This window comes from Ostrea edulis, chromosome 7 (assembly GCF_947568905.1).
Source record: "Ostrea edulis chromosome 7, xbOstEdul1.1, whole genome shotgun sequence".
Classification (NCBI taxonomy): Eukaryota; Metazoa; Mollusca; class Bivalvia; order Ostreida; family Ostreidae; genus Ostrea; species Ostrea edulis.
Genome location: NC_079170.1, coordinates 4827964 through 4900052, shown reverse-complemented (window position 1 = coordinate 4900052; position 72089 = coordinate 4827964). Strand labels below are relative to the sequence as shown.

Here is a 72089-nt window from a genome sequence, read left to right as displayed (position 1 = left end):
AGTAGACATTAACGGCAAACTGACAACTCAACTGTATGACAAACGGGATGATTTCAGCTTCTCCATCGTCAACTTCCCATATTTATGTAGCAATATTCCATTATCACCTGCATTTGGTGTACATATCTCTCAACTTATTCGATATGCAAGAGCTTATACTGCGTGTGGTAAGTTTTTAAATCGAGGAAAGCTACTGACAAACAAGTTGATGGTGCAGGGGTTTCAACAGTCTCGATTAAAGTCAGCACTTCGCAAATTCTATGGTCGTCATAACGACCTAGGTTGTCAATACAACGTATCATTGGGTCAAATGCTGTCTGACGTGTTTCATACCGATTGTTAGACCGTTCTTGGCACACTGCTTTTGACTACGGATAACTACGTTTTCCTGATCAGGATATAGGACAGGTGTGACCGGTCGACAGTGGATGCTTACTCCTCCTAAACACCTGATCCCACCTCTGGTGTGTCCAGGGGTCCGTGTTTGCCCAACTATCTATTTTGTATTGTTTATAGGAGTTTTGAGATTGATCACTGTTCGTTATCTTCACCTTTCAGACATTAACTCAGGAATATATAATTGAAACCTCCTCCTTATGGCTAAATTGGTAATTTTGGAAAAACTTATAAAAAACGTACTGAGGTGCGCAACGTTACAGATTTACCGCGCCCTTTCGCTTTTAAAAGTTGAAGACGCAGTTGTTGCAGACCGACTTTGAAAGATATTCTGTAGATATTACGGAGTTAACAGAAGACTGAGGTGGAGGGACATGAAGAACAGGGTAGCAGTTGTCAGATTTATGCAAATCATTTATATACAGGACAGAGGACGCAGATGGACCTCCTGATATAATTGACATCGCAGAGGACGTGGAAGTGTACGAAGGTAAGGGCTGGTTTTAGAAAATTTCTACGGTTTGAAGTAAAGTAGAAATTTGTTATCTTGGCGGAATGATACAGCAATATGATTGGTCAAAGGGAGTGACAGAGTTTTCACGTGCGCTATTCCCGCTTCTAGTTGATAGAGTGGTCACTTCTAGCCTAGCACTCGAGCAGTGCGCATTAAATTTGTCGGGATGGATGCCGAGGTTCAATCCGCCATACGAAAATTCAGGGGTGCAGTAATGTCTTCTCAAACCCACATTTTGGACCATATAGACTCTCTTATTACAGCAAAGCTTGATGCCGCTATTCTAACTCAACGCGAAATCTCCGAAACACAAATGGGGAAAATTACTCAGGACATCTTGCAGCATGATGTATACAAATTTAAGCGCAAGAGCTGCGAAGACCAATTTAAATTTGATACTAAAGTCACTGGAAAGCTGAGGGAAACAGACGAAATACTCGAAAGTGGCAGTATATCCGAGGCAAGGGCCAAAATCTCTGAAGGTATAGACTTGCTAAAGCATCGTCAAAAATTAAGAAAAATGACCGACTCCTCAGACTTAGGTTAGAGACTAGTCTCGGAATATGTTGCTAATCCCTTAGCAGAGGATTCCGAAGACGAAAAACGCATAAACCGTGCATATTCACCAGCAAATTGCGAAATGAAGTCTGATGAGAAGAAGCAACAGCAGAGAAGGCGTTTCCGGCCCTACCCCCAACCATCCGGGCAATTTTCTCATATACAAGAAAAGGAGAGCCGTCCAGGAGTTTGTTACAAATGTCATAAGCTCGGCCATTGAGCTGCAGAGTGTGCAGAAAAGAAAAGAGCAGGAACTGCTAAGTTAAGTACAATTCATTTGAATATTTGTGACAAAATGAGTGAATCTTTAATTGATTTTGTTTCTTCTAGCGAAATTAAGGCTAGCAAAATCGAACACTCTAACAAAGAGTTGACAAAGACACACTTCAACGGAGATCAGGTATGTAAACAGCTCTTCGTGAGCGAATCTAGGTCAACAGTGGGAAGGCTCAAGGCAGCCGTAAACAAGTGGAAAACAGCAGGGGTTAATCCCTATGTTTTGTCCGTCATCGAGTCAGGTTATGGTTTGCCTCTAAAGCAACTACCCCCTTTCTGTGATATTCGAAATAATCGTTCAGCCTTAATTTCTGGTGAGTTTGTCCAGTCCGAGATTGAAAAATTACTAATATTAGGCTGTATTGATGAAGTTGATACGTCTGTATTACATGTAATTAATCCTCTTACCGTTGCAGAAAACAGATCAGGTAAGAAACGTCTAGTGCTTGATTGCCGTTACGTCAATCCTTATCTCCATAGTTACAAATGTAAGTTTGAGGACGTTTCCGTTGCAAGATATCTGTTTTGTGCAGGTGATTTTCTATTCAAATTCGATCTGAAGAGTGCCTATCATCATATCATGATATTAGATTCGCACAGAAAATATCTAGGTTTTAAATGGGAGAGTAAAGGAAACGTTAGATATTTCTTTTTCAATGTTCTACCTTTTGGCCTAGCCACTGCAGGTTATATTTTCACCAAGGTGAAGAGAGAAATGATCAAATTTTGGAGATCAGAAGGTTATAAGATCGTTATGTATCTTGACGACGGCCTTGGGGGGTCATAGTTCATATGATTTCGCACTACAGGTAATCGATTACATTCACGGGAGTTTAAGTGAATTCGGGTTTTTGATAGCAGAGGATAAGTGCGAGTGGCTCCCAAAGCAAAATTTGATTTGGCTGGGGATTGAATGCGACTTGATTTCTTGTATGATTTTCATAACAGAAGAAAGGCTCACTCGCTTGTTAGATTCCCTTAGCAAGATTTTAGCAGAAGTCGCTTTTCAAAAAGAACTTTTTAAAGTCAGGTTTGTAGCAGGTATTACAGGTCAATTAATCTTCATGCAGGTCGTATTAGGTTCAGTTTGTCGAGTAAAAACACGTGAATTGTACAAATGTATTGACAAGAGATCAAACTGGGATTCATTTGTTCCTCTGTCTAATAGCGCTGTTACAGAATTAGATTATTGGAAACTTAATGTGAAGACATTGAACAAAGAGGGAAGAGCAATTCGCTCGAATCAGGTTTGTCCGTTGACAGCGTTTTGCGACGCATCAGCCACCGGTTACGGAGGATACATTGAATCTTGCAATTTAAACTCCAGTAACGCAGATTGTTGCGGATTACCGGGTGTGGTTACGCTCGACTGTGAGCCTAGAGAGACTGTTTCGCTCGACTGTGAGCAAAAACTTTGCACAACAGGTGAAGTATTAAAAACCATAACAGGCAAATGGTATCGTTATGAAGCCATGAAAAGCTCAACATGGAGAGAGCTCAAGTCTGTCTCGAATCTCCTTATTGAAACGGAATCTTTGCTTTCAAATCAGACAATTGAATTGCACACTGATAACAAAAATGTTGTAAGTATCTTGAAAAATGGTAGTCGCATTGATGAATTGCAAATTTTGTCAACTCAAGTGTTTGATTTGTGCTGTATGCATAATGTAACTTTAGTTCCTGTCTGGATTCCCAGAGATGAAAATCAAATTGCAGATTTTTTTAATCGATGCGCAGACTGCGACGATTGGTCGCTTAACAAAGATTTATTTCATGTATTAGATAGCTTATGGGGTCCACACACTGTTGATAGGTTTAGCTCTGATGGCAATGCTAAATGTACCAGATTTAATTCTAGGTATTGGTGCCGTGGATCTGAAGCGGTCATCTGTTTTGCACAGCTATGGTTGGGGGAGACTAACTGGTGGGTACCACCACCTCGACTTGTTTGTAAGACAATTAACAAATTCATTTCAGAGAAAGCAAACGGCACTCTTGTTGTTCCAGAATGGAATCTGATAATGATACAACTCAGCTTCTCTCCCCCTCCCTCGACAGCTCTACCAGAAGTTCTCGGGAAAAGACTTGCTGATGTTTAATAAATCAGTTTTCCTATTAGTTTTACTTTTGCTCCTGTTCACCAGTTCATTAAGCTATGGCCCAATCTGATTAAATTTAAGATATTTGATCCGCTCCGTATACCTCTTTCTTTCCTGTATCTGTGAAGTCCAGAGGTGAGATATATTTTTTTCAAAACAACTAAGAATATTCATGGAACAATTTAGTATCAATTGTTTTCCTTTCTATGTTGTATGCCTTATTTCAAGAAATAACTTTGGGTCACTTTTTAATGTGAAATGGAACATTTTCCGTTTTTGACAACCTGACTGTAGGGGTGTTTAAGACACTATTCCTCATTTTCTGTAAGAAAGTGGAGTAAAAGGAATTCAGATTTGGATTCAGCATAATCAAAATTGGTAATTACACCTGATTTTTATTGATTTGGGTAATGATGTTTCAAGAAATAAAGTTGTCTGCTAGAGAAGTAGAAATCTCAAGGAAAGTTTCATCTGTGAGAATACACATTGAGCGGGTAATAGGATGTATGAAAAACAGATTTAGCATCCTGAAAGGTACTCTTCCTATTCGCTGTATTCAAAGCTTAAAGAATGAGAAGTTGGATGCAACCTATGCCAGCTGTGACAAAATTTTAACTGTGTGTGCTGCCCTCACCAATCTGGAACCAAGCATTGTTTTTCAAGAGTAATGCATGTGATTGTGTGACAGAGACAAGACCATTATTTTTTTCAATTTTTAATTTCTTTCATGAATAATTCAATATGATTGTGACAATGGGAAAACATAATTTTTCAATCTTGAATAAATTAATTCCAACATGAATGATGATTATGAATAAATAAGAAATTCAAATAAATAGTTTAAATTAATTATGCCTTGATATGAAAGTCATTAATTATAGTTATCCGAACTTTGCTTTTGGTATTTACACTATTTACATTTCAATACATGTATTGACACAAATGTCAATTTATCACATTGGCACGACCATTTGCTTCAACCATGAACTCACTGATTTTTCATTGACAATCGGCATTCCTTGCAATACCAAGTCTTGGTACATGGCAGGCGTTTAAGTTTCAGACAAGAAATGTGGAACCACTGGTCACATTTATCACATCCTACACCATATAAGAGTCGGTGTCACTTGTTGCATTACAAATGCAAAATCTGTTAGTCTTGGAAGGTTTTGTGGCACTGGGGGTAGTTCCACTTCTATTATTCTCCAGTTTCCTTGTTAGCAGTTCTGGTAGAATGTGGTGTGTCCAGAAGGTCTCCAGCTTCTGCATCATTTCAGAAATGAAAGTGGGGTCACGCTCTATTCTTGTTATGACACAGTCGATAGGGGTCCATATCATAAAGTCCGCATAGTCAACATCACACACATATATCTGCAACTGCACTTGTGCAAAGTACTTATGGTTTGCTTTCAATGCATATGTATCACTCAAGCAAAAGGACTTGTCCAATGAAATGGCGGAGTCCAGACCTGTGTCCCTGTACTTGTATGGACACTTGATTTCAAGAACTCCTTTCCCACACCAGCTGCACTCAGTCATTCCATCTGGTGAGGCTCCTATGAATGCCTTTTCAGGATGGATACAAAGTCCTACTTTTGTCGTAGTTCCATCAATGTGGTTCATTTTGACTTCTGGTGCCAGATAAATATGGCCTGAGGGTGGTTCCTTAAGTTGTCCTTCAGCTTGATGATGAATGAAGGTGTATAACTTAAAAGCATCTTCTTCATGTGCGTTTCCCCATTCTATGGTTGGCACTCTCAAGGGTCTGTTTTGTGGAACACAGATTTTCTTCACAATAGAAATCGGTGGATTCTGTCCCTTCCTGGTTATAATCTCCCCTACCACAGATGCTGTTATCCTTCAAACACGCATGTTATGCCATGTAGTGGAAAGGGATTGATTCCTGGTCACTTCCTCCACATAATCGGTACGCTCTTTCGATACAGTAACTGCAGTTCTGGCACACAGATCTAGAAGATTTTCCTGGCTAAGACTTGTATTGTCTTCTTTAAACAACTCACGTAGACTGGGTGGCAGTTGTTTGTTTGTATTAGGTTTAGGACCGAGTCCAATAAAGGGTTCACAATGCTCCTTGAAAGTACTGAGTCCAACGGAGTTTGTCTTTAATGCACTGAGCCCATCAAGAAATTTAATTTGGTCAGACACTGTTGATGGTTGAGGTAATGGCTTTCCTTTCTGTTGTAATGACTTCAGTTTCTCTTTGGCAGAATGTTTGTAGAAATTAATTGCTGATATTCTTGCAGCCTTGACGTTCTTTGTAAAGCACTGGTTCCACTCACAGGGTATGTCGGTACATGTTGCCGATGTGTAACCAAGCCTCACAGCTGCCTCCATTTTAAAGATAGTAGCTCCAATGTGAGAACATGTCTCCCCAAGTCTGAAAAATTTACTTTCTTTTAGTAAATAATACTTGACATTATCATCAGATGTTGATCATATTGTCATTACAATCATAATATATTATTACAAAAAAATATGAATTCTAAATATAACATATTAAATTACTTCTATATCCTAAGGTTCCCCAAACTTGAATATTGAAACACTTATGAAAATAATTTCAAAATAAACAAAGAAACCCACATCCATTTAGACTTTATATATGTATAAAGGAGCTGTAAAGTGCATATGCCTAAGTGTTTTAGTTTTATTTACTTACCCTGCCATACAATCACAGTGAGCAGCTATCACTTGACCATCCTTTCTAACTGCAACCCAGGGGTGGTGAGGTTCCTCTGTTACCCTCCATGACGGTCTCACATCAGCTTTAAGGATGAAATTCCCACTATCTGTCTTGAGATGGTAGATTGTCTGAACCCAGCCAGACACAAAGAAAGTGTGTGCCTCTAAAGATCTGTAATTTTCCATGGCCTCGGGTGAGAAAAGACCTACAAAAATAAATGATTTACGTAAGGTATATGCAAATAAAGAGAGAGAAAGACTGACTAAAATGTTTATCTCAAAATGACTGCTGCTATTTTGACACCTTTTTGATATAGACAGGTAACTCTATTCTATAGAATAGAATATAATATGATTTATTTCCAAATTAGGGCCCTCTCGAGCCTACAGCATACATGATTGTTAACATTTCAATGTGCAATGTTTATTTAAAACAAGAGGCCCATCGGCCACATCGTTCACCTGAGTCATATTGGTCCATATCAGAAAACTTTCTATATATATATTTGCATGTAAAACTTTAGTCCTTATTATGGCCCCAACTTACCCCTGGAGGCCATAGTTTTTGCAACCTTGAATTTACACTATGTCAGAAAGCTTTCATGTAAATGTAAACTTCTTTGGCCCAATGGTTCTTGAGAAGAAGATTGTTCTTATATATTTGTATGTAAAACTTTGATCCCCTATTGTGGCCCCATCCGACCCCCAGGGGCCATGATTTTAACAATTTAAAATCTGCACTATATCAGGAAGCTTTCATATAAATCTCAGCTTTTCTGGCTCAGTGGTTCTTGAGAAGAAAATTTGTTAATGACCCTACCCTATTTTTATCTTTTCTTGATTATCTCTCCTTGGAAGGTGGCCTGGCCCTTTATTTTAACAATTTAGAATTCCCTTTACCTACGGATGCTTTGTGCAAAATTTGGTTGAAATTGGTCCAGTGGTTTTTGAGAAGAAGTCAAAAATGTTAAAAGTTTACAGACGGACGGACGCCGGAATACGGGTGATCAGAAAAGCTCACTTGAGCTTTTAGCTTAGGTGAGCTAAAAAATGATGATGAAAAGCAAGAACAAAACAAGAGCAAATATGCACTATTAGTATGAGCAATGCTCATACATGAGACATTTTGAACATGATAATACTTATTTCTATTACATGTAAGTACCACCGTGTATCCTAATGCAAAACAGTCAGAAATACACACATAAAAAGTAAAATAAAATATATATATATGCACATAGCAACACTACATGTAATAATAGTAAAGGTAGTATAAGTACATATGATTAATACTCTACTGTGATGCAAAAGATACCACGGGACGGTGCATTGGTACTAGGTCAACATGTCATGTTTATAATGAGTGCATAGTAGTATGAGCTTAGACAATGTACATAACATGAGACATTACTTGAAGTAATATATATGTAAGTACCACCGTGTATCCTAATGCAAAACAGTCAGAAATGCACACAGAAAGAAAATAATAACAATATATGCAATGACATATAATAATAGTAAAATGCACGTAGTACAAGTACATATGATTGACTGTAATGCAAAAGATACCACAGGACGGTGCATTGGTACTAAGTCAACATGTCATTCATTCTAAATATAACTGGAAAATTTATTTTGAACAATATATGACACTGTATTTGTATATAACTATGTGTTATGTAATCACTTCTTTCTTTACTTGTATATGTACATCATTTGTATGTATTTTCATGCTGCTCCTTGAGTGCCCTTGATTGGAAAATAAAATATGTTCTATATATAAGGAGATATCATTGTGATTGAAAAAAGGAGGGCGATTAAAAATTCCCCAAATCTCACTGCCATAGAGTAAAATTGGCTTGATTGTGTGATCAAAGACATGAATGGATGTTTTCATGCTAGGTTGTAATGATAAAAAATCTTCAAGTATTTTGAAAGATGCTTTCATTGCCTTTTTGTACACATCCTCTTGAGCATTAGAAAAATTTCCAGCTGTATATTGAAATATATTCCCAAATATCTTTAAGAGGGGACACATTGTATTTCCCTTTTCTCCAAAATAAAATTTTGCTTGAGAAATCTTCCTATAAATAAAAGTCGCGCCATTGAGCTAGCACGTGACCTGTGTACATGCACTGCAGGTAACTCAGCCATAATTTAACACCTTTACGAACAATTTTCTTTATCGCTAAAGTTAAAAAAAAATTGCAGCAAAAATTATTAATTTTTAAATAAACACTTACGTGGAGATTTGATGAGATAGTGATAAACATCTTTATACGTAATTGGCGGCCATTGTTTTGGATCGTTGCACCACCTGTCCGCGGGCTCCTCGTAGGGAGGATCGTTGCACCACCTGTCCGCGGGCTCCTTGTAGGGACACTGCGTAATACCTGTTGTCTCCAGCTTTCGTTTGTATCTCAATTTGGCCTCAGGTGGCAAGTTTTCTTGGTACTGATACATTGTAACAATAATATTCACAAACAATGGTAAAAGGGTCAGAAATAAACACGAACAGACCATTTAACAGGCAATTGTTGTTTTGACGTTAGCGATTACCCGGCCTTTACCCCAACTGTCATGGCGGCTGTTTTTATTTCGGACTGTGACGTCACGCCGACTTAGAGAATATATATATATATATATATATCTCGGTAAAATATTAAATGAAATATGACAACACGTTGTGAAACGTAAGCGCTTTCATTTTTTAAAAAATCTTCAGACGGTTTACAATATGAAAACAAATTTTGTTGTAATAACTTTAACAATATAATGACGTCACAATACAGAGGGAGTCATTTGGAGCGTATTATTGTGACGTAATACAAAGACTTTACATTAACCTATTTGTCTACGAGAAAACCATGCAAAATGTGATGGAAGCAAGGTTGTCGGATCAACAACATATTTTGAGTGTAATAAAGTACATCAAAATCAAATACTTTGGCATATTTTTTTCGGTAATGTAGTCATTGGACAGGCATTTGCAGCCATGGTACTATAAATAGCACTTTTGTTCTGACAAAAGGGTAAAATTATGTATATTTTACCCTTTCTATTTAAAAATTCTGACTGGTTAATAATTTTTAAAAAAATATTGCACAGTTTGTAAAACAACTGGATTTTCACATTCATATTGTTTAGTGAGACTCTAACATTTTACTTCCGTTTAAGTGCACAAAGGTCACAAATTTGGTACGATTCCAGATTTTGGTAAATTGCATTTTTGTCAGTTTTTAGATTCTAATTGCAAATGAACGGCCAAGAGTCCAAAATAGGATTTTTTATAATTTACAGACAAGGATTTGATATTCAAGTATTATACACTTTTAAAGTAATTTAAGCGTTACGTTTGCAGCAACATCTATTTCAAAATTGACAATATAACACGATATGAAAAAGTTTGGCACAATGCCAAATTACAGGCTCCATGAAATCTCTATATGGACACTTATGATGTCAAACATGTTTTCTCCACAAATGGTTTACATGGAAATATCTTTAAAATTCAATTCTTTTCATAAGTCTTCAGAATTGATTTGCATTTTTGAAAAGATAAAACCCTAATATTTAAGGATTTTTCTTATGTTCAAAGACTGCGCTGTTACTAAAAATAGAAACGACCTATCGATAAATTGACCTCAAATTATAATTATGCCAACCATATACTCAAATGATATAGATGATTAGAAATAATATTGATGACCACCATTTCCTTCATTTTTATATATTTGCATGGTTTTCTCGTAGACAAGCTCTTAAGCATAGGTCTAAATGAGCGAATGAAAGATTTTTATTTTTCTCTCCTCTCCACTAAATTGTCCGTGAAAAGTTTGTAAAAAGGAAAAACGTTAAAATGTCTATTTCCACACACGACTAAATGTTCACTCAGTTTTATTTTACGGTATTCCGGTACTTGAATGTGTTGCTTATGTACACGGATTCTGTACACGTTCTAAGAGTTGTTCCTGTCTCTCCGATATAGATTTGTCGACACCTATCATAGTTCGTTATCTTCACCTTGCATGTAATAACATATATTAAATTCGTAGAGCCACAAGACATATCCGCATTTACGGCGAATTCCTTTCCGCTTAAATTGAAAGTTTGTCCCTCCTTTATATATGGATAAGTTCCACACCGGGGATCTTTGGATCTGTTGACTCGGGAATCTGATTTTCTATGAAATTTGGATGGACATAATATTCTATGGAGATTTTTTGGTTTTCTTTTATTGTTAATGAATTTGTAATTTCGGAGGACATGTGTCATTTTTCCATCTGATTTCAGAATATTATTAAATTGATGAACCACAGGAGTCGTATTCAGGTTTTTTGGGTTATGGATGGTTACAAATGGTAATATTTTGGAATCTACGTGGTGTCGTGGAGGCGGGTTGATAACTTCTCTGTTAGGCGCCTTGGATTTCTTTATTTCATCTTTGTTTATGTTTTAGGGTAATATTGTTCTGTCAAGTAAATTTCAAGTTGATGTAAACACTCTTCTCTTGTGTGTTCATCACTGACTATGGTGCAAATCCTCCTAGCTAGGTTGTACGGAATAGAACGCTTTGTGTGTCTGGGATGAGATGATCCAAAGTGAAGATATCGATGCGTATCCGTACTCTTGTAGTATATGTATGTTGTTAATCTATCATGTTGTTTAGTAACCAGTACATCAAGGAATGGAATATTCGTGGAACTCTGGTCGACCGTGAATTTTATATCTGGATCTAGATTATTTAGGACGACACGAAAAGTTGTCAGATATTTATCACTCTAATTCCAAATAATGAAACAGTCATCTAAATATCTTTTCCAGTGACGTTTGGTATTTTCACAAAGTTCTTCGCCGAATGTTTCGTGAATTTGCTCGTACATAAGTTCCTCTAAAACCCTGAGCGTTAAGGTAGCGTATGTAGGGGCCATTGTGGTGCCCATGGCGGTACCTTTGATTTGTTGAAAGTGTTTGTCATCAAAATTGAAAGTGTCATTTTTTAAAATTAATTCTGTTGCCTCTATTAAAAATTCTTTAGTAAAGCGGCTATCAATTTTTTCACTGTGTTTGTCGATCCAGATATTTAATGCCTGGAGTCCAAGTGTGCTGGCTATGTTGGAATATCAATTTACGACATCCAGAGTAACTAATTTATAGGTAGATGCCGTAAAAAGTCCAGATCCTCATGGACATAGCTTTTGACTTCACAACACAAAGGTTTGATAACAATATCTAAAAGGTTGCTAAGACGTTGAATCGGCGCTAAAGGTCCTCCTACAATTCGACGGAATGTGAGATCCTCTTGATTTTTACAGGTGATGTACTCGGAATTTTGAGTTTTTATTGCCTGTCTGGTCATTTCCAATTTATGGACTTTCGGTAACCCATAAAAACAACTCAATCTAAATTCAAAGTTTGTTACGAAATCCTGTTCATTTTCGGTAAGTGACGACGGATATTTGTTTAACAGGTTTTTTTTTTAATGTTTTGTAAGACCTTTATATCTTGGTTTTTGTTAATTGCTGCATAGAATTCCGTATTAGTAAGTGTCTGCATGATTTGTGTTCTGTAGTAATGTTTTATAACGATTGTTTATCATTTGAGAAATGTTTTAAAGCATCATCCTCTTCTTTTGTTGAAATATTTTAAATGGCCTTCACACTACTATTTTCATTCAATGGATACTTTTGCAACGTATCACATACTATGTCTAATAGGCTGTTACGCCCTTTCTTTGGATTAAAGCTTGATTTATTTTTAACCAAATTTGTTTCATTAGCATGGTCATCATCACTTTCACAATTTTGAAAGAACTCGACCACTCTTAATTTCCGTGTATATTCTTTAACATCTCTTTTCATTTCCTGGTGATTACTTTTTGGAGTAGGGGTAAATTTCAACCCTTTTGTTAAAAGTTTTAATTTCACTTTTAGTCTGCACCCTTCTTGACAGGTTTATACCTTTTGGATCAATGCGATTTTGACAATTGATTCGATACGCAAGAGCTTGTTCTACGTATGATCAGTTTTTAAATCGAGGCAAGCTACTGACAAACAAGTTGATGGCAAAGGGATTTCAACAGTCTCTATTGAAGGCAGCATTTCGCAAATTTTATGGTCGTCAATTTTACTTTCATAGAAAGGAGCAACCTGTGCTTTTAACTGAAAATGCAACATAGCTCCACCATTAATTCGCAAAAATAAGAAACATAAAAATAAATATATAGGCTCTTTACTCAAATTCGCAAAAATAAATCGACACAAAAATATTAAGATTTACGCTATATCTTTACATATTTTCTTCATTGCAAGGTGAAGATAACGAACAGTGATCAATCTCATAACTCCTACAAGCAATACAAAATAGATAGTTGGGCAAACACGGACCCCTGGACACACCAGAGCCGTGAGAGGTGTGATCAGGTGCCTAGGAGGAGTAAGCATCCCCTGTTGACCGGTCAAACCCGCCGTGAGCCCAATATCCTGATCAGGTAAACGGAGTTATCCGCAGTCAAAATCAGTGTGCCAAGAACGGCTTAACAATCGGTATGAAACACGTCAGACAGCATTTGACCCAATGCGATGTTGTATTGACGAACTAGATCGTTATAACGACCATAGAATTTGCGAAATGCTGACTTCAATCGAGACTGTTGAAATCCCTGTACCATCAACTTGTTTGTCAGTAGCTTACCTCGATTTAAAAACTGACTATACCCAGAACAAGCTCTTGCATATCGAATCGGTTGAGATATATAAACACCATATGCAGGTGATAATGGAATATTGCTACATAAATGTGGGAAGTTGACGATGGAGAAGCTGAAATCATCCCGTTTGTCATACAGTTGAGTTGTTAGTTTGCCGTTAATGTCTACTTTCAATAAAATATCTAAGTATGAAGCAGAAGTGGACGACTCTGTGGTGTCCTTTATTTCGAACTCGCAGGGATATATCAAATGGACATATGAATGAAAGATATCATTGTTAATAGACAAAACGTCATCGATATATCTAAAAGTCGAATTGAAGGTCACAGCGAGAGATTTTTTCTTCTCACGTAGAAGTTTTTGAATAAATTCTGCTTCATATAAATATCAATGCGCAAATGGGAACAAGTGCGCTGATATTGTTTAGAAGATAACGTGAAGATAATTAGATGGCAATGCTTTAAGAACTTATTTCAAAGGATATGATAGTAATAGGAAAAATGTTGATGAGGGCTACTCATTTTCAGTGACACATCACTGTTATGTTCGAGATAAAGCAACTGATTAAAACAATTAAACTGATGCTGGTCAGATATTTATTTATCAATTTTCATTTCAGATTCATTATGTAAATGTTTCCTTCATTGTATTAAGAAACATTGAAGTTGGAATGGGTTGTACCTCCGATATACTGAAACTCTTTTGGCCATGAGTACACCTTGATGCGTACGTTGTCTCCCTTCTTCATGTCAAGAAGAATATTTTCGGAGATTTTAATCCACTTTCCCACCCATGGAGTCCACCAAAATCCAACTTGATAATTATTATGTAGTATATGTAACCTCAAGTAGTCTGACGTGCTGGAGGGTGTAGGCATATCGATGGTAAGAGTAAAGGAGTAGGTTCCTGCTACAGGGGCGGTAAACACACCAGTCTTGCCGTCGTATCCGTTCCCTTTATTGGTTGTAACTCTTCCAAATTTAAGAAACTTCCCAGACGAAGATTTGAACCTTGAGGATGGTTGAGCCATGAAAGAGACAGGCTTTTTACCTGTATGTTTGAACAACATGATTTAGACCACAAAGTTAAATTTAACAGCATGTTAAAATATCTTAAAACTTAATGCTTGTTTCAAATGGGTGTCCATTAAAATTACATTTTCATGAAAGTTCATGAAATAAAATCATAGAGCAGGATTTTCAATTCGGTCTCCATTGAAGTAAATCCGTTCTGTATACACTCTTCAAATTCGTTGAGGTGAAGACCACATGAGTTGGCAGACTTCGTGCAGATGTTGTAGTTTCTTATTTCATTCTTACACGGACAGTCAGATCGAGACAAGGTAACCATACAAATCAGCAGATAAACCACCTGTAACATTTTTAGCGTTTCCCTGCAAACTTCAACGTGTAAATATTTCGAGTAGCAGTTTGTTTTTATTTATATAGCTTTTATTTTACAAAACGCAAAATTTAACTGACCATGCATGACTCCTGATGAGAATATTTCGTGCCTTAAATTGCAACATTAGATTATAGATTTTGTGATTATTTTATCATTTGATAGACCTGAACACTTTTCTCTTTATAATGGGGGAACACCTTGTCAATATATGAAGTGAGATGTGTGAGAATGAAACACTTACATTATGATTCAGTATGGTTTGAGGAAGGTTAATACGACATAAAATGATATAAGCATAAATTATCAGTGGAAAACATTCAAAATTGGAATTCAGACTAAGGATGATTAGTGCATATCTATATATTTTTTTCCAAATATTTCAATTTTAAATTACTCTTTTTAAACATAGAAAACCAGGAAATGTTCAGAATGATCGAAAATGTCGCGGGAGTGAATCACTTCCGCATCTGCACATTGACGGAGATCCTGACGACTTATAGTCCCCCAAAAAGAAGTCGGAGAAGGCTACATTATTGCAGCTAATTTAGATACCACATTCATGAAATTTAAATGACTGTCATACACACCTTCAATCAGATTTTTTCCTATTTACCAAAGTCACTATAATGAATGTTGCCATGTTTACAAACTTAAGATTATTTACCCTGTCCTAAAGTTAGGACGAACGTATAGCGAGGCCTTAGATTTTGGATGGTTTCAAGTAACATGTAGGTTAGCCCTAAGATAGCTCCTTGAACATGTCTGCTCGTTGAAATTTTCACATGTGATTTCAGATTGTATATAAAACCATTTAATAATATTGGAAGTATGTTTAAGAGTTCTGAAATTGAAATTCAGTTTCCGAAAAAAAATTCTTCTAAGTTCTGCTTTGAAAAAGGAAATTATTTACAAAATATCCACAAAGTAAGAATAAACAAAATAATTGTTGTTTCAATATCTGGGTCATTTACCTTGAATTGAATGTTAAAAAATCATTATTTCAAAGGACACGACCCTCGTCGTTTTTATTTTTGCACAGTATGTAACAGAATTCTCAGTTTCACAGCATACCCTTTCGTAACATGTCCGACGCGAGTTCATTTCAAACATTCTAACATTGTAAAATTCGAAAGACAATCAAGAGGTACCCTATGCTGGTTTATTTGATTTTCTAGCTTTGCAATTCAAGAGGCGGAATATGTCAGCAACTACTAGCAAGTTCATTGTGAGCATTAAACTAATGCTTAAACGTAAACTTTAACATTGAATCACAATCAATCAAAATAGAAAAATGTTAAGCAAAATTTAGTTCAATACACTAACATTATTTAAGATCAACCAAATCCTGTCACTGGGTCCATGTTTTCTGAGTCTACCCTGATGAACTTGATACTACATATGTATATAAATTAGTGTTAAATACAGCAATAGTGTTTCATTTCAGTAGAGGAGCTTATTTCCGATTAACATCAATATTAATAACAAGGAATCTTTCGCACTGCTGAGCCCCAGTTTTCACAAAAACACACAGGTGTATATGGCAGTAAAACTACGAAATGGGCCAATATTCTGAAATGTACGAAACCCAACAAGATTCATTTAAGATATTTAGTAAAAGCAACCTAAACTATTCTGACTGTTTATACCGTATTCCATAGGTCAATAATAGATTTCAATTTTGTATATGAATTCTAAGGTGTCACATTTCTGATTTATTTATAACATATGGTTTACTCAACAAAATATATGTATCTTAATTTTCATTATGTTTATAGACATCGCTGTAATCTTATCATGTTCACCATTTTTAAATTTACCATAATAATAATAAGAAGTCTAGGAATAGATGGATGCTGACCACGTCAATGGTGAGGATGTGGAAACTTAAACACAGTGTATGGTGTTTATTGGACAATTTCAAACTCAAACGTAGTACACTTTACAGCAGGATATGTTACAGACCATATGTGCATCTGATATTGATTAAACTTGTCGACAATCATTCTAAAAAATGTACTCCAAAGTCAGTGCGTTCGATAGTGCATATTGTGTAAACAAAGCGGTTTCAATAAATCTCATGTGTTGATCTTGACACATGTATGGCAAATGTTAAATAATCCCTATATCTGACTTCCATATCGCACTCTCCACTAGTTCCACAAGATTACTGAAAGAGAATGTTTTTTCTCATTTCATTTTTTAAAACTTGATTTGAATGGACATTGGATTACATATATTACACTAAGGTGTTGGCGAGATAAAGAACCACCACCACTACTGTCCCGAGTACCCTAAGTAGTTCACAACGTGTGGTACGTCACCAAAAGCTGGCGTCGATCCTACATGGGAACACTTATCAAATGAGACTTATAATACGACACAAACTAGAATGACTGTTGAACACATCTATCGTTTTGCTTAATGCAACAAATACATTGTTGAGGTCAGTTGTTATTATTGAATGGAATTCGTTTCCATGGGATATGTCATCACTTAAAAACCTATAATTTTTGTAAATATTCGTAATGTTAAATGAGAGTATTTGACTGTAAAAGCGTACGTTTATTACCTGTTGTCAGTGTTTACATCAACTATCTTCCGTACATTACATTGTGGTATTGATGCAAGGTGAAGATAACGAACAGTGATCAATCTCATAACTCCTACAAGCAATACAAAATAGATAGTTGGGCAAACACGGACCCCTGGACACACCAGAGGTGTGATCAGGTGCCTAGGAGGAGTAAGCATCCCCTGTTGATACGGTGTATTTTCTTTGATGACTAAAAACAAGGAATTCCCCCACATATGACTGTCATATCAATAGGCGTGGCTATAACGTTCAAATTATATAAGTTATTGCATGACCTTGAAGCGTGTGTGGAAATAATGTCGTAAAATAAGTTTAAATTTGAAAGTTATTGCACAATACACATGGCAAAGAGTCAAATGGAAACATACATGATTTTTCGTTTAATAACCTCCATACAAACCGAAGAATGTATAGAGCATAGACAAAAATACATAACTTTTCTAAAGTCTCCAAATTTTCTTGGTACTGTTTGCTTCACTTGGAGTATTCACCTCATCCTAAGAATTTTCTCTGGTTCGCTCCGCATGCGGAAAGTTGGGTTTATAGCGCCATATGCGCTGTATATTTAGCATATTTTGATAGTTGCTGATTGTTGCAAACAAAAGGATAAAGTATTCTTTAAATGGCCATAACTGTAGCAAATAAAGAAAGAATTTTTTTTAGGAGAATGAAACATCGACCCGGAACCCTGCATTAAGCACTAGCTAGGTGGTATAATAACGAAGGTAACCAGGCCGATGTATTGAGTGTGATAATATTACTACAATATAAAACTTCAATCAATTTTTGAAATCATACAAGAAGTCTCCATATCAATAACTTCAGGGATAATGTCAGAAACGTCTAGTACGTCCTTGATTACGTATACAAACGATATTTCAATGCAAGTTTTTCTTTCCCTCTTTGAAATGGACCAATACAAAATCTGTTTACATTTCAGGAACAATGGACAATAAAAGAGCAAAATAAAAGTCACAAAATGTTGTGTTTTTTTCAATGCAATACCTGACCAGTTAGTTGTAAATTACGAGTAGTATACGAGTTGTCTTTCGTTGAATTGTCATGTCGATCAGCTGGTCTGTGCATGGAAGTGATGTCGATGGATGTTACTTTGAAATAATACCCCCGGTAAAACCCTTGACATTTATAACGGTTAATATCAAGCAGTAACTCGAGAGTGATCTTTTCAATTTTACATATAGAAAATGTGAAAATTACAAATACGGGAAAATATAAAGTTTTTGTTAATGAGGATGTAGCTTCATGCCCCCATTATACAAACACATCATACATTAATGCCGTAAATTATCAATAAAGTTAGACATTTCTATCAGTATGTAAACATATGGATCCAACCCTCGGTGTTTATGTGAACCAAAACAGTAAATGCTGACGGTCCGAATTTCTAGAGTCAGTCTCAGTTTTAATTTTTCCTTTATTTACAAAATAATTGATGACTTGAAGTTTAATCACACAACAGCAATACATAATCGTGAAATATGTAATATTAAAATATATACAGTAACTCGTCAAAGTAAAGGCAACACGGTGGTGAATGTGACAATATATTTTACCCGGCTGTTTTATATTTTAGATGGTGCAAATGTTAGATTATAGATATTTGTAATTAAGATGCATTTCTATATATTACACAGTGTCTAATAATTTCCATGTAAAGAAAAAAAAAAACAGGCGCGGATCAGTGAAAGGAAATGATTCTAATTGTTTCACGTATTATAGATAATTTATCTAAACCTCAGTATAATGTTGGTATTCGCTTGCTTTCTATCACATCGATTCTTTGAGATGTTATCAGGGACGATAAATGATAGGGCATGACATTCAGGTAAGGAAAGGCGGATATCATTTTCATTCAGAACAAATATTGATTTTTTTTTTAAACAGGCAAAAATAGACATAACGTTGGATACACAACATAAAACGCATTCAATGTGTAAATAAAAACATTGATGTATATATTCAATAATGCAGAAATCTAATATTTTAAAAGCAATGCGTACTATTAGTAAAAGTTTATCAGATGGCCGAAAACATACGTTTATGTAATCAATAGAAATCTGCCTTTCTTATCCTCATGACATTTGATTTATTTCAGCAATTCATAACCATAATTTCAAACTGGAGCTACTAATTAACAATTTCTGAAACAATTCATTTTCAAACAATTGTTCCAATAAAGAAAAATATATCAGAGGTTCTCTGAACCAAAAACAAAAATACATAAACACAAATCAGATAATGAATAAAAATATATTTCTAATTGTTCTAATCCTTTACTGAACCACAAAAGTAACCTCTTCTTGAAAACCTTCTATAGCAGATAACCAACGCACCAGTATGCAAAGTGAAGATAACGAACAGTGATCAATCTAGTATCTAGCATGTGAATTTAAACATGCATGTTGATAGAAATCAGCGACCCGAGGCCTATTGAAATGGACATCTGACTTATAGACCCTTTCCCCATTCATAATAGAAGTGGAGACAAAGGGAGGGGGGGGGGTAGTTGGGATGTTTAAATTTGTCATTTTCTCTTGTTTGTTTTCTCTCTTTCCAATACGGGGTAAAAAGCATAAAAACCATAAGCCATTAAAAAACGTCGGTACGGTTTGGAAAATAAAGCTATCGCAGTTATCATCCTACCAATATACCAACTACCTATAGTTAAAAATATGTACTTTCAAATCTAGATGTGAGTGTGCTAGGTACACTGTCAGCCATCTTTATAAAATTTATATATGGTACTTATGTTTCTTAATTGATTTGGTATGCAAGAACATGTGTGCGTATGATCAACTTCTATACCGGCACAGGTGTTGAAAAATTCGATGTTACAGGAGTCTTGACAGTCTTGTCTAAAGTGACGTCTCACGAAGTATGTGGTCGTTATAATGAATAGCATGCCTTCGCTAAAATAGAAAAAAAAAATGAAAACCAAAATGCAATATATCATCATTATAGTAATTAGTTCATATTATATTTATTTCAAAACAGGATCGATATATAGAACATATCGTATCACACAGGGCTTAATTCTGACTGGAAGTAGGTTACTTAACTCCAGAATATCGATAGAAGTCAAAGAATTGTCAGATAAATCATTCCAAACCTGATTTATTAATGCATCTGTCCTCTTACTAGACACCTAGGCATGCTCTACTCCAAATCTACTCTGTATCGGGTAATATATAATGAATCATATATAAATAGGTTTATCTAACCGTCTTTAGAAGAGTTAATTTACAATGCTGATATGTAGTTCTAAGTATTGCCTCTTCTTCATATATATACACACAATATCATGATAAAGATTTTAAACAATGCATAACATACTAAATCTGATATGTGTACATGGCATGTAAAGAAGAGTGTGTAGATGAGGATGCATTCAAAACATGTACCAGAATTCTCTGTTTCACATTCTTTATAGATTCATTGGAAATTACAAAGCTCCCTGCAAATTATGTAGAAAATGATAAAAGAGATTTAAATGCTATCTGGGCAATGTGGAATTTCTTTCTGTATGTAAAACTTATACGGTACCAATTTTGATGCACCAGATGCGCATTTCGACAAATAATGTCTCTTCAGTGATGCTCAACCGAAATGTTTGAAATCCGAAATAACTATGAAATTTTAGATCTAAATATAGCCAAAAACAGCGTGCCAAACAAGTAGAGCCAAACTCGTCCAAGGATAAGAGCTAAGCATGAGGGAGATAATCCTTAATTTTGAAATGAATTTCTAAATTTTATAACAGCAATTAAATATACATCCGTATTTTCAAGCTAGTAACGAAATACTTAGCTACTGGGCTGTAGAGACCCTCAGGGACTAACAGTCCACCAGCAGAGGCCTCGACTCAGGGGTCGTAATGTAAAACTTATACGGTACCAATTTAACGTAATGTAATGGCAATAGCCTCACACCAACCAATCTGTGAGAGGAAGCTTGTATGCCTGAGATTAGTGGACTCCTTTCGCCTACTTAATGAGACACTCCTCCGTATACATGTCCACAACCATCCTGTTCTTTCTACAGTAGTAGTTGTAGACAGGCGAGCAATAGGTTCTCTTCTGAGAAGGCCAACTACGCTGATTTTCTCTTTCAATCTGGATACAAATTTGAAATTTGGGAAGACCACAATGATCAGATGACACAGTAATCGCAACACGATGTTGAGTGTTGGTACGCAATAAAATGCTAGAACCATGATGATAACTGGTAAAACGAACAGCCAGTATATTCCGACGATGAAAAAGGCGAAAACGCCATATTCCTTGAATGGATAAAGCAAAGTTCTTATAGCCCATCCGAATGATCTCGAATACGAAGATTCATGCGTGTCTCGGAAGCACTTTCGAAAAACAATTTCAATGTTTCGTTTCAATTCTGAACTTATGAATTCTAGAAGTCCAAACAAAACACTGTCTGCTACCAGTATAGCGTAGCAGAATACGAAGACGCCATGCACAGGAGTTAAGAAACTCAGCATGCTGCCGGGAAAGTAAGCAAAGTGCAATGTTAACTTCCGGTCACGTGCAGCATCGTCCTTATCATCGTGTTCACTGTCTTTATACCGATAAAAATTTGCTTTTCTGAAAATCCATGGAATGATGACCACAATGCATGAAATAATGAGCATTAGTTTTTGTAAATAGTGATACCACTTAAAATGTTTGATGACCAACGAAGTACGTGTGATAGGTTCAAATATACTACGGTTCCAACATGGTTCCAAAGAATCCCTTTCCCGGATTTGACAACGAAAAAACGAATCGTAAATGGATCTTATAATTCCAACTGGAACGTCGTTTGGAGGAATTAAACGCTCATGCTTAACGTTGAAATGTATCTTTGAAAGGGTGAGTGCATACACATTATCTTCATCCATCTCATCCAACTGTTTCTCAAACGCCTTCATTAGCGACAGATCGTCAATGTTCACAATATTTTCGGTTGTGGGCGGTGGGTTCTTTCGGTAAATTTTCTTTACCCTGATTTGGATTGGATTATCACAGTTGAATTCGTACTTCAAAGTTTTGTACTTGTCGTGATACCAAGCCTTTGGTATGAGATAGGGACAAAACATAATGACAAGGAAGTTGATAAAATATATGCAGTAGAATAAAAGATGGACCCATATATCTTTCACAAGTTCTCTACATACAAAATAACCTTTAGGAGTTTTAGAACAACACACGTGGTAGAAAACAGCTCTGTTGTTTACATTTTTGATGTGCATGTTGCAGACATGTTCATTGTCATTAAGACTACCACCAGCTCCATCTGGTGAGATGTCTTGGAAATCATTCAGTAAAATATGTCTAAGACCTTTCTCCACTTCCTTTATATCCCTTTGTAACAAGCATCCTATTGGTTCTTCCTGTAATTCTACTTTCATATTTTCAGTGCCGTAACTCAGTGTCGAAAGTGAAAGTATTTCGAAACCCGTCTTCAAAAATAAAAGTCCTTGGCCATGCCGACCGGTACTTCTTTCCCAAATGAAGGGTTTGTAAATATCAGATTCCGATTTTCCCGGAATCTTTCTGGAATGGTTACGAAATTTCAGTTCATAGATGATAAGTTTGGTTCCAGCGTTTAAAAGTTCTTTAATGTCGTGCCTCAGCATTTCAGACACTGGTGTCACACTGCAGTTTCTGGAGAAAGTCACCAGGAATTCTTTATTCAAAGATGATGATTTAATAATGGTAACTGTCGTCTGATCCTCAGAATAATTCCCGGAAATACTGACGGATGGTTGGAAATGAAGACCAAAAGCACAAACAGGAACAACCCCATTCTTATGTTTAGTCTGAACACTTAAGTGTTTTACATGCAATTCATGATTCGGTGGGTAAGCTATTTGAAATAATCTTTTCACTGTGCACCATATCAATTAACACTAAAGGTTGTATTTGTAAAGCAGATATTTAAACGTAACTGGTGATGCACATACCTAAAATTTAACACTTTCTCTACTGGCACATTTTAGAGGTTTTTAAACACTGCATGTTATTTTAAAAATCGATTTAAGTCTATGCGTCCCCCGATTTGGGGTAGGCATATGATACTTTTTTCGGGGAATTTGACAGGTACATGACCTCGAAGAGGTCTACGGGGTGAAAGGTCATACATACAAATGCATGTTTTTTTCAATCATTTTTCTCTGAAATATATGTATTTCAACCCTTCTCACTAGTTTAGAATAAAATATGAAATTTTAAATGCACGAGCTGATGTATCTTTTAAAGGGACTAGTTCATATTTTTCGAATTTGTTTTTCATTTTTGATGTTAAATATTGAAAATATATCTCATTTAATGTTGACAACCAAAATTTGGAGCATCTGAATACAAGAATAAGAACAATGTTTTAGCTTTGATTTTGTGTTATGTAAACAAAGACTCGAGTCTCTTTATGTAACAAAACAAACCAGTGAAACTTTAATTCTGTAATTTAAAGCATCTTCACATTGTACAATCATAAAGATTATCTTTTAAATGGCAATTTTTACCTAAAGTATACTTGAGATGTGATCTATATATATGTAGTAAATTTGGATCAATATCCATTTATTTTGAAATCTTCGTAAACAATAACACACCTCAATCTTTGTTTCCAAAACAAATGATAACTCTCTATAATGACCTTTTGTCTTTATGAATAACCTTATTTTTTGTGAAACCTTCTAAACATATTACACTGTAGAATTTTATCAAAGTGAAAACCAAAATTTGGAAGGAAATCATGAATCAGTCCCTTTAGGTCTCAAACTTCTAGGAAATGGAGGAAAACTCACCTTCAGGAGCCCATGTTTTAATTTTCAGATTTTATTACCATGACAACCAATTTTCAAAAATAATGTATATGGTTCTTGAAAGTACAGATGTGAAAGTTTTAAAGGTCCATCATGACATCTGCTGCTAGCCTGGAAATGGGTCAAGATACACTCAGGCACCTGCCATCCTGGAAGTAAAAAAATCAACAAAAATAAGGAAAATATACCCATTTTCAACCCCTCCTAATTACAAAAAAATTTCCCCAGTATAATGACAGATATCAACTTTCCGCAAAAATCCTAATCTTTCCAACAAGGCCAAATTTGGAACAGGGTCCTTGATTCCTTTTCGAGATATTTTACATCAAAGATGCAGTATGCTCTTTTCAACTTACCGTTTAAAGTGAAAGTAGATTTGCCCGCCTAGAAGTCAAACTCTCGTACATCTCACAGTCACAGTTTCGAATCCCATAAAAAGGCACTGGATCAATGTAGAATGCTCATCTCCCTATATTAATACAGATACCGAAGAGACATTAGTTGTCGAAATGCGCATCTGGTGCATCAAAATTGGTACCGTATAAGTTGTACATTATGACCCCTGGGTCGAGGCCTCTGCTGGTGGACTGTTAGTCCCCGAGGGTATCTACAGCCCAGTAGCTAAGTACTTCGTTACTAGCTTGAAAATACGGATGTATATTTAATTGCTGGGATAAAACGTAGAAATGTATATCAAAATTAAGCATTATATCTCCCTCATGCATAACTCTGATCCTTAGACGAATTTGGCTCCATTTATTTGGCACTCTAGTTTTCCTTTTAGCTCTTACAAGTTTTTTGTCTTTTCGAATTTCCAAAATTTCGGCTTTAGCATCACTGAAAAGACATTATTTGTCGAAATGCTCATCTGATGCATCAACATTGGTACCGTATAAGTTTTACTTAAAAAAAAATGAAACTATTTAAATTCTATAAAATACTCTTTTAACATATTTACATTTTAACATTGGTCACTTTAGCTTCGTATTGACAATTCGCCAGGTATACTGAGACTTTAAAATGCTTCAAAAACATCACAATCATATTAATCAATTTTATTAACAAATGAATATTTTTGTTGCTAAGTAACGATACTCATACAGGTAGTACAATGTTGACCATAATTTGCATTTCGGCAGCCATTTGATACAATCTAAACACAATTTCGTAGCATGATGAGTAGCAAATACCACATGATTTTAAAAACATAATCTTTAGATAGATCTTAATTATTTGAAAAAGATTTTAACAAACATTGTGATTAACATAATGAAGAGAATTGTGATTAAAGGTCATTAAGTGCCAAATAATTTAACAAACATTATGATTAATTCAATGAAGAGAATTGTGATCAAGGTCATTAAGTGCCAAATTTGTACTTTACTTGCATACCCATCATTTTCCAATGATATGATGTTCTGCCAATATGTTCCACTAAATCGAATAAATGTTGTCACAACAAAACAAAGATCTTCCGTGCTACTATAAAATGATTATTTTGATATTCAAATATATTGGGTTGCTAAGCAACAACACCATATCAAATGTTATAAAAGAGTACAACCTTTTTTTCTCTCTCGAAGTACAATGTATACGAATGTGCACATAATTGCATCCTATTCAATTTCTAGGGTTGTTCCTATAGGGACATTGCGTTGACAAATATCTGTCTATCGGTTGTAACCTCACAGAAGACATGTTTAAGAGAGAAAGTCCAAAAATCTGAAACAAAGGGTAATTCTTAATAAAAACGACAGTTTACTTTGCCCCAAATGTTAATGTATGATCAGTAGATTTTAGATACTCAATTGGCTCTAAATGTTTTCTATGATCAAGGCCTTCTGAAATCATGCATTAAATCATTTATGAAATGTTATCAGAGGTTATTGCAGTTCACATCTAACGAACATGTTAGATGTACAGCCAGACTAATTTTGATAAATGTAATCTTATTCAGTTTCATTTTATTAATCGTTTTAAACTGGACATCCCTGTCACGATACCGACTCTTTTAAACTAGAAATACCAGTTCAGTTCTTCTGCAATGAGAGGCTGCAAACTGTCTTGGGAAGTATACATTCAAATCCTACCCCTAGATATGACGATCTCAGCATATTACTTAGAGACAATACAGATAAAGGAAACCAAAGTTTCCGTCAAAACACCGTTATAAAATATGCAGTTCCCTAAGCAATAAATAGAAACAGAATAATAATTTTCTGTATTTTGTTTCTTCTACTTGTTGTAGGTATGTGATGTTTACTGACTAGTAGTGTAACGATAAACAGTAAAATAGCACACGCGTATCAGTGTAGTATGATACAATAATTCCATTTATAAATGTATTATCTGGATTTATTTGGATCGTCTGTTTTGGTTCTACAATAATTTTAACCAGATGTATATGGATTTAAATCTATATTCAACCTCAAGAGTATTACCAACTGAATGCTATATCTCTCCGAATCAAATGTCACAGTTCCTGGATCCGGTACTCAATGCATGTCAGGATATGCCAGAGGATTGCAACTAGTGGAAGATATCTGAGAACTTCCCACTTAAGACTGGATGTCAATACACTTCTTAAAGAGGAAAATATACAATTAAAAATTCTTGGTTTATGTTTTAAAACAATAAACAGTAAGTTTTAAGGTAGTATGGACAGTTTTGCACGAAAGTGCTGGTGAATTTATATAAAGAGAGAGATGCCTCATATGTGAAGTGATATTTAGTAGCGATTACACTAAGGATCAGGATATAGGGCTCACGGCGGGTGTGACCGGTGAACAGGGGATGCTTACTTCTCCTAGGCACCTGATCCCACCTCTGGTGTGTCCAGGGGTCCTTGTTTCCCAACTATCTACTCTGTATTGCTTATAGGAGTTATGAGATTGATCACTGTTCGTTATTTTCACCTTTCACGTAGGGATTACACGTGTTAAAGTATATGGAATAATTTTAGTATACATTGCCAGTGTAGTAGAGTGCGTAATGAAAAAATGATAAGAATCATGTAGGTGTCACCATCATGCCTAGTATATACATGGGGGAAAATACTGAAGACATTCAGGTTAAAAAACGTGTTTTCAATAAAGCCCTATATAAATATTTACAAATGTATGGATATGCTGTTAATCCCTGTATATGACTTCTCTATCCTACTCGCCACTAGTTCCCTGAAATTAATGAACGTGAATGTTTTTCGCTATTTCATTACTTAAAAACTTCATTCGAGTGAAAAGTGTAACAAAAGTTGATTGCAGAATATTTCTATGTGTGAACGTTTTTACAAGGCGCAATAAGAAACCGCCACCGCTACTGTCTCTAGTACACTAAATAGTTCACAATGTGTGTCACTCAAAGCTGGAGATGATTCCACGCGAGGGAACAATTATCAAATGAGACTTAAGATGCTACAAACTAAAGTAACTGTTGAACACTAGTATTGCTTTCTTGAGATGAGTTGTTATTGATTGGGATTCATTTTCATGGGATATGTCATCACTTTATAACATATAATAATCTACGTTGTATTCAATTTGTAATGTCTAGTGAGAGAATTGGATTGCAAAAACGTACTTTTCTTACCTGCTGTCAGTGTTTACATTATATATCTTCCGTACATTACATTGTGGCAGTGTATTTTCTTTGATGACTAAAGTGCAACATTTACCATATTTTCCCTCCAGGTAAATAGGCGTGTGTATAAACCATACAAGTTCAGATTCTACAAGTCATTGTATGGGCGTAGTAACAACGTCGTAGAATAACTTAAAGCTTTAAAATTATTATACAATATATGTAGTCAAATTGAAAACCTATATAATTTTTCGCTGTAAAAGCTATATGATTATACAAACCGAACAATGTATAGAGTATAAACAAAAATTCATCACGTTTTCAAACTTTCCAAATGGATATATACGCAGTTGTGTTAAGTAGGGCCATAGAAATATGTCAGGGAAAAAAGCATTAATAAACAGATGAATTTTTGACAAATTCTGTAAACACAACCCTTTTATACAAAAACAATATGTATATATCATTAAGTGTATATTGACCTCTTATACATTTTTCACCAGACCGACAGTCTCTACATCAACTCTGTATCACGTGATCAAATATCAAGATAAAAACGTATCGCGTGTGTATAAATCGTTGAATTGGCACGATATCCAGATATCAATGCAAGTTGAAGTTAATATAACTTCAAAGCATATTAATTTCTTAATTTGAAAAGTGCTGAGACCAAGTTTATTGTGACTTGTAACATGTCTAATTTTGGCATTGAATATGCAAGATGCGGCGATTTTTGAAAATACGATTTTTGAATCTAGCCTGAAAAGCGTATTTTCTGTTGAAGCCAGAACTTGCTTCCCTAACTTTCCTTTGGCACTGAAGTTCACATGTCACATAAATCAAACATCTTTCACTTAAAAACCTCGGGGTGTCGTGTAAAGAAACCATGTTTATACAAACGAGTCCATTGTGAAAGTAACTATACGTGTAGATTAGGGGCGATATCAAGATCACAATATTTATAGGTTATAGACTTTGTATGGGAAAATATGACGACCGAGATTTATGGCGCGTAGACGGACCGAGCTTGCGAGGTCCGTTCGCGACAAAAAACGAGGTCGTCATATTTCCCATACAAAGTCTATAACCTTTTTATCATATACTTTCAATTTCATTTAGAAACTAACAATAATTTTATTTTTAACAATAACTTTATCGGTTTAACTGAGGAAGAGATGAAAAACACGAAAATTTGGAAATTAACGGCGTAGAAATTTGAGTGTGACGTAATGTTTGCGGGCCGGAATGTTTCCGGGCATATATCGTGTGATATATGCCCGCAAACTTTCAAAAGAAAAAAGAAGAGATGAAATTGAAAGTATATAATAAAATATGGATATTACTTTAGCATGTATGCTATATAAAGAAGAAATTGAAACTTTTTCAATATCAAAGAGAATTGATATAACCCATTTGACAGAAACTTTTACGCGATTGCAGTTTACAGTTTGACAGCGGTGGTAAATAACGAAACAATATTTTGACATTTCCAACCACAAAAGGACTGTAGATATGTAAACCTTCGTCATGACGTATTTTTCATTGTGACGTCGTGCAATGTGCCAGTGCTGTAAAGTATATTTATGTACAGCACTGGTATTAAAAAAATTATGGGGAAAGCCTTAACTCAACCGGATATATATATATATATATATATATATATATATATATATATATATATATATATATATATATATATATATATATACATACATATATATATATCTGATTTCTACATTAGGTAGACCATCCTATAAAATCTGGCTTAAGGGGACAATATACATTTCTCTAATCCTTGCACATTTCAAGAAACAAATAACATTTCTTTTAGTAAAAGAGTACCAAATTTGCCCTTGTGCCAATGAATTCCATATAACGGTGAGCATAAAAAATATACAAAAAAATCGGTCTCCCTAATAATGTGTAATCCTTACGTATTCTTTAGGGAGACCAGTATATATAATTTGCAATATATGGCTTAAGTGGACCTTATATATAATTTGCAATATATGGCTTAAGTGGACCTTCATTTGTAATCTTTCTGCATAGTTTAGGGAGACCAATATATATTTTTGTGATTTAAGTTGACCATTGTTTCCTTGCAGTTTTTACCATTTCAGTTTAACACAGAGACAGAACGAATGGTTATGTGCTTAATTTTCACAGTTGCATCATATATAATGTAAACTAGATCTTGTTTTTAGTAAAAACAAATGTCTCCCTTGTTCCCCAAATTAATATTATACAGATTCAGAATATTTCTACTGTAACATTTACAAAAATGTTTGGATTATCATATATCCTGATGATAGGCACATCTCCAAGTGGTAATGAGGCAACATACAAAGATTCAAGGTTAAGTGATGAGCCATGTAGGAGAGGTTTTGCAATCTCCACCCCTCTTACAACAATTATATAATGTCCAAAAATAACTGGATCCTCATATCCTGACAATATGCACATCTTCATATGGTAATGAATCATTGTAAAATTTAATTTCAAGGCTATGTAATAAGCCTTCTAAGAGAAGTATTGATAAGCAATTCTACGTCCTTGATCCCACGAAATCCAGTGAAACTTTTAATGGACTTCAGATCCTGATGAAATGCACATTTTCAAGTGGAAATGAAGCATTGTACAAAGTTTCAGGGTGATGCAACTAGCAATATAGGAGGAAAGGCATTCACAAGCTATTTTATATCCTCCACCACTCTTAGATCCACTATAACGTTTTAAAAAATTAATGGATCTTCATTCCCTTCTAATATGCACATTTTCAATTAGCAATGAAACATTGTACAAAGTTTCAAGGTTATGCGTTAAGTGATTTATGAGGAGAAGCATTCATAAGCTACCACCCCTTTTAGATCCAATATAATTTGTACAAAAATAATTCCATCCTCATATACTGATGATATGGGCATTACAAAGGTAATGAAGCATTGTACAATATTTCAAGGCTATGCAATAATTGATGTACGAGAAGTGTTTACAAGCTATTTTATACCTTCTACTCCTCTTGGATCCACTATAAGTGTACAAAAATATATGGATCCTCATATACTGACACCATGCAAATCTTCAAAAGGTAATGAAGCATCTTACAAGGTGTCCAAGGCTATGTGATAAGTGATGTATGAGGAGAAGAGTTCGCAAGAGATTTTTTACCTTTCACCCCTCTTAGATCCACTATATCTTAGACAAAAATAATTGAATCATCAAATCCTGATGGTAGTTACATCTTCAAATGGTAATGAAGCATTGTACAAAGTTTCAAGGCTATATGATAAGCCTACACAATCTATTTCATACCTTCCACCTCTTCGATCTACTACAACTTGCACAAAAATAATTGGATCCTCATATCCTGACGATATGCACATCTTCAAATGGTAATGAAGAATTGTACAAGGTTTCAAATCTATCACATAAGCAATATTGGAGGAGGAGTGTTCACAAGCTATTTTACACCTTCCACCCCGCTTAGATCCATTGTAACTTTTAGGAAAATAATTGGATCCTCACGTCTAGATAATATGCATATCTTTAAATGGCAATGAAGCATTTTGCAAAGTTTCAAGTCTATCCTATAAATAAGCCATATAGAAGGAGAAGTGTTTACAAGATTTTATGACAGACAGGTGGACAGAAAGTACAAAAACAATATCTTCCCCTTGAAAATTGAATATAGGAGTGTCTGGCCTTGTGATATATACAATGTATATTGGCCTCTCATCAAGGCAGCTTCAGTAAGATTCTTGGTCTTAGTGCACACAAGTTTTCTCTTTCATGAATCTTTCAGACTTCATTTGCAGTCCTATTTCACTTTAAAAATATCTCTGTTGAATATTTGACCTTACGTAGTATTTCTAATTAATGTACAATAATTCTGAAAACTAATCATAAAATGATGACTTCTGTTGAAAAACAAGACAAACCACAGGAGAAGTTGTTGAGCAAAACTAAATTTAAATCTAGATTTTTCCTTTAACAGAACCTAGTTTCCTCAGGTTAATCTACATAAGTTGACAGAAAACAACTCATACAGCAACATTTTAACATTTATTGAAACAATCTCCCAGTATTTAAGACATTATTGCAATTTAAAAGGTAACTATGATTTCTCAGAGATGTACATAAAGCATTTTAAGAATTCATGACAACATGATTATATTATTTAAAGTGAAATTTAAATGAGTATCCCCACCTGTAGGTAGGTTACAGCATGTTCATGAAAGGTCCAAGAGGACCTGATGCTCTACTGACATATGCAGAAATAATTAAATTCTTAAAATTTACTTAGGCATAGCATTAACTTTGTTCCTTGGGACTTGTCCACATAAGAATTGGGACAAACTACATCAGGGGATCATTGAGGGCAAGTTTCATCAAAATCCAGCTGGTATCTTAGGAGAAAATGCAATAACATACTCTTTTGAATGTGACCTCTTACTGGGCCCCTAAGGATGGATTTTTTTAAGGACCAACTACAACACTAGGGGATCATTCTTGGTCAGTTTCAACAAAATCCAACCAATAACATAGGAGGATGCCATCATTACTTTTTGGGTGTGGTCCCTGATTGGGCTTGTAGGGGTAGGACACCCATGATAATTCATTAGCACCAACTAAAGCACTAGACGATTATTCTGAGTAAGTTTCATCAAATTCCAAATAATAACCTGGGAGATGTGATTACCCTTACTTGGCCCCTACAGTCAGACACCTATGAAAATTCATAAGGATCAACTAGACCACCAGATGATCAATCTGGGAAAGTTTCTCCAAAATCCAACCAAAAACCTGAGAAAAGATTCAATGACAGACTTATTAAGGGGTTGCCTCTTACTTTGTCAGACTGGGTCAAGAGCCCCATGAAAATTCATAAGGACAAACTAAACCACTAGGGGATTATTCTGCGAAAGTTTTATCAAAATCCAGCCAATGACATAGAAGGAGATGCAATAATAATCTTTTTTGGGGATGGCCATTAACTGGGTCAATTCCTATGAAATTCATAAGAACAAATAATCTTCTAGGGGATCAATTTGCATAAGTTTCATCAAAATCGAACCAAATGCCTAGGAGTAGGAGATGGGACAACAGACTTGAGGTGCCTAATGGGATCCCTAGAGGTCTGACCCCGATAAAAATTCATTAGGACCAACTACACCATTAGAGGATTATGCTGTATGTTTTATCAACATCCATCCATTGCCTTAGGATAACTTTTGGGGTGGCCCTTAAATAGGCTCATAGGGAACGGACCCCCATGAAAATTTATAAGGTCTAATTAGACCAATAAGGGAAAATTCTGGGTATGTTTCATCAAAACACAACCAAAAACCTAGGAGAAGTTGTGATACCAAACTTTTTAGGGCTTGGCCCCTGAGTGGGAACTGGAGTTCTGACCCCCATAAAAATTTATAAAACTAACTAGACCACTTGGGGATTATTCTGAGTAAGTTTTATCAATATCCAACCAATAATGTAGGAAGAGATGCAATAACAATTTTTTAGGGTTCACTCTTACTAAGCCCTTAGGGGTAGGACCACCATGAGAGCTTATTTGAACCAATCACACTAGTCAGGTATCATTCATAGTAAGTTTCCTCAAAATGCAACTTATAACCTAGGAGGAGAGGCAAATAACAAACTTTTTGGGATGTGGCAGTTAACTGGGCCCCTGAGGGTCAGACCCCTATGAAAATTTAAGACCAACTAAACTACTAGGGAATCATTCTAGGTAGGTATGATCAATATCCATTCATTACCTCAGGAGATGCTATTACAAGTTTTAAGGGTGTGGCCCCTTATTCGACCCCTAGGGGTCAGAACCCAATAAAATTGGATTTGTACCATCTAGACCACTACCAGCTCATTTTATGAGTTTTATCAAAATCTGTTCCATGCAAAGAACCTTAAGTTTACAGATGGATAGACGACAGGGTATCACATAAGCTCAGTAGAGCTATAAACTGTAAAATAAAAGTATTCATTCAGGCCAGTGACCTTGACCTTTTGACCTCAAAGACATAGACCATGTCTCAATTCAAGCTTTAACCCTTATGCTCAAAGAATAAAAAGGAAAGTGACATTCAGAAATCTTGGAAACTAGGGGATCATTCTTGTTCAGTTTCATCAAATTCCAATCAATGACCTAGGAGGAAATGTGATGACTTTTTAAGTCATGGCTCCTTAGGGGTTGAACTCCATAAAATTCATTAGAACCAACTAAATCACTAGGAAATCATTCCGGTAAAGTCTCATGCAAATCTTCTCGTTAACGTAGAAGGAAATGTGATGACAAGAAATGACAACAGATGGACAGACAATAGGGTAATGTGTCAGCTTCAACTGTAGATCTAAAATCTGTTTATTGCTTTTACTTTGTTCCTGACATTTTTGTCATGGATGTTGCTGTTTTTGTTCTCACAGTCTGTCATTAAATAGCTTTGTTCTGACTTTGGTGTATTGTTCATGTGCAGTTAAACCTCTGATGCTCTGTAAGTTAGTTGTTGCGAGAAATTGAAGAATGGCCTCTTTGCCTACAAAAGAAACCAAAGATGTCCTATAAACATTTAATTCCAAATTATTTTTAATGAAAACAAGGAATATGTGAGCCAATGCTCACTAGTGATACCCCCGCTCTAAACGTCCAAGTTCTCAGCAAACAGGAAGTTGTCCAATGGATCTGAAAATGCATCCCTAAATACATCATACCTATATAAATCTTCATGCAAAATATCAGTAGCCTGTGATGTATAGTTGCTGAGAAATATGTTACGAAAAATGTTGTGTCTGACCACTGCATACGAAAAATTCTAAGTTTTCGGCAAACAGGAAGTAGATGTCCGATGGATCTGAAATTGCATCTCACAATACATCTCATCCATATAAAGCTATGTACAAAATTCTAAGATGTTAAGTTGTATAATTTTTGAGATATGGCAAACAGAAAGGTGTTACAGATGGAATGATGGACAGACGGATGGAATGACACACAAGGGTAAAACAGTATACCCCCTATCCTTGTGGGGGTATAATTAGCCCTTAATCACAACCTTGGTAAACTAAGGGAGATCATAATAAAATTCATTACGATCTTATCTCACAACCTTCATGTAATCATTTCCATTCTATATATATTTACATTACATGTATTCATTACAAATGCTTACTTTGCAGTGGTCTCTCATTTGTGGAGCAGATGGCAGTCTGATATACAAAGTCCCTAAAATGATTTCTTACAATAATGCTATCTTCTCTTGACCATTTCACTACAACAAAAAGTATGATTTTATATTAACTGTAAATGCATTATAATTTGAACACCAAAACGAAATAATGTGTCTTCCAAAATATGAAAGTTCTTTTTAAATGTTGCCATCTAGCTTGTCTAACATTACAAATCTGTTTTATGGCTGTTAGTGGTTGTGTTGATTTTACTGGTGTAAACCAGCAAGAAGCAATAACAGTACAACACAGTGAGATGGATGGGGCAAAGCTGTATTTTCTTGAGAAGCTTTACTGAAAATAGTTACTTTGGTTTCATTAATATTCCCGGTCATGGAATTCCATGGTTTTCAGTAGGTGCTTCGGTTCAAGCAAAGATGCTTAGATTCTAGGATATTTGAATTCATGGATGAATGTTTTATATTTAACATATATAGGTAATTATAACATTTCGTTGAACATTTGAATTCATGTATGAAGTCAACAACAAAATCCACGAAAATTGATGATCGACAAAAAATGATGAGACTACAGTAAGTCTTTCTGAGAAGACAATTTGTTTGTTTCCCTACTGCTCATCTCCTCAAGAATTCCTTGTACTGACCCATAATACAATTATCATTCACTTTAACAATGATTATTAAAATCTAACAATTCAAGGACAGTAACTTTGAAAAGACAAATACCATCAACTTTAAAACAATTTTGACCTTCATCTTTGCTCAATATACTTTTGCACTAAATGTAAATCCAACATATCACATTCTGATATTTCATCTGAAGTTAAAAGTGGTGAAATTAAAATTGTCAAGGGCAGTATTTCTAGCATAATATGTCATCAAAGTCAAACTTGTCCTCTGTATTTGCTTTGTTTTTATGAGATTATTGATTGTTTATCTCCACACTCAACAATTTTTCAGCTACATGTATATAATGGCATCCATGTTTTTATTGGTATTCTCACATAATGTCATCCATGTTAAATATATCCATGTTCTAATTTAAATGAAGGTGTGATGCCTTGTTTACACCTTTAATAAAGTGCACCGCCACGGCACATGATACGCCCGTCACATATTGTTAACAGTATAGATTGTACCCATTAAAACATTCTTTTTTTATATCACCTTAATTAAATGTCAGAGTGACCTTAAAGTAGGATGCGACACACCTTCTACCTAAGATGCATTAGTTGACCAATTTTGGTGATTCTAGGTCTAGGTCTAATAGTTTTCAAGTTATGAGCCGGACAAGTTTTTGCCATATATGGCCATATCTTCTTAATGAAAAGTCACAGTGACCTGGTTTTAATGTGCGACACACCTTCTACCCAAGATGTATCTACAGACAAAGTTTGATGATTCTAGGCCTTGTAGTATTTAAGTTACGGGTCGGACACGAAAAAGCTAACAGACGGACGGACATGAACGCCATACCAAATACGTCCCGTCTTAAGACGGGCGTATAAAAATGTTAACTGCAGTTGTACTCAAGCCAGAGACCTTGCCCTTTGAGAAGCAGTAACAAAAGTAATACAGTTCTGGATGAATGGACAGTTAAAAGATGACAGAACATGGAATGACACCTCAATGGCTTCGGTTTATAAGCAAAAGTTGATTAAATTGCATAATCCAATTGTTTAAGAACAGTAGAGCAAATATAATATGAAACTTAATTCTTGCCTGAGCATTTTCTAGATGTCCTAGGAACATTCTTTTGAACTGATTCCACCTGTTCATCATCACCGTTAGTATCTTCTTCATTAACATAACAAGTTTCCTCTAAAATTGAATGGAATTCATCAGTAGTCTACTTATTCATTAGGAAATTAAGAAGTCAGTAAATTGTAAAAGGCAATATTTCCCGAAATGTAACTTAGAATGTTATGTAGATCAATACCCAAAATGAGGTAAAAAGAAATGATCAAGAGAGAAAAACAGATGACTCAAATATCTGAGAATACAGTTTTTACAATCCTTGTGTTCAAGTTTCAAAGTTTCATCACATTAAAACAGAGCTTATTAAACATCTTCATGTTAAAGCACTGATTAAATTATTCGAAAGAACAATGAAAGCATAACTATACCTGGAAGCATTGCAGAACATTGAATACCATTTAGGGACTCCTGAACAGAACCTGAAATATATTTAAATATGCATTACAGACTACAGGTATAGACGTTAAGGTTAGGGTTGGTTTCAAGAAATACTAAAATTGGCCAAAATGGCATGGTTGATTTAATACATTATTCACTGACATAAAATGAAATATTTTAGGCCATGCCTTTAGATATCATGCTGGGAAAATTACAAAGATATGAACATGTAGCACACTTCTAAAGTGCCACATGCAGATTTTCTTCGTGTCCATTACAACTGTACATGGTCTGAAGAATATCAAATAAAAGCTGTGAGAGGAGTTAATAACATACTGGGAAAAATACAAAGTTCAACTACATGTAAACTTTTCCAAAAAATGTCTGAACACTTCCTAAAAATCACATACATATCTTCAATGTGTTCATTACAACTGTACAAGCAAGGTCTGAACAATGTGAAGTAAACGCTATGAGAGGAGTCAATTTTACAAAGTAGGTACTGTCTATTTCAAAACAAGTTGTGAAAGTGACAAAGTTCAACTAAATGTAAATTTTGGAAAAATGTCAGAGCGCTTCCAAAAAGTCAAAAATACATCTTTAATGTCTCCATACAATTGTACAAAGTTTGAAGGATGTCAAGTTAGAGGTGTGAGATGATTTGATTACACAAAGTACATTGCATGCACAAGTGGTCCGCTCAGCCAGCTGATCACCTGGCATTCACCATACTTCAAAGCTGAATGCAGGTTCTGCAACCCGACCAAACATTCAACATCATAAGGAGATTAAATTAGTTGTAAAATACACTCAAAATCTATTTGATCATCATTTTTGTATCATGCTACAAAAGCAAAACTTCTTCCTAGCAAAAATTTGAGCGAAGCATGAATGAATTTATGCTAAATCCTAAAATTGCTCCTGCAAAAGCTGTGTGTCCTCCAATTACCACTTTACTGTGAAAGAAATGAAGTGTAATTGTTAGGAAGTATCACTAAGTCTCAAATACAACCTTCAGATTTAAAAGCCAGTGCCCTACCAAAAAAAAAAGTTTGAACCCACTAGCTAGTATTAATAGGTGCCCCGATATATTTAAACCTAGGTACCACAACGGCCAAATCTACCAAAATTAATTCAATTTGCAACATCTGCACTAGTTGTTGATGCATTTATGGTTACCTCACATATTCTTAAATTCTTTACTGTTAATTTTTTTTGCTTCTCATGCAAAAAAATGTTAAAATCCAAGTTTGGAAGTGCAAGGATGATCGTGTTGCTTTTTGTGCCCTCAAGTGAAGATAGCATAGTCATGTGGGATGCTTTATTTTATGGAAAAATGCCATATTCACATCTGCAAGATACATCTTTTACTGTCTTAACTACATTGATGACACCTTTTTTCATTCCCTGATTTTGTTTGGGTTTTTTTGCCACACTCAACAATTTTCCATCATACAATGGTGTCCAGTTTTTATTGGTGGAGGATATAACCAGTAACAATATACTTGAATCTCATGGTCGCTTATATGCCCCGTGCATAATATCAAATCATTCTCTCCAGTGCTTTATGACAAGATGATTTTTTAAGAATGGTACCTTTTTAACCATTTGGGCCCATAAGCACAGAACCCTGTGACTAGGGGCACCATTTGAACACACTTGAATCCCCATCGCGCAATGATACGTTTTGCCAAGTATGGTTGAAATTGGCCTGGAGAAGAAATTGAAAATGTGGAAAGTTTACAGACTGACGGATGACAGACAAACTAATCAAAAAACCTCACATGAGCTTTCAGCTATAGTGAGTTAAAAATGAAATGGAGCCAGTTCATTTGGGTGGATTAACATACATGTATCATGAATCAAACCGAAACTTCTGTATCACAATTTATAACACCATGGTATATTGTTGTACTCCTTTTGCTGGGGGAGACATAATTGATTAACAGCTTTACCTGACTTGTTCCTTTGGTTGCTGCAGCTACTGCTTCCCTCATAGTCACCCTGTCCATTTTCATCATTTTCTGTGTTTCCATTACATGTATGTTCCACTGAAAAAGAGTATAAAATGATACAATGCCAACTCATGGTAAGGAATGAATGGTCATGAGTAAAATAAAAATAGGTTCTCCAAACTTGCAGATTAACCCTCAGCATTTTGACATATTGACACAAAAAGGCTAATCTACCATATCTGATTAACATCCTACCAAGTTTCAATAATCTTCTAAATTTAAGACTTTTTTTTATATTTTCAGTACATGTAACAGTGACCTCCCCAAAGGTCAAATTCACATTTTGACCCCAACATCTACCTTATCTGAGTAAACATCCTGAGAAAGTTCAATGATCCATCATCTATAGTTTAGGAGATAGCTAATTTGCTATTTTTAGTAAACAAATTTGTTATTGGGAGTTGAACTATGTTCAATCTCCCTTGGTCATCACGCACTTTTCTGCGTAGTAATTTGTATTGATTTGTATAGTGGTCGTCAACGGGGGTTCTGTGTCAGCTGATTTACTCCTAGGTAAATCAACATAAACTTTTATAAACATCCGCCATTAAATAATCCATGTAACTTTTCTGAATTAATCTAATTTTGATAATTGACATGTAAGTAAATGCAATGATATTGTATTCAAATCAATTTGAATACAAGATTTCGATCAAATTGATACTGATATACATAGAAAAATAAAAGATAAGGTTGAAAATTGTCGTTTGTAGCTCAGCGTCACCTATAAACATTGATAGGGAAACGAACGACAACTGCACACAAGACCTATTGACACCGTGGCGCGAAATATCGAATATGGTGCGAAACCTCAGAAAATTTACAAGAAATAACTCTACAACATTGTGTATGTGTATATATTTGGTTTTTTTTTTTAATGTGATATAAAAAATGCTTGATGTTACATGTATATTGAATTAAAACACGTCATTCCCAGTCAACAACTTTCGATCGGGATCGGAATACGAAATAAAATTTCTTATATCCGGTTGCAAAGTGAAACTGCTTCATGCTTCAAGTTATTGAATTACGTAGTAATTGCACGTTACACATTAGAGAACTGTTCCTTTTAATAAAGAAAGTCACAAAATAGATACAAAATGAGTGTACCTTATTCATTACTGTTACCGAGCTTTCGTCGGCGAAAATCTCGAAATGGCGTGTTTCACTGCGCTTGATGACGGTAAGGTCCACATTTTCTACGTGAGTATTTTGATATTTGTTTATGAATTTTTTGCGCATACATGGTATGTCTCGGCTAGGAATAATGGAAACTTTCTCACCTATGTATGTAAAGACATATTAATCTCTATTTTTAAAAATGTAGAACACTTTTATCAAATGACAATGTTTGAAAACGCTTAGAGCCCCGATGTCAGAATTTCCTTTTCCAAGACATCAATATGTCAAATTCATTATCCTTTTCGAATAGTATGTACCATATTTTGTACCAGTTATCCATTTTGAATCCCCTATTACAATGGGATTTTGCTGCATTCTGTAATGTTTGAGTGGATGTCATGAGTGTGTGTCAAACAGAAATTTTAAGAGCATGGGATAAGGTGCTGCCATGTATTACTTCACTATCAAAGTTTAACCCAGTTGCCACAATGTTGAATTTATGCTGCAAAAAGGATTGGAAATTGCTCTGGTCAAAACACATTGTTTATTTGTCTACAGTTTATTTGTCTACAGATGAAAGAGACATGAGGATTCTCCCTCATAAACTGGAAAAAAAATAGTTATGGATCTTGTACATGTATAGTTTATTAATCACTATAGATTTCCAGCATCACAAGTCTGATTCCACTATATGCTTCCCATACTGTCAGGTTCATTCACCCCCTGTTTGAGCCACAGTATAATATCCCAAATACCTTGGCAATGAATAACATTATTTGACTAGTGTTTCATTTTTAGTGGAGTTGCGATGAAGTCGAACTCGGCTTATGATCTGATGAAGTGCCTTTGGGCGGGCACACATCAACATTTCATTTCCGCACCATAGCTCTTGAGCAAATTATAGGATCTCATTCAAACTTAGATGGATTGTCACCCTCAGTAAGATGAGGAAGCCTATCGATTTTGGGGTCACTAGGTCAAAGGCCAAGGTCACAGTGGCTATAAATAGACTGAAATTTGGAGAAAATTTTGTTTTCCGCACCATAGCTCTTGAACGAATCATACGATCTCAATCAAACTTAGATGGATTGTCACCCTCAGTAAGACCAGGAAGTCTATCGATTCTGGGGTCACTACGTCAAAGGTCAAGGTCACTGGCTATAAATACACTGAAATTTGGAGAAAATTTTGTTTTCCACACCATAGCTCTTGAACGAATTATAGGATCTCAATCAAACTTAGATCGATTGTCACCCTCAGTAAGACAAGAAGCCTATCGATTCCGGGGTCACAAGGTCAAAGTCACAGTGGCTATAAATAGACTGAAATTGGAGAAAATTTTGTTTTCCGCACTATAATTTTTTAACAAATTATAGGATCTCAATTAAACTTAGATGGATTATCACCCTTGATGAGACAAAGAAGCCCTTAGCCTATTGATTTTGGTCAAGGGTTAAAGGTCAAGGTCAAAGGATTTAAGTCGGCTGAAATTTATGTACGCAAAATTTTGCTCCTTGCTTGATAATTCTTGCAAACTTTTCTGCCGGTTTCCTTTATGCCCATTCCTTGCTCAACTCGGTTTGTGCATCTCCGATGCCGGACGATTTTTAATTTTTTTGCATTTCATTTATTTTGAGTTATTATACAATTATTTACCATTCCATTGATCCTCTACAGGACTGTAGTATACTCAGGTGACAGTTTAGCATATTGGACTCTTGAATGTATATATACAGGGAAAAAAACTTCTTCATAACTGCAAGGCATTGATAACCATATTGATTTGAATGTTTGGGCCATAATATGTGGTCACATTTATCATGAGAATATAAAGGGGTGAAATTCTAGAAAACAACAACACAACTTCAGTTACTCGAGGAGCGTTGTGGCCCATGGGCCTTCCATTATCCATGTTTGCTGTTGTAACGCTTTGAAAAACAACAACAGTTGATTTGTATCTAAAATCATGATAATATTCAGTCATTTATCCCCCTATCCTTCCAGTGCTATCTGTTCTAACTGAATTTCCACAATGTTCAACTCCCATGAGTACTTTCAGTACTTTGATTTTTAATAATAGTGATCTCTCCAAAGGTCAAATTTACATTTTAACCCCAAAAAACAAATATAAACTATATCAGTAAAGATCCTACCAAGTTTCAATGATCCATCTCCTATACTTAAGATTTTTTCTATTTTAATTTACATTGACCTCCCCAAAGGTCAAATTGATACTTTGACCCCAAAAGGCATATCTACTCTATCTGAGTAAACATCCTACCAAAGTTCAATGATCCATCTTTTATAGTTTAGGAAATATTTTCCTAAAACAATTTTGCTATTTTAAGTTATAGTAACCTCCCCAAATGTCAACCTGACATTTGACCCTGAAATGCACATCTACCCTATGTAAGTGAACATCCTAGTAAGATTCAGTGGTCTTACTCCAAAATCAAAGGATGTATGGCCTGGAAACAATAGTCTAATGCACACACACACAAACACTAATACACTCCCATCTGACTTTGTGTTGACAATACCCTTAGGCCAAAATTGGCAGAGGGGTAAAAAATTAAGAAATCTAACTGCAAAGATAGTATTAGATATGTCCAAGTGACACCATTGCCCCACTTCAGCAGAAAAATTGGAAATTTACAATTTGTAACTACCTATAATACAGCTATATATAAACAAGAGGCCAATGGCCCACAATGCTCACCTAAACATAAAAGTTGCTAGAAAGCTTTATGCAATATACCAAGTCATTCTGCTCAGTACTTCCACTAAAGACAATTTATATCTTTTCCAGTATAAGACTTTGTTAAACTTTCATCCACTTGCAGGCCCTTAACATGCTTAAGTCAATGGATTGATTTCCCTTGAATAATTTGACTCCTCTTGTTGCTGGGAAGTTCATGCAAAATATCTAATCATTCTGCTTAGTACATGTACTTTCACAGAAGAACATTTTTACATCTTTTACTGTATAGGGGCCTCCATGTCAAAGTGGTTATGGGATCACATTTTTAATCATGAGGCCTCTCATGTCCAGTCTTATTAGTACTTTCGCAGAATATTTTTTTTTATATCAGCATATGTTTAACTTTGAACCTACCCCCATGGGTAAAATTTGAAACCACTACCCCATCTCCACCCATCCCCTTATGGGCAGTCGACAAGTTGACAAACCAATATCACTTTAACAATTTTTGTTGCTAGGAAGCTTCATGCAAAATATCAAGTGGTTCTGCCATGTACTTTCACAATTTTTTAAATCTTATTTCCTATATAAGCCTACGTCAAACTTTGAACCCCCAATATGGACCCCAAAGTTTGCAGATCGTTTTCTCTTGAATGAACTTGAATCTCATGGTCCTTTAGATGCCCCATGCATAAAATCTTATCATTCTTTCCAGTGCCTTCTGAAAAGAAGATTTTTTCAGAAATGGTACATTTTCACCCTTTTTGGCCCTTAAGTACAGAACCCTAGGTGCCAAGGGCACCATTTGAACAAATTTGAATCCCCACCGCACAATAATGCTTCCTGCCATGTTTGGTTGAAATTTGCCTAGCAATTTCAGAGAAGAAGTCTAACACTTAAAAAATTTACGAAGGACAGACAACGGAAAAATTGTGATCAGAAAAGCTCACATAAAACTGCTGTTCCACGTGAGATAAAATGGTCCATAATACTGAATTTTCTATGAAATGACATGAATGTAAAACAAAGCAATCAATTCATGGCTTAGGTGAAGTCAAGTAATGAGTAATAATATATATCATTTCCTTCCATGGGATGAGAAAAGCCATAAACTTCAAGTATAGGTTGAGAGGTGAAAAACTCAAAATACAATGTAAACTGAAACTATTCATCTTCATGGTTATCAAATTTCAAATTTGTATTAATGCCTCAATTCAAGGGTAAATCATTATATAACTTTATATCTAAAGAAATTTAATCCATTGAACATTTGATATCATGGATCAAGTCAATCACAGTAGATTGGGAAATTATTATGCTTTCTTCAATATCTGTACCTTATTTCTCCACCAGAGATTCTGAGTATCTCCATAGTTATACAGTATTTCGTCTTTCTCTTGAATATCTCTGACAGCAAACAAGCATAGACAAGGCCTCTCACAAGTCAAAAGTTTCATGACAGCATTAGCCATCTTGTTCCCATCATTGACATACTGGCATATATGATCTTGAGTTGAAGCATCAATACTGAAAATGACAAATAGATGTATCTCAAAGTGGTAGCAAGTCAGCAGAAATGGCAAAGTTATGAGATTAACCTATATTTTGACTAAAATTGAAAGTGGTAAGGGTTGTAACTCTTTAAAAAAATTAAAAACAATGGACCATAATGCCCCTCCTCCATGTGCATCTTCATATCATGCCTTTACTTTTTACAAAGTTTCAAAACATTTTCCCTCAAACCATTGAAGAGGAGTTGCGATGAAAAAATTAATCTACTATTCTGGAGATATTCTAAGTGTCAAGGGCTGTAAACTCTGTAAAAAAAAAAAACAATGGAAATATAGGTGGCGGTGACCTACTTTTGGTATAGAAAGAAAAAAGGCACACAAAATTTTGCCTTAAAAGGGCACACGTTATGCAATTTTCGGATTTTTAGGGGACTTTGTTATCATAATTATTTGATTTTAAAGGCAACAATATTTAGTAATATATATAACTTTGCAATACATCCTACATGTATATACTTTCTCTTTTTGAGAAAGTGTTATATGCATCTTCATGTACTTGCCTTCCAAAAATAAAATTACAAAGATTCAGAAAAAACTAGTATATAGGGGGAGGGGGGCATTATTTCATAACTTCAGGTCATGTAAAATTCCCTCAATTTAAATTTCATAGAATGAACTTAACTCGTTATATCTTTCTTTTTTCGTTAGAGACGACCAGTGGTCTAATGTAGTTTTAAGATTACTTTTACCAAAAAGAAATAAATGGCGCTCTGTTGTCGATAGGTTTGAATGAGAAAAAGGGCATGACGCCGGAAAAAAAGGGCATGGCATCAGGAAAAGGGCATGACACCGCGCCATGCTAAATTGCTTTAGATTGAACACTATGGTATATTACACAATATACCTACTCATGTACCAAATATGAATATCCTGATTGAACTAGTTGAGGAGATATTTCCCCAAAACCCAATTTCTTTAATTGGTTAAGGTCAAAATATAAAAGGCAGTGACCTAATTTTGGTATGTGACAGAGTATTACATGTAACAAAGTATGTACACAGTATGAACATCATGCACAAAATAGTTGAGGAAAAATAAACCAACAAGAGCAACGCCAATGTGGCATAATACGCCCGTAGATTTTGCTCAAGGAAAACATATTTTAGTGGGATTCATATTTTAGTGAAGTTAGCACTGTCCTCTGTGAGTTAATTCATTATTATGCTTGTAGAAATGGATATCAAGATATAAAGAGGGATAGCCTTAGAACCTTGACCTCTGACTTTGAAAAACAATAGGCACCTTCCTCTCATCATAATGATCAAATATACCAAGTTATAATATCCTGGAGCTTACGGTTCGGTTTGTATCCTGCCCACAAGGTTTTCCTAAAAAGTGATACTACGACCTTGACCTTTGACCATGAAAAACAATAGGCATCTTCCTCTCATCATGGTGATCAAATGTACCAAGTTGTAAAGTCCTAGGGCTTATGGTTCAGTCTGTATCCTGCCCACAAGGTCCGGACAGACAGACGGATGACGCCATACCATAATACGTCCCGTCTTCGACGGGCGTATAAAAAAACTATCAGGCAGACACGCAATAAGCAAGTAGGCACACACGCTGACAGACAGTCAGGCACAAAGCAAATACATGTACATGTATCATATTACCCCGACTTTGTCAAGTCCGGTACAAAAAACTATTTCAATTATGCATTAACCAAATAAAGATCAATAATGTTCTTACATGTACATGTCGTTTAATTTAGAAAACAACAATGAGCTTTGCAAACTGAAAACAAAACACTTTCTGATGTCTACCATCATTCATGTATAAAACTTACCACATACTTTTTCCTTTGTTCTTGTAAAAAAAAAAATTATTTTCATCACATTTTCTCTGCCTTTCAAATGCCTCTTCTTCAATAATTATTTCTCCAACATATTCTAGAAGAAAATCCCCTGCTCTGAAGTCTTTTTCGGCAAATACACCAAATCCTGCTTAATGCAAGAACAAGTGCATTCATACAAATAGAGCACAAGCAACTCAGCATTAGTTCACCTAAAGTAAACAGTACACTGTATGTATAGCAATAACATTTCTTTCTCATTTGCACTCAATTTCAGTGATTCAATATTTGGTGATACAAGTACTTATTAGGATCACATACATGTACAATACCATGCAATTACAAGCTTATGTGTGTCTGAGTTGATGGGTCAAACACACAATAGTGCCAAAAAATATCAATATGATTTTTCAAAATCTACTACATGTAGGTGAGCATTTATAATAGCACAAGCAAGCATAAATTCTTATTTCAAACCTTCTAAAAACCTCCTAAAAATATCTCTATTTAAAGTATATTCAAGAAAAGGTACCAATGTGGCAATCAAAATGGAAAGACCAGGGACAAAATTGAAAATAAATACGATCGACACATAAAAACACACAAAAAACAAGGAAACGCATGAACCCTAGAATCATCCTGGGTGAGGCCAGGTGTTCCAGAAGAGTGAGCACTTCATGAGTGAGTGCTCCACATGTGTCACTCGTCATGCATTTCTCAAAGTCAAATCAGGTAAGAGACCAGAAAAATTAGTTATGTAGCGCAGAGTATATCACGAGACAATTTTGAAACACTGATGCTGTATCTGTTAACGAGTTTGTGGTGTCGCCCATAAAACTTTTTCATTGATGATATAAGCTTGGGCATTTGGTATCCCTGTGTCAACAGTTTTTTGGCAAGCAGATCTGTTCAAGAAGTCTTTATACAAAGAGCTTCCTCTAGCATGTCTAGCGTAGCGAATCAACTGGGAAACAAATACACCGTACGCGGGAAAAGATGGAATGTTGCTTGACAAGTGTGGAAAGTTGACAATAGGGAAATTGTAATCATCACATTTATCATATATCTTCGTGTTTAATTTTCCTTGCCTGTCAAATTAAAAAAAAAAAGGTCTAAATATGAGGCAGAACAATGCGACTCCATACATGTAGTTGAGTTAATCTCAAGTTCAGGAGGATAAATGATATGCAGATACTTAGAAACAGTATCATTGTTAATCAGTCTTCGACGTTAACCAGCGGCCCGATGCCCGAGGCCAGTACAATCGGGATCAGGCTTCTTAAAATATTAAACCCTGGAGTCCGGTGGGCCTGTAAATGTTTTCTTATATGTTCTGTATATATTACAAATAAAGCGTGAGATTGACTCAGACTAAATGTCATGACTTAGTAGTCAAATTTCGCATAGAAAAATTATCAACCATGCTGCCTTTTCTGAAGTATAGGGAGTGGGCTCGTCCGGGAAATTCAAAACCACCCAAGCGTATTTCACAATCACAACCATCCGATAAAAAAAAACCCCAAAAAAACCCTGTCGTACGAGGAGAAAAAAAAACGAAAATTCATGCCCCATTGGACCGAGGGCAGTGTTCGAAATTAACCATAGACCGATAGACCGAGTCTATGTCAAATGGCACTGGTCTATGCCAACTGTAATTGAGATAGACCAAATTGTCTATGCCAATTTTCTAGATTTAAAGCAATAAAGTATCCAAGAGGGCCTTGCATGGTCAGTCGATGTCTGATAAACATTATGAGGAAAGGATATTACAGAAATGGAAAGAAAATACACTTTCTAAGTATATTAGAAGTAAATGAAAATGTTTTAAATTTGTGTTATTATTTTTTCAATGTTATGGTCTATGCCAATTCGATGAGGTCTAAGTCATTTTATCTTGGCATAGACCTGTGGTCTATACCAAGTTTTAAACCAATTTCGAACACTGCGAGGGTGGGCCTTGGCTAACATTTAAGTGATTCTGGAGAAAACAAAATGTTTTGTACGTGGTGTATACAAAACAGAGTTGAACATAAGCTGCTGATGTATCTGCGAGATTAATCAGTCTATGCGAAAGACATTGGACAGTCGGACCTGACCGATGTGCAGTGCCTCAGGTCCGATGCATCATTTTTTACACCGGACCAGAATGTCCGATGTCTCAATGTCCGGTTTTGAGCTTTACTATCTTGATGCGGAGTTTGTTATAAGTAAAAAAAAAATAGCACACATCCAAATACGTAAATGAATTGATTAAAACCGCATGGACTGTCTAAAGTATTATACGGGAGGGATTCCTGGTATAGTATTACTAGTATAATAAATAAGATTCCCTTGGTTTTGCATTTTCACATGTTTCACTTTTTTACATTAGGTTTTTCGGTCTGACAAAATTTGGTTCGGTCCGGTGTGTTCATTGATTACACAGGACCGAATGTCCTGTGTGGTCCAAAAACTTTCGCATATACTGGATTAATATGTTGAAAAATAATATAATCCTTTTAATGTCAGTTGTTCTCTAACTATGATCATCTTGACCTGTATTTTCCTACAGTAGAACTGTGCATGTGTCTATAGAGTAGAATCAGCAGATAACAAGAGGTCAAATTAGAAAAAAAAAACATTTTGGGCCTGCAAAATATTGTTCGGGCTTGCACAATTATTATACTGGGAAGCCCGAAGGGCCTGTGATTTACAAAGCTTTTCGTGAAAACTGGTTAATACATGTAGATAAGACGTCATCTATATATCTGAACGTTAGATTAGATTTTGAGGCTAAGATCTTGTTTCTTATGCGGAGTTGTTCCTGCATGAATTCACCCTTGTAGGAATATAGGAACAAATGAGCAAGCAAAGATGATATAAATATGGTTTAAACTCACCTTTATAGTCAGATATATATTTTACTTTGAACCCATCTTTGTCAAGACCAGCCTGACACCACCATTTGGCATCTTCCTCAGGCTTCAGGCGTTTTACTTTCTGTTACAAATAAAAACATAAAATGAAAACATCATATATCAGTCAACACTTGGTCATCTAACCATCTTTTAATATCTCAAGAAAGTCACTCAATAAATTGGGATATAAAAAGGTGTGCACTGTCTCAAAGTACAGACCCTGAAACGTGCTACTACACCTTAAAAACGAACCGAACCGTTCCGTGCAAGAAACGAACCGTACCGTTCAAGAAACGTACCGTCCCGTTCAAGAAACGAACCGTATCGTTCAAAAAGCGTACCGTACCGTGCAGAAAGCGTGCAGGATAATATTATGCAAACCCCGCCCCCAAAAGCCCGAAAGCGTACCGTACCGTGCAGAAAGCGTGCAATTTATGTCACGTGACCCACTTTTTCAGCCACAGTATATTATTTTCACAATGGCGCCCGATGGGAAAGTAGGTCGTAGACTATCGCTGGCTATTCGAAGCATTATCCTCAAACATCACGAAGCTGGGTTATCAACTGTGAAAATCACCGAGATGCTTAAAACAAAGTACGATTTCAAAACTACGCGGCAAAGTGTTAGAAGATTTATAATTCGCTATGAGACGAATGGTTGTCTACCGTTGTATTCAATATGTACTTTCGTACGTACAGTGTCTGAATCATGTGAGAAATTTCTAGACCGATTAGAAAAATTGTCACGTTCTACACTGTAATATTTTCATTACTTTATTAGCAATAATTTTGACATATCTTTTTCTCTTCTACATTGATAACGACCCATATATATAGATGTAGATTGGCGGATTTATTAAATACACTAATAAACAATTTTTAATTACATCGACAGAGAAATAAATAGATACATACATGTGTAAAAGAATGTAAACAAGTTAAATTGATGCAAAGCATCAAATCGGACGCAAAAAATTATTTATTTCAGCATTTTCAAGTATTTCAACAATATATAGAAAAGGTATATGAAACATTTTTATTGCAAACTATACACTTGCCTTACTTTTCTGTTAATTTTTTTAATTCAATTTTCAGTAATCAAAAATAAAGTCAGGGAAATGAAAATCGGACTTCGCGTGATAAAGGATAGGAATATATATGTATTATCATCATTTTATTTGATTCAAAGACAAATGCAACAGATATCTAACATTATTAATTATGAATGACTGAATGCTGACAAAAAAGGATGTACAAACTTCACGTGCAGATATCCTGGATCTTTCATATTGCCGATGATAAATCACAATAAATGTGAAGTGCAGAAAATAATCATTGTGTCATTTGCAACTTTAGTGTATTCAAAACAAAATTCACTTCTTCTTAAAAACTTTTCCAATTTAGGCACTGTAATTTATATCCGGAAACTTAATACGCTTTGTTTTTACACTTACGCACGCCCATGTCGGGGAGCAGTTCATGTAACAACTTTTTATAAAATCGTAAATTAATAAATGTCTGATGAGAAATGAAAAACAAATTGAAACGTAATAACAACCATTAAGACTTAGACTTAAGCAAATTCTAAAAACTTTTATTCATAACTTTTATGTACGTTATCAATATGGAATTATTCCATCGAAGCAATCAAAAATAACATCTCATTTCCCCATGTGCACATTCTAACACAACCACAAATCCTGCAGCCGATAATCAAAGAGCCGAATAAGACCGATCGAGTGAAAACAAACTATCGAAACGTACAATTTATACGAAGTCAAAGCGTTCAGGCCACGCCCACCTCATTAATAAAACGTGCAAACCGTTCACAAAGCGTGCAGTTATTTTTAGCAAACTGTACCGTGCAAGAAGCGAACCGTACCGTTCAAGAAGCGTACCGTACCGTGCAAGAAACGAACCGTACCGTTCAAGAAACGAACCGTACCGTTCAGAAAACGAACCGTACCGTTCATAAAGCGTACCGAACCGTACCGTGCAACTGGTGTAGTAGCACGTTTCAGGGTCTGTGTAGATTATAGTGCAAGTCATGACACATCGTGTTGACAAAAGTATTAAATATCCTAAATAAGTTGGAGATATAGAACACACAAGAAATTAACAAAAAATGATCTAGTGACCTTAAAGATATGACCTAGAGGGTAGGTCATGACATGAATTGTATCATTTCATTCATATGGGTGCAGAGTCAGAGTGCATAGGAAAGTTGACAAAAAAGTGTCACAAGGACTGACAAATACAATTTTAATGCACTTGCCCAAGGGCAAGTAGCTATGTCAAAAATCACTTGCCCAACCTGCTGACCAATCACAATACCCCCCCCCCCCCCCCGAGATAAATGTTGAATATTGAAAGGAGATGTACATGTATACAGTTTCAAAGAAGGGCCTTGCTAAAGAGATCTATATATAGTAATACATATTTAATTATCCATACTGTGAAAAACATGTTGCGAATTGTGTGTGTGTGTGTGGGGGGGGGGGGGGGGGGGGCTCTGCATTTGTGTTAGCCTCCTTTCTTTGTTTACATTACATGTACCATATCCCCACCCCCTCATAATGACGAGTTGACAGAAAAAGTTACAATATCTCTGGTGTCAAAGAATGAAAGTGATTGAACATTGGAATCATCTTTTAATGCAAGATTGTACCCACCTTTTGCAAAATGCCTTGACTTTCAAGTCCAGCTTTTAACTGAAAAAGTACAGATGAGTCCACTTAAAGGCATACACAATAGTTACATGGGGAAATAACTCTGTTTTGCGATCACTAAGGCCATGGCGTCACAATATATGGACAATCAAAGCCATAACAGGCATGTAAACAAACGCCAGCGCGTAACAATCTAGGTAAACATCATAGTTCATTTTTAATGTCACAGTGATTTAATAAAAGCAGGAAACGTACATCATAATTGCATGTAAATGGCAATGCTGCCGTCCGCCAAATAACGCGCCATTCATTGGCATGGGCAAAAATAAGATGAAAAAAGTGTTAAATAATGCCAAATATCTAAAAAAAAAAAAAAAAAACCAACAAGCGCATTGACCCCATGTTTTGAAAAGAGCATAAATATACGTGTATTATCATTTACAGCATATGAAATTATGAACAAATTGTCATCATGAGGAAAAATTTTAATTTGCCATTATCATGATTATGTATTGTATAAAAGGGTATAAATAATGATAAAAACTGCAATTTTACCCCATAAAAATTGGAAATTCAGTTCACAATGATTTTTTTACAAGAAAATAAATTTAATGAATGCTCTCAACAATGAACCTCAAACAAGGCAGTTCTGACTTTTACTTTGCAAGAAATTTAAGTTTTTATTTAACATTAACATGATTAAACTGTTTTTCATGTATTTTCAAAAACACCCCCTTATGGCGGCCCCATAGCTCTGTAAATCGCGCATTATGAGGTAATTTTCTTTGCATATATCTAATGTTCATATCTTCAATGATACGTGGTGTAATTTTAAAGAAAATCTCATTGTAAGAAAAAACTGTTGTGTATGCCCTTAATCTGATATCAGTTGCTTAAGGTTATAACCATAACTACATACGATATACAACTGACATACATAATTATAATATTCTATAAATAGGGATTTTCGCCGTGACGTCAGAAATCAGTCACGTGACTTACTGGTTGGCAAAACATTTGAAAGTTTAATGGCCGAATGCTGAGTAAACACGAGCAAAACGATGGTTGTGTCATGTTGTGTAATAGGCTGTGCTAATAAATTTGATAAGAGTAGTCCGAAAAGCTTTTAGCGCATACCCAAGAAGCAAGAATCAAGAAGAGAGCTCTGGATATCTGCAATTAAGCGTCAACACATCAGTGGTAAATCATGGGAACCAGCGGACATCTTCTGTACTAGTACGTTAGTCATGAATTCCATTAGGAATTATTTACAAGAACATCTATCGTAATTATGCATTTATATTGTCCCATACTTGTAAGCATCTAATGATTTGTAGGCCTTCATAGACTCCTTTGTAAACAAAGATGGTGTGTCGATCAGGTACAGGTAAATATCACCGAACGTCAGATCTGGCCAGGTACCTGGGCTTTGGCTCCAATTCACGTTAAATGGTAAGGATCATGCAGAGAGCAGGTACCACGGTTGTACAGCAACTTTACCGTATATCTCCTTTTCGCTTCTTCTGACAAAGAGTTCGCATATGTTGATAAAATATCGTTATCGGTAGACTTCTTCATACTAAGTGCCATTATCAATTTTTGGTTCTGCCAACCAGTTTACACACATGCCTGAATCTAGTTAGAATAATCTAACTTTGTCTCGGGACAGGCCCTCACCACAGTTAGAATACCTCCCATATACCCGTAATGTAGCAGAAAATTGCGGAATCGCTCCAAAAGGATTTTAAACTTATCAAAGAATAAATGCGTACATTTAAAGTTAAATTTATATACAACTAACCTCATTGGTAATTTGTATGTCCTTAACACTGTAAAAAAAATCGTATAATAATATTGTAAACTCAACACTTTGAAATGTCACTTTTCTCGATTCGAACTGACTGCCATTTTACCGGAAACTGCCATCGGAACACCCTGCTGTTTTCGAAAAACGAACGCTTACCTAATTTGCAAATAAGAACGGCCCACTACCATATAAGGCATTGGTGAAAAAAACCCGGTTTGTACACATGGCGTGGAGACAGAAAGTTGACAATCTGCTTTACCCCTAAGTCTTTCTGTAAAACATCTTTCACAGTTCTGTCAATCCTAACCAATTTAGAAGTCAGACTTTTCTTGTTTCCAGGTTTTTTGGAACATGAAAAAGTTTTCCCACAGTTTATGCAATTGTTGGATTCCATTTTGATTATGAGATCATATAAACCATTAAAGGAAATTAGGAATGTTGATGGTTTCATCCGTACCCGCCATTTTCTGATGCATCCACTGTTTTCCCATAATTCCTGCATGCCTTAGTACACTCTGGTTAATTTTCTTTATCAATGAAATCAAATTTCAGCAAAAGTTTATATAATGAGAATATTACTTCAATTTCATGTTACAATATTTAGTTAACATATATTTCTCGATTTCTAACGTTTATTTCAAACTTTAAATTCATTTTCATGTCAAATAACGAAGTAGTAAAGAGCGTAGTAGCATTTTCCGTAAAAGGCTATATCGCCATATTTGGAACGTCATTACTATTCAGTATTTCACGCTGTGCGCATACGCAATGACAAGTTCCGGTAAAATGGAAGGTGTTAGCAGCGAAATTCAAACTCGTGGGTTTACATTCTCAAATTCAACTAATTAAAATGGATTTAACGGCAAGTGGGTCGTTAAGGTAACTTTCCAAATGCATATGAGTGATGTGTTACATAATTTTACCGAAACATGCACTGTGTGCAATTTTTATTTTGCTACATTGCAGGTATATAGGACGCATTCTATCGTTAAATCGGGTCCGTAGGACATTATCATTTTAACGATAGAACATTCTATCTAGCCTGAATCGTGACGTCGCAGTACACTTCGGCGAACATTCCTATACATATTGTGTAGGATTAACATGTATGTATGTAAAATAATACACAAATATGCAATAAGTATAGCTAAGTATACATGTAACTCAAGTATTATACATATGTATGATTATTTTGGGTGCAGAGTTAGAACCTTAATAATGAATAACGAATTTAATCAATATCAATTTTCATTTAATCAACTAATGATTTGGAAAATATTATAATAAAAAAGTAAACAATAGTGTTTATCTACAGTCAGATACATCTGAGATCTTTTCCTATATAAGACTATGTTCAACTTTTGTGTCATAGTACTGACCTCATCCCGAATTTTCTCGCGTTACCATAAACGCTTGCTGTGCTTTCTATAAACTTGAGATTTCTGGATTTGGTGAAACGTACAAAAAAAAAAAAAAAAAAAACCGTGGAGTTATGCATAATGAAAACATTCTATAATTATTACTGCTCTTGAAGAGTTGCTTTGGATTGCATATTTAAAATTTGGCTAAAAGACAGCAAGCTTTTTTGAAAAGCTAATCATTGAACGCATTGATACTTATTAAAGCCGACAGAAATATAGCTGTGTTTTAATCTGCACTATAAAAAAAATAATAGTTGATTTGTTTATCCTTGTAAACTTACCATGCGCTTCCCGTAAGATAAATTCGCCATTTTCCGCTCAATGTGACTGGATACGGAACACAAAACTCCGAGCCCGAGCGTTAATTTCGGAATCGTGAAAATGAAAATCTCATCGAACAACAAAATTTAAAGTTTTTAAATAATAAAATTTTAAATAAAGCAAGTGTCCAGATATGTGCCTATTAGTCATAGAAACAATGTTCAAAAACCGAAAATAAAATATATAGTCGATTTTTGATTTTTCACAACGATTTTTGATGGTCTCCCTAAGGCAGGTTTACTTTATTTTTCAATATACAAAGTCTATAATTAAAATTTATTTTCTGTCCTTAAAACCTGAAAGCGCCTACTCCTGATAACGCATTCTATGAAAGTACAATCTAAAGATACTACTACATAAGATTTATCCTTGAAAGTACAGTGAGTTGGCACCTGCACGATGCTAAAATATTAGGGAGACCAGATTTTTTTCCCCTAATCCTGCGGTCTCCCTAATGCAGATAATTATATACCATTGGTCTATCTAAACATGATTTCATATATATATATATATATATATATATATATATATATATATATATACATATTTCAATTTCAAATTACTTTTTTTAAACAGAAAACCAGGAAATGTTTAGAATGAACAAAATGTCGCGGTAGTGAATCACTTCCGCATCTACACAATGACGAAGATCCTGACGACTTGTAGCCCCCTCAACAGAAGTCGGAGAGGGCTATACTTTTGCAGCTAATTTAGCCGTGTTTGCCCAACTATCTATTTTGTATTGCTTGTAGGAGTTATGAGATTGATCACTGTTCGTTATCTTCACCTTGCATTCATGGAAATTGAATCACTGTCACACACACCTTCAGTAAGATTTAAATTCGACGAACTTATAGCGAGGCCTTAGCTTTTGGATGGTTTCAAGTAACTGACCTAAGACATACTTCAGACATAGATTAGCTCTAAAATAACTTCTTGAACATGCCTGCTGGTTGAAATTTACACATGTGATCTCAGATTGTATAGAAAGCCAATTAATGTTGGAGGTATGGAGGTTTAAGAGTTCCGGAATTGAAATTCACAGATTGAGAAAAAAATGTCTTAAGTTCTGCTTTAAAAAGGGAAATTGTTTACAAAAGATCCACAAAGTAAGAATAAACAAAATGATTGTTGTTTCAATATCTGGGTCAATTACCTTGAATTGAATGTTAAAAATTCACTATTTCAAAGGACACGACCCTTGTCATTTTCTTTTTGCACAGTATGTAACAGAATTCTCGGTTTCCTAGCATACCCCTTCGTTACATGTCAGACGCGAGTTCATTTCAAACATTCTAACATTGTAAAATTCGAAAGACAATCAAGAGGTACCCCATGCTGGTCTATTTGAATTTCTAGCTTTTGAAATCAAGAGGCGGAATATGTCAGCAATAACTAGCAAGTTCATTGTGAGTATTACTCTAATGCTTAAACGTAAACGTTAACATTAAACAATCAATAAAAAAACAAATGTAAGCAAAATTTAGTTCAATACACTAACATTATTTAAAATCAATCCTGTCACTGGGTCCACGTTTTCTGAGTGTTCCCTGATGAACTTGATCCTATATGAATTAGTGTTAAATACAGCAATAGTGTTTCATTTCAGTAGAGGAGCTTATTTCCGATTAACATCAATATTAATAACAAGGAATCACCACCATTGCTGAGCCCCAGTTTTCACAAAGACACACAGCTGTATATGGCAATAAAACAACGCATTGGACCAATATTTTGAAATGTACGAAACCCAACAAAATTCATTTAAGATATTTAGTAAAAGCAACCTAAACTATTTCTGACTGCTTATATTGTACTCCATAGGTCAATAATAAAATTCAATTTTGTGTATGAAATATAATATGTCACATTTCTTATTTATTTATGACATATGATTTACTCAACAAAATATATGTATCTTAATTTTCATTCATTTGTATTTACCTCGCTGTTATGTTATCATATTCAACATTTTTAAATTTAGTATGATAATAATAATCAGAAGTCTAGGAATAGATGGATGCTGACCACGTCAATGGTGAGGATGTGGAAACTTAAACACAGTGTATGGTGTTTACTAGACAATTTTAAACTCAAACGTGGTACACTTTACAGCAGGCTATGTTACAGACCATCTGTGCATCTGATATTGATTAAACTAGTCGACTGTCATTCAAAAGACTGTCCTTCAAAAGCAGTGCGTACGATAGTGCATATTTTGTAAACAAAGCGGTTTAAATAAATCTCATGTGTTGATCTTGACACATGTATGGCAAATGTTAAATAATCCCTATATCTGACTTCCATATCGCAATCTCCACTAGTTCCACAATATTTTTGAAGGTGAATGTTTTTTGTTATTTCATTCTTTTAAACTTTATTTGAATGAATATTGGATTACATATATTATATTTCTGTGTGTGCATGTTTACACTAAGGTGTTGGCGCGATAAACAACCACCACTACTGTCTCGAGTACCCTAAATAGTTCAGAACGTGTGGCACGTCACCAAAAGCTGGCGTCGATCCTACATGAGGGAATACTTATCAAATGAGACTTAAAATACTACACAAACTAGAGTGACTGTTGAACCCATCTATCGTTTTGTTTACTGCGACATATACATTGTTGAGGTCATTTGTTATTATTGATTGAGATTCGTTTCCATGGGATATGTCATCACTTCAAAACCTATAATTTTTGTAAAGATTCGTAATGTCAAATGAGAGTATCTGACTGTAAAAGCGTACGTTTATTACCTGTTGTCAGTGTTTATATCATCTATCTTCTGTACATTACATTGTGGTATTGATACGGTGTATTTTCTTTGATGACTAAAAACAAGGAATTCCCGCACATATGTCTGTCATATCAATAGGTGTGGCTATAAAGTTCAAATTCTATAAGTTATTGCATGGCATGGTAGCGTGTGTGGAAGTAAGTCGTAAAATAAGTTTAAATTTGAAAGTTACTGCACAATACACATGACAAAGAGTAAAATGGAAAGATGTATGATTTTTCGTTTAACCCTTTCTCTACCGTATCGGTCAATATGACCGATAGCGCGTAAAAACAGGGCTACGCAAAAGGAGTGTCTATAAATCTTTGAAACTACGGACGTAATATATATGTTTTATATATCATATTTTTGGAAATTTTCTATATTTTTTAACTATGTAAAAATCAATTGAATAAATAAAGCCATTAAATTAAAAAAAAGCATTTAAAATGAAAGATGACTTCGTCTAAATATTACGCAACGCTTTGTCGCAAGGCCATTTCCCCCCTCGCTATGATTTTTTTTATTTTCCCTATAAATGCAATATTTTTTATATTTTTGAGAAGCATATGTTCCCTGCTTTCAGTACATATAAAAAATATTTTTAATGCCTGGCAAAGTTATAAGAAAATAGCAAGTTTTTGCACATATACGTTGTTTTACGATTTTATTTCTCAATGTTTAAACAGATCGGCGGTTTATCTATATTTATATATGGAAATAGGGAAAAGTAAATACATTCTGTAAAAGTAGAGGAAATGTTCTTTTTGATGGACCCTTATTCATATTATAATTCTCTGTAGTTTTTATATTACGATAAAATGAAATTGGGAAATGCTGCGCGGTTTTCTTAAAAATTAGCGACAAATCGACGTCGCTAACAGCAATCGACGCGCGTCGCACAATAAAGTGGTGAAAACTATTTGTATTGTCCTTTTTTTTTTTTTTAGTAAATTCAGTACCTGTTGATACACTAAAACAACATACATACATGTATGAAATAATCAGCCTGGTATCTCTGCTTTTTTTTTTAAAAAAAAGAAGAAGCATAAAACCAATATTGGTTTATAACAGTTACACAACCTACATGTAACTTCATAAATGCTACATCGGCAGATTGAATTTAAAAAAGATTAATAAAGTACTTCAAATTCAAATATAAACGTTATATTTGTTCGGAATAGTAATAATTTTTTTCTCTGCCAAAGAAAGAAAACAAAAAAGAAGTTCGCCTTTATATAGCCTGTATACTTTTATTTTTCCGTGATCCGGATCGCGGGCCTCGCGGGGTTTTCTGAAAGTGTGCACGGAGAACACACGTGTTTCCGTTTCAACGAAAACAAACAAACACAGCTTCACCGTGACTGTCACAGCGAACGCTTGTATTTTACATCTTTAAAACGATCTGATGTCAGAAGAAGAAGATGCCCTGGATCCCCTGTTGCAGGATGACCCAAACGATCATGCATTCAGTATAAATACGTACATGTAAGTTGATGTATCCACATAGGCCGACTAAAAGGGGGGGGGGGGGAAATGCGGTTTTGTTATGAAAAATTCACGATTAATTAACCGCGATTTGATGCCATGCTTTGTCGTTTCATGAAGGAAAATATTTATATTTTATGATATCTAAAACAAGTGAATAACACTCTGTCCGGGTCCGGCAGTTTGATTAACACCCCCCCCCCCTTTTCCCCAGAATTATCTCCTTACCTGACGCGCGAGTGTAAGAAGGGGTTGTATTTAGTGTATAATGGGATGGGGTGGTTTTAATCAGACTGGGCATTCACGACCGCTGGTGAGAAGGCTATTTTCCAAGTTTTTTCCATGTTTATAAAAGAAATTATCTTTCTATGAAAAGAAAACACAATCTGTTAGGAAAACACAATTTGCATTATTGTAATGATAGAATTTATTATCATAATTTGAATTATTTTCTTTATTCTGTAACAGAAATAAAAACAAAATGTGTGTTTGGGCCAAAATGGGGGTGGGTTAACATCAATCAAAGTCTGATTATGACAGGCTAATGAAAAATCATATTGATTTCTCTTTTATCCAAATGCATGTATTTTATATACACTTAATAGCTTATGACCATAAATTACATGTGATCCATACATGCTGGTACTTGTATGCTATGACCTTATGGGCACGTGTCCCATTCTTGCCGTCCTCCTCCGTGGCCGAGTGGTTAGAGCAAATCACACGGCCTCTCACCTCTGTCGGCGCGGGTTCGAATCCCGTTCGCGCCGGTAAGTGAGAAAGTTTTCCCAGTTTACTTTCGAAAGATCGGTGGTCTCTCCCCAGGTATCTGGGTTCTCTCTTCCACCAATAAAAAAACTGGGTGCCACCAGATAACTGAAAAATTGTTGAGTTTGGCAGAAAACATCAATCAATCAATCCCCTTCTCTAATTTCGACTAAATCCACAGCCCATCAGAGTACCTTACAAGGGGATTTAGACACTGGGTACCATTAAGAAGCAATTCAATTCAACTTTTATATCTGGGGTCATTCACTTTCCCTCAGAGTTTCAGTATTTTCGCTGGACCCTGTAGGTTTTAACCTGAATTTCTTCAGTATTCGCCCTCGTGTATAATATATGCTAGGCATAATGCAGATACCTACATGATACATATTTTTTTTTTTCATTACCCACTCTGCTACTCTCGCAATGTATAATAAAATATTCGATTCATTTCTAACACATGTATGCAATCCCTTACCTTATCTTTAAATAAATTTGAGTAAATAAATTTAAGTGCGAAACTGTTCCATGCTACCGTGAAACTTAGATTTTGCTTTTTAAACATAAACCAACAATTCTTAATTGTAATTTCTTTTCTTCTTTAAAAAGGGTATTGACATCCCAATATTTAGTGGGAAGTTTCCAGGTATCATCCGCTAGCGACAGTCTACTGACAAATCCAGACATGCATTGGAAGGATGCTGATGTGGAGGACACAGGAACACCTGATCCCAGAACTGTGGCATTTCATTCGGGGTGACAACCTGGCTTTCAGTTGGTATGACTCTTTGAGGTTGAATATAGGGTTTAATCAATATAAATGTGATTAACATTCAAATAAATCCAGATAATACATTCACAATTGGAATCATGGCATTATGGTACACTGATATGTGTGTACCATTTTACTGGGTTTTTTGTTTGTTTGTTTTTTTTGTTTTTTGTTTTTTTTTTGCTGCATAACTAGGGATCGTATACATACAAAATGAGACAATTTCTAATTAGTTTCTAATTATAAGGTATGACACGTTTTAAGGTATGGTGGCCAATACTGATTTTATTTTTATTTGCAATTTTCTTTCAGATATGGGACTCTATTATTCGGAAAACTGCAGATTTTATGAAGCTGTCTTTGACAGAAGATTTGGTTTTCTCCATCTGTGTTGCCACCAACCATTATGCTGAGATAGTCAAAACTAGGGGGAAGGGTTGCCATATACTTCCCAAGGAAGTTTGCAGCCTCTCACTGAAGAGGAACTGTACAGGTATTACTAGTTTTAAAAACCGATATTGTGGCAGTGATTTCCAGTTTCAAAAGAATAATAAAATGCATAGTAAAAAGATTACCTTTACCAAAATTAATCTGGCTGTGAATGTACATGTAACTCATTTATTAAATGTGTACTACAATTACCTCTGATAAAATTTCATAAGTAATTAAATGCATACTTTTCAGAGGGCCTTGATTATCGAAAACATTTACAGAACCAATTTGAGTATTCAAAAGCTTTGACAATACATTAGTATTTAGGACTAAGTATTAACGATGACGTTTTGTCTATTAACAATGATAGCTTTCATTCATATGTCGATTTGATATATCCCTGTGAGCTCGAAATAAAGGACACCACAGAGTCGTCCACTTCTGCTTCATACTTAGATATTTTATTGAAAGTAGACATTAACGGCAAACTAACAACTCAACTGTATGACAAACGGGATGATTTCAGCTTCTCCATCGTCAACTTCCCACATTTATGTAGCAATATTCCATTATCACCTGCATATGGTGTTTATATATCTCAACTGATTCGATATGCAAGAGCTTGTTCTGGGTATAGTCAGTTTTTAAATCGAGGTAAGCTACTGACAAACAAGTTGATGGTACAGGGATTTCAACAGTCTCGATTGAAGTCAGCATTTCGCAAATTCCATGGTCGTTATAACGATCTGGTTCGTCAATACAACCTCGCATTGGGTCAAATGCTGTCTGACGTGTTTCATACCGATTGTTAAGCCGTTCTTGGCACACTGATTTTGACTGCGGATAACTCCGTTTACGTGATCAGGATATGGGGCTCACGATGGGTGTGACCGGTCAACAGGGGATGCTTACTCCTCCTAGGCACCTAATCCCGCCTCTGGTGTGTCCAGGGGTCCGTGTTTGCCCAACTATCTATTTTGTATTGCTTATAGGAGTTATGAGATTGATCACTGTTCGTTATCTTCACCTTGCATTAAGAAATACTTTTTTTCCAGATTTTTGTGCATTATCTTACACACGCCTGCTGTGAAGTTCCAGTCGATAGACAGATATTGGTCAACACATGCCCCTGTCGGAACAACTCGTTATCAAGAATTATGTCTAGAAATAGGTTTCAAGAGGTTGAATATAAGAACATTTTTGTTAAATATGATGCAAGTACATTTAAATCTAGTGATTGAAAGTAAGTACTTGAACATTCGTTTATGTTGAACTTGGAGAGGAAAAATGGTTAGTACTTTTTGATAACATTTGATAAGGTGTTGTTGCTTAGCAACCAAATATAATTGAATAAAAATAGATTATTTTAGATTAACAATAATTGAAAGATCTTTGTTTTAATGTTGCAATACTTATTATATTTAATGGAACATAATGGCAAAACGTCATATTATTAGAAAATGATGGACAAGTATATAAAGTACGAAGTTTCCATTTGATGACCTTTGATCTTAATTCTCTTGATTATATTTTTTGTTAAAAACCTTTTAAAATGATTAAGATCTATTTAAAGATTATATTTTTAAAATAATGTGACATTTACTAATCATCATGGATTGTAATTACGTTTAAATTGTGTCGAATGGATGCAGAAAGGCAAATTATGGTCAAAATTGTACTATGAGTGTTGTTACTTAGCAACCAAAAATATTTGTTTGTCAATAAAATTGATTAGTTTGATTTTGTTCTTTTTGTAGTATATTAAAAGGCACATTAGCTCATACATTTAGAATTTCCTATTTTTGACTCTAATCTAGTGAGAGGGGTCGTAATATATATATTTCAGAGAAAAAAGATTGCAAAAATGTGCACTTATATGACCTTTGACCCCGTAGATATATTTGAGGTCATGGGATACATTGACAAATTTTATAAGAAATTGTTCCCTGTCCAATTCCTAACAAAATTACATGTCATATGCCTACCCCAAATCGTGATCCATGCACATTTAAATCGATTTAAAAATACTGTCATTTAGTCTTTAAAAACCTCTAAAATGTGCCGGTAGAGAAAGGGTTAATAAGCTCCATACAAACCGAAAAATGTATAGAACATAAACAAAAATACATCTCTTTTCTAAACTCTCCAAATGGGTATCCGTTGAGTCTGACTCTCGTGTTACAAATGGATTTTGTTGGTCTGATTTCTTGTTACAGTTTGCTTTACTTGGATTATTCACCTCCTCCTAAGACTTTTCTGTGGTTTAAAGGTAGAGCATTTGCTCCGCATGCGGAAAGTTGGGTTTATAGCGCCATATTCGCTGTAGATTTAGCATATTGTGATAGTTGCTGATTGTTGCAAATAAAAATGTAAAGTTTTCTTTAAATGGCCATAACTGTAGCAAAGAAAGAACGAAAACGTATTACGAGAATGAAGCATCGAACCCGGAACCCTTGCATTAAGCACTAGCTAGGGAATCTAATAACTAAGGTAACCAGGCCGATGTATCAGGTGTGATGATATTACTACAATTAAAAATTTGAATCAATTTTTGAAATCATGCAAGAAGTCTTCTTATCAATGACTTTAGAGATAATATCAGAAACGTCTAGTACGTCCTTGATTATGTATACAAATGATATTTCAATGCAGGTTTATCTTTCCCTTTTTGAAATGCAACAATGCAAAATCTGTGTCCAATTCAGACAATAAAAAAAGAAAATAAAATCTTCATAAAATGTTATTTTTTCAATGCAATTCCTGACCAGGTAGTTGTAAATTAAGAGTAGTATACGAGTTGTCTTTCCTTGATCAGCTGGTATGTGAGTGGAACTGATGTCGATAGGTGTTATTAAGATATATCATTGTTTTGAGAGAAACAAACCCTTGTCATTTCGTTAATTATAATTGTGAATATCAAACCCGAGAGTGATGTTTCCAACTTTATATATAAACAGGTCAAAATAACAAATACGGGAAGAAATACAGAAAGCCCGAAGTTCTAGAGCACACTCAGTTTCAAAATATTTGACGTCTATGGGAATGGCATGAAGTTTGACAAGAGGTCTACACGCTTTATCGGTCACCTGAGTACTAGTGAAGAAGCATCACTACTCCTAAGGGCTATGAAATCTAGAAAAAATATCCTGTTCTGAATATCTAAGCTAGATTCTAATGTTCTGCAACAGCATAAAACAAGATCAATTCTTAGAAATTCAATGCCCTCAAAAGTGCATACACTGATGAAAGCCTTTACATAATATAATAGGTGTATTAACATCAAAACATTAAAAGATATGACTAACTTGGACCCATCTTAGAGTCAAATCCCTGGGTTGTGAAAAATGCATTTTTTTGTACACAATTTTCTGCTATTCCTAAGTATGCATTTAGATTTTATACAGATCAGCAAACTTACACATGTATACTATATATTAAGTTCGGTCACACCCTAATACCAAAACCCCTACCCCTGGGATCATCAAATTTACAGTTGTGGTAAAGGACTACCTGTTCTTTCTAAACATTCATTTAGTTTCAATTTAGTATCAATAAACACTAAAAAGGATGTTTATTTGTTTACACATAAACACTTTATACCAAGTTTGGCTCCACCCTGGGGTACAACCCCTACGCATTGGATCATGGAATTTACAATTTTTGTAGAGGCAATCCTGCTCTACATCACTATGCATTTAGTTTTTCTTGAACATGTGCGGTTGTAGAGAAGAAGAGTTTTGAAAATTGTTCAACTTTTAGCAGTTTTCCCCGCCCCTAGGGCCCCAAGGGTGCAGGAATCCTAAAATTTCCAGTTTATGCCCCTCTCGTTCCAAAGATTTTTCATATCAATTTTGAAAATAATTGGAATGGTAGTTATCAAGAACTTAAAAGTGTCCATTGTTCACACATTTGATAACTGACAATTTTGGCCCCCACCCAAATACCAAAACCCCTACCCCTGGGATTATCAAATTTACCATTTTGGTAAAGGACTACCTGCTCTTTCGAAATATCCATTTAGCTTCAGTTTAGCTTCAATAGCACTGAAGAAGATGTTATAACACTATATAGTAAGTTTGGCCCCACCCTGGGGTCACAACCCCTACCCCAGAGAGCATGAAATTTACATATATAGAATTTACACCCCACTTGTTCCAAAGATGCTTCATACCAAATTTGAAGAGAATTGGAATGACGATTATCAAGAAGGAGTTAAAAATGTGTATTGTTCACACATTTGATAACTGACCATTTTGGCCCCACCCTGATACCAAAACCCCTACCCCTGGTATCATCAAATTGACAATTTTGGTAAAGGACTACCTGCTCTTTCTTAATATCAATTTAGTTTTAATTTAGTATCAATAGCACGAAAGGAGATGTTATTTAAGTCTTTTACACATAGACACTATATAGTAAGCTTGGCCCCGCCCTGGGGTCACAACCCTACCCCGGGGATACTGAAATTTACAATTTTGGTAGAAGCTTCGTTGCTCATCATTACTATAAACTCACTTTTCTCTGCTAGGTGCCCAGGAGTAAAGAAGTCGATTTTAAAAGAAATTCATCAATTTTGTAGTTTTTACCCCAAAATTAAAGCCCCGTGGGGACGGGGGGTCATGAAATTTCCAATTTCCAATCGCCTTCACCTACAGATACTACATACCAAATTTGGTCCTTTCCGGCAAGTCGAGAATATGCGATTTGTTTACAATAAGATCAGCATAAAATGGTGTAGGTTTCGGTATTATACTTATAATAGTTTTAGGCCCATTTTTATCATCTTATGAAGACTTATAATTATTTTATTGATTTATATCCCATTCAACAAAGGACACCCCCCTTCCGAGAAAATACGATCTTGATGTTATTATTTTTTCCCGTGATTATAGAAGTCAATGTTACGACTTTGTGTAATAATTTATCAACAGTTTAAATACTGATATACTGACATTTCAAAATTAAGGATTATCTCCCCCACACATAGCTCTTATCCTTAGACGAATTTGACTTCACTTTTTTGGCATACTGTTTTTCCATATATTAGCTCTAAAACTTCATTGTTATTTCGGATTTCAAACAATTCGGTTGGGCATCACTGAGGAGACATTATTTGTCGAATGCGCATCTGGTGCATCAAAATTGGTACCGTATAAGTTTTACATGTAAAAACACTTGGAAAAACACGAAAAAGTTTTTTTTTTTAAATGTTGGTTGAATATGTTTTGTGATGAAATAGAATTTAAAGGTAAGTAATAAACAGTCAAAAACTGTCCAATATGTCAGATCTCGAGTGGTCCAGGACTGTTCTGGGAAGTGTGCGCCTTACAACTTCAACATTCTACCGAAATTAGGTTGTACACTACTTAACAATGTCCAAAAAATCAGGCCACTGTTTACAATATAGGAGTTTTTCTGTTTGACATTCATATAGTGCAATATGTTTTCAATTATTGCGTTTGACGAGAGGAAACGACACGTATTCAAAATGTTAACCTTATATTGTCGCACTGGACAACCTTGCATTGAGTCAAATGCTGTCTGACGTGATTCATGCCGATTGTTGAGCCGTTCTTCCCACACTGATTTTGACTGCGGATAACTCCGTTTACCTGTTCGGGATGTTGGGCTTGCGGTGTGACCGGTCAACAAGGGATTCTTACTCCTCCTAGGCACCTGATCCCACCTCTGGTGTGTCTGGTGTGTCAAGGGGTCCGTGTTTGCCCAACTATCTATTTTGTATTGCTTATAGGAGTTATGAGATTGATCACTGTTCGTTATCTTCACCTTACAAAAACTACTATTATAAACACATTCACAATACTGATTTATAAATATTGAAATTATGAACGACCGTTCATTTTGTCTTTGGTCAACTATTCGGCATGACAGACTACGATTGCATTCGTAAAATCATTATCTATATTTTAATACGGAGGGAGTTCAGTTATGTTATATGAAGAACATTTAATTTGGAGCTCCAAGTGACTTCCTAATAATCCAGTTTTATTCACTGTATATGATACCAATAGATATAGCATAACTAATGCACACATTTATTAAAATATAATTTTAAAATGCTCTTAAATTTATTTCAATCAAAGCTATCGTTCATTCAAATAATGTGCACAACAATTCAAACACGCATCAAAATGTCCTTCCTCATTTAATTTTGATTTCCCGCGCTTGCGCAGGGTTTCATTTGGTTTCATATTAATATGTTGAATACAGAGTTTATACCATGTATGAAAATTTTCAAGCGAAACACATTTTTTTCAGAGTTTAATTTCCTTAAGATCAATTAACTGTATATTACATAGTTTTATTGTTATTTCGACAAATATACCATACAACAGAAATAGATAAGAAAATGCATTTAATTTGTGCGTCAAATGCAGATAATATTACATAAGCATTGCAAAATAAAAAATGTAAATTCTACACCCGATATGTATCCATCCATATTTCCTGTTCAATATTCTATTTCATAATCTAAAGTTTTACATGCATACATCATGGATATAAACAAGTATATATGGAATACCAGGAAAGGGAGAATGTGGGTGGCATTTTATGTAAGTCATATATTGCCATTCAAGTATGTACAACAGCCATCAAGTTACCGATTTCGCCATATGTCAAAGAAAAAATCTCAATAAAGTCATTCAAGATATATCATAAAGAGACTCAACGTTCAATTGAAAAGAAGGAGGGATCTATCCATCAAACATCTATTATGTCACGTTCACGTTTTACCTTAGATGACATGTTCACGATCAATATGTTGTTTCTCCTCTCACAGACTAATTCATCGTTTAACATTGTGACACTTCCAGTGTCCAGGTAAGCAGAAAACCCTTCAGCAGAAGAATTTACCATTGTTTCTACATCCGGACTCTCAAGTTTCTTTGAATTTGCAATAATGTCAGCTACCGGCCAGTTCTGTCTGTAATTCTTGATCACGTTATCAAAGAAATTTTGGAAGCTCAGACTAGAGGTGTCTACCTCCACGTCAGCGGGGGGCTTGAAGAGAACATTGCGGAAAATCCATGGTAGAAAACCTCCGGCGAGTGTGGCCAGCATTTGATTAACACCAGAAACTGAGTATTCGTTTTCAAAGACCATTACAACAATTATAACAAACAAAAGAAATAGAATAATTGTCAAAAACTGACGCAGGGCACTCACTAAGTTTTTGTATAGACTTCCAGGACAACCCACGTGATCAATGTAGGCGGATTTGAAAAAGAATGTTCGAGTAATCTGAGGTTTGTCGCGATGATCTAAGAATAGTAGAACACGTGGAATGCTCCATTTCAGGACGCCACTACACATATGAGGAAAGGAATCCATCGAATTAACCTGGTCGTTATGGTCATCAACGCTGATCTGGAAGGCAGTGTTTGGCTGTCTATCTTCCGTCTGCCATGCCACCTTGTCTACCTGTTCTTTCGCTCTTCCGAGAAGCGCCTTGTGAATGGCTTGATTAAAAGTTTGATATTTCTTAGTAACACTACCAAAGCAATCTCGAGCATACAACGACAACATGAAAAGTAAGGAAATGTATTTCAGAGTTTGAGAAGCATTGAGAATGACACCAATCAAGGTGTAGACTATCATCTCAACGAAGAAAACAATGACTTCGACAACTAAAATTACACAGGACATCAAAGCCAATATGCTCAATAAAATGGTTACTAACTGTATGGTACGAAAGCTACCACTAGATTTTGTAGACAGACGAGCAACAGTTTCTTTTCTGAGAAGGTCAACTACGCCGATTTTCTCTTTCAATTTGGTTATACATTTAAAATTTGGGAAAACCACAATAATCAGATGACACAGCAGACGTAACGCAATGTTGAGTGTTGGTACGCAATAAAATGTTAGAACCATGATGATAATTGGTAAAACAAACATCCAGTATATTCCGACGATGAAAAAAGCGAAAACTCCATACTCCTTGAATGGATAAAGCAAAGTTCTTATAGCCCATCCGAATGATCTCGAATACGAAGATTCATGCATGTCACTGAAGCACTTTCGAAGAACTATTTCAATGTTTCGTTTCAGTTCTGAACTTATCAATTCTAGAAGTCGAAATAAAACACTGTCTGCTAGCAGTATAGCGTAGCAGAATACGAAGATGCCATGCACAGGAGTTAAGAAACTCAACATGTTGCCGGGAAAGTAAGCAAAGTGCATTGCTAACTTCCGGTCACGTGCAGCATTGTTCTTATCATTGCGTTCACTGTATTCATACCGATAGAAAATGACTATTCTGAAAATCCATGGAATGATGACCAAAATGCATAAAATAATGAACATAAGTTTTTGTAAACAGTGATACCACTTCAAATGTTTGATGACCAACGAAGTTTCTCTGAAAGGTTCAAATACACTACGGTTACAACACAGTTTTAAAGAATCCCTTTCTCGGATTTGGCAACGAAAAAACGAATCGTAAATGGATCTAATAATTCCAACTGGAACGTCGTTTGGAGGAATTAAACGCTTATGCTTAACTTTCATGTATATTTTTGAAAGGGTGAGTGCATAAACAGTATCTTCATCCATTTCATCCAACTGTTCCTTAAACGCATTCATTAAACACAGATCGTCAATGTTCACAACATTATTCGGCTGTGGGTGGCGGGTTCTTTAGGTAAGTTTTCTTTACCCTGATTTGGATTGGATTATCACAGTTGAATTCGTACTTCAAAGTTTTGTACTTGTCGTGATACCAAGCCTTGGGTATAAGATAGGGACAAAACATAATGATAAAGAAGTTGATAAAATATATGCAGTAGAATAAAAGACGGACCCATATGTCTTTCACAAGTTCTCTACATACGATGTTACCTTTAGGAGTTTTACAACAACACACATGGTAGAAAACAGCCCTGTTGTTTACATTTTTGATGTGCATGTTGCAGACATGTTCATTGTCACTAAGACTACCACCAGCTCCGTCTGGTGAGATTTCTTGGAAATCATTCAGTAAAATATGTCGAAGACCTTTCTCCACATCCTTTATATCCCTTTGTAATAAGCATCCTATTGGTTCTTCCTGCAATTCTACTTTCATATTTTCAGTGCCGTAACTCAGTGTCGAAAGTGAAAGTATTTCGAAACCCGTCTTCAAAAATAAAAGTCCTTGGCCATGCCGACCGGTACTTCTTTCCCAAATAAAAGGTTTGTAAATATCAGATTCCGACTGTCCTGGAATCTTTCCGGAATGGTTTCTAAACTCCAGTTCATAGATGATAAGTTTGGTTCCAGCGTCTAGAAGTTGTTTGATGTCGTGTCTTAGCATTTCAGATACTGGTGTCACACTGCAGTTTCTGGAGAAAGTCACCAAGAATTCTTTATATTCAAAGATGATGATTTAATAATGGTAACTGCCATCTGATCCTCAGAATAATTCCCGGGAATACTGATGGATGGTTGGAAAATGAAGACTAAAAACAGAAACAGGAACATCTCCATTCTTATGTTTACTCTGGACACTTTGTTAATTTTCATAGAATATATGACTCGTTAGAATAGAGATATTTAAAACATCTTTTCACTGTGCACCATATTAATTAACACTGAAAGTTGTATGCATAAAGCAGATATTCAAACGGAAAGGGTGATGTACATACTTTCAGAAAGTATAGTTTTCATAAAAATAGCATGATTTGTCATGTTCAAGTACCTTATTATTGAACAAGGAAGTATTGCATAACAAAACATGATCCCTTGCGGTCCGAAGTCAAGTTGTCTGCGTAATATTCTGCGTGAATAACCATATTTTAACAATTTATGCGTAAGAATAAACAGGTTCCATAAAATAAAAGCCATATATGACAAATTAAAATTCCATGTTTCATTATGTCACAAGTAGCAAAATCTGAGTATTTGCACTTAGTTTCTAAGTTAAAGGGCCATAACTTAGCAACAACAAAAATCAACAAAAGAAAACAAAAAAAAAACCCCAGAAATAAACAAATATATAAATTGACCGGAACAAAATCAAACTTCTTCTGCAACTTGTCATGATAAAGCAATGTACCAAATATCAACGGAATATCTGCAAGCATGACGAGAAAAGTGTAGGAAACTGATTTGCCGGACTGACAGACGGATGACGGACGGACATAGTGTAAATCTAAAGTCCTCTTTGACTCCGGGTGTAGGGGACTAAAAATTAATGAAAGTGAAAATAACGGAAAGTGAATGTAATAGAAATGCATATGTTAACTTTAGATTTTTTAGTTAGAGTGAACTATACTTATAATGTATTGCACGAAACAATAGTGGTGTAAGTAGGACAACTTCCGTTGAGTATGCATTAATGCACTTCCTGGAAAAAAATATGATTAAAAAACTATAATTGTATTAGTATACGAGCGCGTGGAGGAGATTTATATTGAATAGTACAGCTTTATAAACAAACATTCATGGAAACCGAAATGCATTTGCATGGTTATATATATCATGTTCGATAAACATTATAATGTAAACACGTTGTAACAGAGGACGAC

The 72089-nt window shown here is 35.2% G+C and overlaps 2 protein-coding genes, 2 long non-coding RNA genes and 1 pseudogene across 5 annotated transcripts; 1 reads left to right on the top strand and 4 right to left on the bottom strand.

Moving 5' to 3' along the window:
- Nucleotides 1-18648: 18648 nt before the first annotated feature.
- Nucleotides 18649-23561, bottom strand: LOC130047590 (uncharacterized). Its single transcript, XM_056142918.1, has 2 exons — nucleotides 23507-23561; nucleotides 18649-23156 (listed from the first exon to the last, which is right to left on the bottom strand). Exons 1-2 carry the CDS (start codon nucleotides 23559-23561, stop codon nucleotides 21172-21174), a joined length of 2040 nt encoding a protein of 679 aa, XP_055998893.1. The 3' UTR covers nucleotides 18649-21171.
- Nucleotides 23562-24099: 538 nt separating this feature from the next.
- On the bottom strand, nucleotides 24100-26745 carry LOC125673033 (uncharacterized). The gene is made up of 4 exons (XR_007369232.2): nucleotides 26535-26745; nucleotides 25658-25815; nucleotides 24450-24562; nucleotides 24100-24242 (listed from the first exon to the last, which is right to left on the bottom strand). It is a non-coding gene; the product is annotated as an uncharacterized LOC125673033 (long non-coding RNA).
- A 4976-nt stretch (nucleotides 26746-31721) lies between these two features.
- LOC125673024 (N-lysine methyltransferase KMT5A-A-like) lies at nucleotides 31722-55769 on the bottom strand. 2 transcript variants are annotated; one of them, XM_056143097.1, is made up of 10 exons: nucleotides 55284-55769; nucleotides 51778-51816; nucleotides 49088-49187; nucleotides 46203-46356; nucleotides 44180-44369; nucleotides 38960-39055; nucleotides 36995-37045; nucleotides 36591-36689; nucleotides 34854-34952; nucleotides 31722-34220 (listed from the first exon to the last, which is right to left on the bottom strand). In XM_056143097.1, the coding sequence occupies exons 1-7, from the start codon at nucleotides 55311-55313 to the stop codon at nucleotides 37025-37027; spliced, it is 630 nt and encodes a 209-aa protein (XP_055999072.1). In that variant the 5' UTR covers nucleotides 55314-55769; the 3' UTR covers nucleotides 31722-34220; nucleotides 34854-34952; nucleotides 36591-36689; nucleotides 36995-37024. The 2 variants fall into 2 exon arrangements, with proteins under 2 accessions (XP_055999072.1, XP_055999073.1); XM_056143098.1 differs by lacking the exon at nucleotides 51778-51816.
- Nucleotides 55770-58946: 3177 nt separating this feature from the next.
- Nucleotides 58947-63300, top strand: LOC125653699 (uncharacterized). Its single transcript, XR_007362029.2, has 4 exons — nucleotides 58947-59591; nucleotides 60966-61134; nucleotides 61441-61621; nucleotides 62616-63300. It is a non-coding gene; the product is annotated as an uncharacterized LOC125653699 (long non-coding RNA).
- A 4561-nt stretch (nucleotides 63301-67861) lies between these two features.
- LOC125656455 (uncharacterized) lies at nucleotides 67862-70939 on the bottom strand (annotated as a pseudogene).
- Between the last annotated feature and the right edge of the window lie 1150 nt (nucleotides 70940-72089).

Bases quoted from the DNA above. Each gene is read 5' to 3' on its own strand.
- LOC130047590 (XM_056142918.1), bottom strand. From the start codon at position 23,561: ATGAAAAACAAATTCGAAAAATATGAACTAGTCCCTTTAAAAGATACA. The intron at 23,157-23,506 runs GTGCATTTAAAA...TATGGTGCACAG, and splicing joins TTTAAAAGATACATCAGCTC to TGAAAAGATTATTTCAAATA.
- LOC125673024 (XM_056143097.1), bottom strand. From the start codon at position 55,313: ATGGCGAATTTATCTTACGGGAAGCGCATG. The intron at 51,817-55,283 runs GTAAGTTTACAA...GTACTTTTTCAG, and splicing joins TATCTTACGGGAAGCGCATG to TTAAAAGCTGGACTTGAAAG. The intron at 49,188-51,777 runs GTGGGTACAATC...TATTTGTAACAG, and splicing joins GTCAAGGCATTTTGCAAAAG to AAAGTAAAACGCCTGAAGCC.